General features: G+C 37.6%; 2 protein-coding genes across 4 annotated transcripts in view; both read left to right on the top strand.

Annotated features, from left to right (window-relative positions):
• The first annotated feature begins 13,118 nt into the window (after positions 1–13,118).
• psmd14 (proteasome 26S subunit, non-ATPase 14) lies at positions 13,119–38,052 on the top strand. Its single transcript, XM_061974612.2, has 11 exons — positions 13,119–13,251; positions 17,745–17,800; positions 17,865–17,936; positions 17,998–18,117; positions 24,659–24,729; positions 24,792–24,942; positions 30,346–30,453; positions 30,571–30,645; positions 32,616–32,741; positions 34,945–35,007; positions 37,904–38,052. The coding sequence occupies exons 2-11, from the start codon at positions 17,753–17,755 to the stop codon at positions 38,000–38,002; spliced, it is 933 nt and encodes a 310-aa protein (XP_061830596.1). The 5' UTR covers positions 13,119–13,251; positions 17,745–17,752; the 3' UTR covers positions 38,003–38,052.
• A 14,173-nt stretch (positions 38,053–52,225) lies between these two features.
• fn1b (fibronectin 1b) overlaps positions 52,226–72,089 on the top strand; it is a 142,748-nt gene continuing 122,884 nt past the window's right edge. Inside the window, exons 1-2 of one of the 3 annotated variants that reach the window (XR_012050846.1) lie at positions 52,226–52,265; positions 60,873–60,941. The gene's annotated coding sequence lies outside the window, so the exon portion shown is untranslated. The remainder of the gene's footprint in view (positions 52,266–60,872; positions 60,942–72,089) is intronic. The other 2 variants (XM_061974613.2, XM_061974614.2) reach the window with 2 other exon arrangements.

Here is a 72,089-nt window from a genome sequence, read left to right as displayed (position 1 = left end):
TGCCGAATCATGTAACATTAGCTTAATGCTAAAAAGCCAGGTTACTATCACATTCTGTAACAGACAAATAATTTCATGTAGGCTAACGTTACCTACCTGCTACCTCTGTCTTTTCTCGTTTCTCCTCTTCTTTTCTCTTTTTTCTTCCCTGGGCACCTGACAGTTTTGGCCGTTTTGACATCTTGTGTTGATTTTTTGATGTGGTGACGTCCAAAAAGAGTCATGACACGGGAAGGGAGGGGGCGCACCGTGCGGGGGGGCGTAATGTTGTAACAAATAATAATTCTATTAAATAGGCTTTACTTTGCATTTTAATTAACGTGGGATTATTTTTTGTATTTAGAAATAATAGTACCAACATTTTTTTATTTTTTTTTCTCCAACATTTGTGGCACTGGCGTGGCGCCCCCTGATGGACGGCGCCCTTAGCATTTGCCTATACGGCCTATGCCACGGGCCGACCCTGTTTGTACTTACTAATGTTTCATGTTATTCATGTGTAATTAATGTGTTATTAATCATAACTAGACCCCCCCCCAACTGTGTCCAAATCTCCCTAAACGTGTAGCAATCATTTGTGCTGGTCTAACTATTGTAGTTTTGAAGTCACTAATGTTTCATGTGTTTATAACCCTGACTATGTCCACATCTACATTGATGGGACACGTCTGTGTTCAGCCACGACATGAAAGCTTAGAAGCTGAATAAATGTCCGCCTGCCCACCAATGGCGTGCAGCGCTGCACTGAAAGAGACGAGCCAGTCAGCAATCACCATTCAACACTTGGCTTGTTTCCTGCTTTGTCTTCACCTGGTCAATGTACGCACACCTGTCACCTCACAGCATGAAGCACACAATAGTGTTTGAAGAGATTGTTCATTTCAGCTGTTGACAACTGATTTTTAAAAAAATATTTGGAGTAATGTCTCTGAAAGTTATGAAGACCTTAAACAGTTGAAAGATGCAGTTTTAAAGTCTCTAAGACAACTTTAAAACCCTCCATCAACATTTTATATACACACTGCAAGTATATATATATATAATGTAGTAACAGACACCTTCATAACAATATGTAATATGTACAATATACACACTGCAAGTATATATGTCAAGACTTGGACTTTGGCTTGGTTTGTTCTCCCGTGGTGCAAATGAACTGGACTGGTCATGGCGTGAAGGTAAATACATGATTTATTTAAACTATCAAAAAAGGAATAAACGAAAAGCGCGCACAGGGGCGGAGGTACAAAACTAGACTATAAACACAAAACTTGCACATTGGCAGAAACTATGAACAATTAAACAAAACACTAACTGTGGCTTAATAAACAAAAACTTACTTGGCATGGAACCGGCATGAAAAAAAGAGTAGCAAGGGTCATCAGGGTGTGGAGAGTGTGCAGGAGCATAAATGTGGTGATGTCGTCAGGACGAACAACAGAAAATGAATGAACTTAAATACTATGGACATGATTAGTGAAAGCAGGTGCGTGACTCAAAACGTGCGTGACTCAAAACGTGAAACAGGTGCATGACGTGACAGGTGAAAACTAATGGTTGCTATGGTGACAAGAGTGCACAATGAGTCCAAACGTGGAACAGGTGCGTGACGTGACAGGTGAAACTAATGGTTGCTATGGTGACAAAACAAAACAAAAGTGCACAAAAAGTCCAAAATTTAAACCGAACATTACTAAAACAAAACATGATCACACAGACATGACAATATATATAATGTAGTAACAGACACCTTCATAACAATATGTAATATGTACAATATACACACTGCAAGTATATATATAATGTAGTAACAGACACCTTCAAAACAATATGTAATATGTACAATATACACACTGCAAGTATATATATAATGTAGTAACAGACACCTTCATAACAATATGTAATATGTACAATATACACACTGCAAGTATATATATAATGTAGTAACAGACACCTTCATAACAATATGTAATATGTACAATATACACACTGTAAGTATATATATAATGTAGTAACAGACACCTTCATAACAATATGTAATATGTACAATATACACACTGCAAGTATATATATAATGTAGTAACAGACACCTTCATAACAATATATAATATGTACAATATACACACTGCAAGTATATATATAATGTAGTAACAGACGCCTTCATAACAATATGTAATATGTACAATATTCACACTGCAAGTATATATATAATGTAGTAACAGGCACCTTCATAACAATATGTAATATGTACAATATACACACTGCAAGTATATATATAATGTAGTAACAGACACCTTCATAACAATATGTAATATATACAATATACACACTGCAAGTATATATATAATGTAGTAACAGACACCTTCATAACAATATGTAATATGTACAATATACACACTGCAAGTATATATATAATGTAGTAACAGACACCTTCATAACAATATGTAATATGTACAATATACACACTGCAAGTATATATATAATGTAGTAACAGACACCTTCATAACAATATGTAATATGTACAATATACACACTGCAAGTATATATATAATGTAGTAACATACACCTTCATAACAATATGTAATATGTACAATATACACACTGCAAGTATATATATAATGTAGTAACAGACACCTTAATAACAATATGTAATATGTACAATATACACACTGCAAGTATATATATAATGTAGTAACAGACACCTTCATAACAATATGTAATATGTACAATATACACACTGCAAGTATATATATAATGTAGTAACAGACACCTTCATAACAATATGTAATATGTACAATATACACACTGCAAGTATATATATAATGTAGTAACAGGCACCTTAAATATAATCTTTGTTGTCTCTCATCAAGTCTGCCATGACTACAAGTGTTGGGATGCGTCTGTAGGATTAAAATATGTAAATATTACATGTTATTATGAATGTTACTACATTACATATATATTACATGTTATTATGAATGTTACTACATGACATATATATTACATGTTATTATGAATGCTACTAGATACTACACATATATTACATATTATTATGAATAATACTACATGACATATATACTTACATCATGTATATATTACATGTTATTATGAATGTTACTACATGACATATATACTTACATCATGTATATATTACATGTTATTATGAATGTTACTACATGACATATATACTTACATCATGTATATATTACATGTTATTATGAATGTTACTACATGACATATATACTTACATCATGTATATATTACATGTTATTATGTATGTTACTACATGACATATATACTTACATCATGTATATATTATATGTTATTATGAATGTTACTACATGACATATACACTTACATCATGTATGTATTACATGTTATTATGAATGTTGCTACATGACATATATATTACATGTTATTGTGAATGTTACTACATGACATATATATTATATGTCATTATGAATGTTACTACATGACATATATATTACATGTTATTATGAATGCTACTAGATACTAAATATATATTACATATTATTATGAATAATACTACATGACATATATATTATTTGTTATTATGAATGTTAGTACATTACATATATATTACATGTTATTATTAATGCTACTAAATATTATATATATTACATGTTATTATGAATGTTACTACATGACATACAGTATATATTACATGTTGTTATGAATGCTACTAGATACGACATATATTACATGTTATTATGAATGCTACTTGATACTACATATATTCCATGTTATTATGAATGTTACTACATGACATAAATATTACATGTTATTATGAATGCTACTAGATACTACATATATATTACATGTTATTATGAATGTTAGTACATGACATATATACTTACATCATGTATATATTTCATGTTATTATGAATGTTACTACATTACATATATACTTACATCATGTATATATTACATGTTATTATGAATGTTACTACATGACATAAATATTACATGTTATTATGAATGCAACTAGATACTACATATATATTACATGTTATTATGTATGTTACTACATGACATATATACTTACATCATGTATATATTACATGTTATTATGAATGTTACTACATGACATATATACTTACATCATGTATATATTACATGTTATTATGAATGTTACTACATGACATAAATACTTACATCATGTATATATTACTTGTTATTATGAATGTTACTACATGACATATATACTTACATCATGTATATATTACATGTTATTATGAATGTTACTACATGACATATATACTTACATCATGTATATATTACATGTTATTATGAATGTTACTACATGACATATATACTTACATCATGTATATATTACATGTTATTATGAATGTTACTACATGACATATATACTTACATCATGTATATATTACATGTTATTATGAATGTTACTACATGACATATATACTTACGTCATGTATATATTACTTGTTATTATGAATGTTACTACCTTACATATACAGTATACTTGCATCTTGTATGCATTACATGTTATTATGAATGTTACTACACTACATATATACTTACATCATGTATATATTACATACATGTTATTATGAATGTTACTACACGACATATATACTTACATCATGTATATATTACATGTTATTATGAATGTTACTACATGACATATATACTTACATCATGTATATATTACATGTTATTATGAATGTTACTACATGACATATATACTTACATCATGTATATATCACATGTTATTATGAATGTTACTACACGACATATATACTTACATCATGTATATATTACATGTTATTATGAATGTTACTACATGACATATATACTTACATCATGTATATATTACATGTTATTATGCATGTTACTACATGACATATATACTTACATCATGTATATATTACATGTTATTATGAATGTTACTACATGACATACAGTATATATTACATGTTATTATGAATGCTACTTGATACTACATATATTACATGTTATTATGAATGTTACTACATGACATAAATATTACATGTTATTATGAATGCAACTAGATACTACATATATATTACATGTTATTATGTATGTTACTACATGACATATATACTTACATCATGTATATATTTCATGTTATTATGAATGTAACTACATGACATATATACTTACATCATGTATATATTACATGTTATTATGAATGTTACTACATGACATAAATATTACATGTTATTATGAATGATACTAGATACTACATATATATTACATGTTATTATAAATGTTAATACATGACATATATACTTACATCATGTATATATCACATGTTATTATGAATGTTACTACATGACATATATACTTACATCATGTATATATTACATGTTATTATGAATGTTACTACATGACATATATACTTACATCATGTATATATTACATGTTATTATGAATGTTACTACATGACATATATACTTACATCATGTATATATTACATGTTATTATGAATGTTACTACATGACATATATACTTACATCATGTATATATTACATGTTATTATGAATGTTACTACATGACATATATACTTACATCATGTATATATTACATGTTATTATGAATGTTACTACATGACATAAATATTACATGTTATTATGAATGCTACTAGATACTACATATATATTACATGTTATTATAAATGTTAATACATGACATATATACTTACATCATGTATATATTACATGTTATTATGAATGTTACTACATGACATATATACTTACATCATGTATATATTACATGTTATTATGAATGTTACTACATGACATATATACTTACATCATGTATATATTACATGTTATTATGAATGTTAATACATTACATATATATTTACAGCGTGTATATAAAATCTTGACGGGTGTTTTGGATGTTTTTTGGGTGCTCTATAAGCAGAAAAGAGCGACTCCAATTGTCTCCGTTGTTAGCTGACTTTTGCTAGCGCTTATTTCCGAGTTAGAATGCGTCCCAAAAAGAAAAGCATATGTGTTCTTGTTCAGTTGTAGTTTTAAAGGTATTTGGCGTAGCGAGGCTTTGTGAAGGAAGCACATCCTGGCGTGTTGAGCAGGAGGTCCCATGGGTGTGGAGAGGGAGGGACTGTGGAATGTGGACGAGTTCTTCTCCTTCTTCTCAGGAATTCGGGCCCCAGTCAAGACCTGGTCTTGCAGCAGACCTGTCTGGTAGGACTGTTTATCACTATTTAGCGGGAAGAAAGCCAGACAGTGGTTTGGTTGGAAGGTTTAGTCACTCCTCTGTGACGCCTTGAAATATGAGAAAGCCTGCAAACATGCTGGCCTTTTATTCTTGCTGCACTGAGAAAAAACCACACAGCAGGACTCTCAAGTCTGCCAATGACCTGACACCAGCATCCATGGGGTTTTTGCCAAGAAGACTCCAACTCTTGCTGACTGTGCTGATTGCTCAACACATAACAACACCGACATGTCAGACAGGTATTCTTCTCCTCGGAACTGCAACATTTACAAAAGGTGTCGTCACTGGGGGCGTGGCCTAAAAGTTATATCGCGATACTGACAACTAAATATATCACTATATGTACATAGTACTAGAATCTAGGATTGTACGACATGACTAGTATAGTATGGCGGTACTAATGAATCAAAAACTATGCTATACTCTGAAAAGTACCGCTTCCCCATTTTTTTTATTGTATTTTTTTTAACGGCCATGACGGCGCGTGGTCACGTCATGACATTGCTGGTTTTACGAGCAGAGGAGCATGTTCGGCAGCGCACACACACACAGAGTACTTACAAGCAGACACAGTGTGTAGACAGAAAAGGGAGAATGGACGCATTTTGGTGTAAAAAGTAAAAGATAAAGGTGAAGTTATAACACAGAAACACCCTCAGGAAGAGCTGCTTTAAGACATGGCTAGCTAGCTAGCGGCTAACATCCATCCACAGTGTTTTAGCTACTTCTAAATCCTCGCCGAAAAAATATCAATGTAATCATAGTACCGTATTTTCCGCACCATAAGGCGCCCTGGGTTATAAGCCGCGCCTTCAATGAACGGCATATTTCAAAACTTTGTCCACCTATAAGCCGCCCCGTGTTGTAAGCCGCATCTAACTGCGCTAAAGGAATGTCAAAAAAACAGTCAGATAGGTCAGTCAAACTTTAATAATATATTAAAAACCAGCGTTCTAACAACTCTGTTCACTCCCAAAATGTACGCAAATGTGCAATCACAAACATACGTATATCAACATGGACGGAGCTGCGTGAAAAAAGCCACCCGGCCTCTTCGCGTAAACTTAAACTTACCTTAACCACTCGCTCATCTTTTCTTCATCCATCCCTTCGAGTTAGCTTTTATGATGACGCCGGCTGGAAAGGTCTCTTTTGGCAAGGTCTTCCTTTTGAATATCACCATGGGTGGAAGTTTCTGGCCATTAGCATGGCAAGCTAGAACCACAGTGAAGGATGACTTCTCATTCCCTGTGGTGCGAATATTCACCGTACGTGCTCCCGTTGTATCCAAAGTGCGGTTCACAGGAATATCAGTTGCTGTGAAATAGTAATCCGTGTGCGGATGGAGAGATTGCGTCTTTTCATGAACCGGATCCCGGTCGCTTAGTAGGAGCCATTTTGTGGTCTTTACAGATGTAAACACACAAAGGAAATGAAACGTACGGTGATATCCGCGCGCTTTTTCTTCTTCTACGCGGGCGGGTGGTTGCTTACAGTAGAAGAAGAAGCGCTTCCTGTTCTATGGGGGCGGGTGCTTACCTTGGCGGTTGCTTGCGTAGAAGAAGAAGCGCTTCCTGTTCTACCGGGAAAAAAGATGGCAGCTGTTTACCGAAGTTGCGAGACCGAAACTTTTATGAAAATGAATCTTAATATTTATCCATATATAAAGCGCACCGGGTTATAAGGCGCACTGTCAGCTTTTGAGAAAATTTGTGGTTTTTAGGTGCGGCTAATAGTGCGGAAAATACGGTAATACCGACCAGATACGCTATTGTACTTGGTATCATTACAGTGGATGTCAGGTGTAGATCCACCCATGGCATTTGTTTGCATTCAGGAGTGCTAACTTGCTGTTAGCGGTGAGCTATTGTACCCTCCTACGGTGTGTAGTGAAGCATGTTTATCTATTCCTCGTCCTCCAGTGATAACGATACTTGTAAGAAACGTACTTTATTTGTCGCCATGGAGACGAGGATTAGTGATTTAGAAGTTAGCTGCTAGCTAGCTAGCCATGTCTTAAATCACCTCTTCCTGAGGGTGTTTCAGTGTTATAACTTCACCTTTATCTTTACTTTTTACACCAAAATGCGTCCATTCTCCCTTTTCTGTCTACACACTGTGTCTGCTTGTAAGTACTCTGTGTGTGTGCGCTGCCCAACATGCTCCTCTGCTCGTAAAACCAGCAATGTGACGCGACGTCGTGCCCGTTAAAAAAAATATGGCAAACCGGTACTTTTCAAACAGAGTATAGTACCGTTTTTCATTCATTAGTACCGTGATACTATACTAGCACCGGTATACCATAAAACCCTAGATACAACAAAAATAAAACATGCCCCAGAACAGAACCCTGGGGCCACACCACATGACAGGTTGGACATGACGTCATTAAAAGTGGTTCCATTTATATAAGAAGTAAACCACTGGAGAACAACAGCAGAAAACAAAACAGAAGAAGTAAAAGTCCTGACAAAGTTTCCGTACGTGAAGCGACGGAAGGATCATTACTTTTGTCAGAGGAGCGCTACACCTCCGTTGTTTCTTGCATTGAACAAAGAGAGCATTTGATTGATTGATTGATTGATTGATTGAGACTTTTATTAGCAGATTGCACAGTGAAGTACATATTGTGTACAATTGACCACTAAATGGTAACACCCCAATAAGTTGTTCAACTTGTTTAAGTCGGGGTCCACTTAAATTGATTCATGATACAGATATATGCTATCATCATAATACAGTCATCACACAAGATAATCATCAGAGTATATACATTGAATTATTGACATTATTTACAATCCGGGGTGTGGGATAGTCTACTAAGTGGATTTCCTCGTGTTTCAAACATACAATGAATCTGATTCTGATTCTGATATGACATTCCTCCCAAATATAAGTAGCTACGTCACGCCCCTTCTAGCTGCGCGCCTCGGGCGAGCCTAAGCTTGTAGGGGCTAAGGGTCAGGGTATTCCATTGTTGTCATTCCACTGGTGGCATGGAAAGGAAGAGGGCAAGAATTACGGCACATTGTGCTGCATACGCTTGCAAAATATGACATACTGTTGAAAAACGAGGATTGATTGATTGAAACTTTTATTAGTAGATTGCACAGTACAGTACATATTCCGTACAATTGACCACTAAATGGTAACTGTCATGTCTGTGTAATCATGTTTTGTTTTAAGTCATGCTTTGTTTAGTTTCTGGCTTTTCACTCCCTTGTCTTGTTTGCATGATTACCCATTAGTTTCACCTGTTCCACGTTTGGACTCATTGTGCACTCTTGTTTGTCACCATAGCAACCATTAGTTTTCACCTGTCACGTCACGCACCTGTTTCACGTTTTGAGTCACGCACCTGCTTTCACTCATCATGTCCATAGTATTTAAGTTCATTCATTTTCTGTTGTTCGTCCTGACGACATCCCCGCATTTATGCTCCTGCACACTCTCCACACCCTGATGACCCTTGCTACTCTTTTTTTCATGCCGGTTCCATGCCAAGTAAGTTTTTGTTTATTAAGCCACAGTTAGTGTTTTGTTTAATTGTTCATAGTTTCTGCCAATGTGCAAGTTTTGTGTTTATAGTCTAGTTTTGTACCTCCGCCCCTGTGCGCGCTTTTCGTTTATTCCTTTTTTGATAGTTTAAATAAATCATGTACCCACCTTCAAGCCTTGACCAGTCCAGTTCATTTGCACCACGGGAGAACAAACCAAGCCACAGTCCTAGTCATGACAGTAACACCCGAAATAAGTTTTTCAACTAGTTTAAATCGGGGTCCACGTTAATCAATTCATGGTAAATGGACAATGGAAATAATCTTTCATATTTAAGATTTCAAATGGCAGCTAGCTCTGTGCTCTTTTAATGTTTTTATCTTGTTTTTTTGTGTGTTCTTACCTTATTATTTGTGGACTTTAGGAATCTGAACCACATCATTTCCCCATTGCGGGATGAATAAAGTCTATCCTATCGTGTCTTAAAGGCATATTTTCTAATGTTGACAATAAAGTAAACTGCATGCAACTATGTTGGGAAAGAAGCAAGGTATGGTGTTGTGGCAGGGGATTTTAATCAAGCTAACATGAAAACAGTTTTCCCTCATTTCCATCAATATGTGAATTTTGCAACCAGAGGTGGAAGCAGATTGGACTTGGTGTATAGTAATATTAAACAGGAGTATAAAGCTGCACCACGCCCCCACCTCGGCTCCTCAGATCATCTATCTGTGATGCTAATTCCTGCTGATCAGGAAGCAAGCTACAGTGAAGCAGGTGAGGACCTGGCCAGAGGGAGCAATGTCAGCATTACAAGACTGCTTCCAAATCACAGACTGGGACATGTTCAAAGCAGCCGCCACCAAAAATCACCATACACGTGTGGAGGAGTATGCAGAGTCTGTGTCCGCATACATTCAGAAGTGCATGGAAGATGTCAGTGTGATCAAGAACATCCCCACACGGGCCAACGAGAAACCCTGGATGAACAGTGAGGTACGTGCAATGCTGAAGGCTCGGAACAAGGCTTTCAAGTCTGGCGACATGGTGGCATTAAAATCAGCCAGAGCTAACCTGAACCGTGCCATTAAGGTTGCAAAGCGTGCTCACATGTAGAAAGTGCAGGACTTCTTCGAGAACCCTACAAACACTAGACGAATGTGGCAGGGCATACAGGTCATCACGGACTATAAAGCTGCCCCCTGTCCCTGTGACAACAGTGTCAGCTTCCTAGATGACCTTAACAACTACTTTGCAAGGTTTGAGGCACTTAACACCACTCCGGCGAGAAAATCCATCCCTCGCCCTGATGAGCAGCCGCTCAACCTGGATATAGCGGATGTCCGGAAAACCCTGAGGAGAGTGAACCCCCGGAAAGCACCAGGACCTGATGACATTCCGGGCAAGGTGCTTAAGGGATGTGCAGACCAGCTAGCTGGGGTTCTCACAGACATCTTCAACATCTCGCTGACCCAGGCTGTGGTACCATCATGTTTTAAGACGGCCACAATCATTCCAGTGCCAAAAAACCCCCACAATCTCCTCCCTCAATGATTACCGCCCCGTTGCACTCACCCCCTTCATAATGAAGTGCTTGGAGAGGCTGGTAAAGGAATATATTGTCTCCAGACTTCCCCCCATATTCGACCCATACCAGTTTGCTTATCGCCCTAACCGCTCCACAGAGGACGCCATCTCCTCTGCACTCCACCTGAGCTTAGAACATCTGGAAGGAAAGGACACACACGTGCGGATGTTGTTCCTGGACTTCAGCTCAGCATTCAACACCATCATCCCGCAGCACTTGGTGAGCAAACTGACCCCCCTTGGATTCAGTACCCCCCTTTGCAACTGGCTGCTTGACTTCCTCACAGACAGACCCCAATCTGCGAGAGTGGACGACAACACCTCCAGTGCCATCTCCCTGAGCACCGGCTGCGTCCTGAGTCCGCTGCTGTTCATGTTGATGACCCATGACTGCTGCGCCAGGTCCACTACTAACCACATTGTGAAGTATGCGGACGACACAACAATAGTGGGCCTCATCCGTGACAACAGCGACATGGACTACAGGGAGGAGGTGAAACATCTGGTTGACTGGTGCAGAACCAACAACCTGGTGAATGTCAACAAGACCAAGGAGATCATGGTTGACTTCAGGAAGCACCAGTCCAGCCACGCTCCACTCTACATCAACGACACAGCGGTGGAGATAGTAAGCAGCACCAAGTTCCTGGGGGTGCAGATAACTGACAATATAACCTGGTCCCTACACACCGGAGCTCTTGTAAAAAGAGCTCAGCAGCGCATGCACTTTTTGCGTGGGATGAAAAGACCACAGCTCCCTCCCCCCATTCTCAGCACATTCTACAGAGGCACTATAGAGACCACCTGCATCTCTGTCTGGACTGGAGCCTGCAATGCCTCAGACTGGAAGTCTCTCCAGAGAGTGGTGAGGACAGTGGAAAAGATCATCAGGACTCCTCCTATACCGCCTCTCTCGGGGGGGGGGTATAGCTCGGTTGGTAGAGCAGCTGTGCCAACAACTCGAGGGTTGCAAGTTCGATCCCCGCTTCCGCCATCCTAGTCACTGCCGTTGTGTCCTTGGGCAAGACACTTTACCCACCTGCTCCCAGTGCCACACACACTGGTTTAAATGTAACTTAGATATTGGCTTTCACTATGTAAGTCACTTGAGAAAAAGCGCTTCACTTCACTCTTCCTCCTATCCAGGAGATGGCAAAAAGCCGCTGCCTGACCAGGGCTCAGAAAATCTGCAAAGACTCCTCCCACCCCCACCAAGGACTGTTTTCATCGCTGGACTCTAGAAAGAGGTTCCGCAGCCTCCGAAGCAGAACCTCCAGGTTCTGTAACAGCTTCTTCCCTCAGGCCGTAAGACTCTTGAACGCATCATAATTAAATTAAATTATCCCCTCAACTCCCCCCAAAATGGATGAACTTGCTGGAATAAAAAAGACAATATAACATACATCCATAAACGTGGATGCATATGAAAAAGTGCAATATATTTATCTGTACAGTAATCTATTTATTTATTTATATATGCACCTTATCTCTTTTTTTATCCTGCACTACCACGAGCTTATGTAACGACATTTCGTTCTTATCTGTGCTGTAAAGTTCAAATTTGAATGACAATAAAAAGGAAGTCTAGTCTAATTTTCAATGTACAAAGCATTGTATTGCATTACCTTCAATGGGAAAGTGGCCCCTACTAAGATGGCCGACCCTTTGACACGTCATCTATAATGGCTGCTGGCGCGCTGACGTAGCTACTTATTCACCAAGTATGAATCTAGCGCTCTCGTGCGTCTAATCTGTGCAATTACAAGACGGTGACGTCTGACGTCACACTTGCGACGGAAGTAGTTCTAACTAAAACACCATTCTGGCTGATTCATTGCAGACAAGCGAGCGGATTCTCTTCTGCGTTGTTAAAGTTGTCTTCAACCTCTGGAAGCTGACAGCCAACACTAACAGGTAAATACATTCAGCGCACAAACACAGAAATGTGTCAGGAATATGTGAATCATTTAGCGCTGCCTTTCCTTTGCGAGACAAAGGCTAGCTAGCTCGCTTAGCATTTAATGCTAACAGAACTCTACCGTAAATGCTAGCCTTAGTTTATAGTTGCTATTTATATTGAATTCATCTTAACATCAAACATAGACCAATAAATGGTGATTTAAAGGTGTCAAATACAACAAACGACTGTCCACGTAGAGCTTTTAGGTGCTGCTACATTAGCTCACTAAAGCTAAGTAAAGCTAGCGATAGACTTGCAAATACGCCTTTAAACTGTCATGATTGTGTTCAAATTAATATAGTTCTGTAAAGACTAAACTTGCACTTAAATCAATCAAGCAAAGTTTACTTGTATATCCCTAAATCACGAGTGTCTCAAAGGGATGCACAAACCACAACGACATCCTCGGCTCATATCCCACATCAGGGCAAGGAAAAACTCAACCCAATGGGATGACCATGAGAAACCTTGGAGGGGACCGCAGATGTGGGGACCCCCCCCTGGGTGACCGGTGCAATGGACGTGGAGTGGTTCTAGATCATAGTGTGAGAGTCCAGTCCATAGTGGATCTAACATAATAGTGTGAGAGTCCAGTCCATAGTGGATCTAACATAATAGTGAGAGTCCAGTCCATAGTGGATCTAACATAATAGTGTGAGAGTCCAGTACATAGTGGATCTAACATAATAGTGTGAGAGTCCAGTCCATAGTGGATCTAACATAATAGTGAGAGTTCAGTCCATAGTGGATCCAACATAATAGTGTGAGAGTCCAGTCCATAGTGGATCTAACATAATAGTGTGAGAGTCCAGTCCATAGTGGATCTAACATAATAGTGTGAGAGTCCAGTCCATAGTGGATCTAACATAATAGTGAGAGTCCAGTCCATAGTGGATCTAACATAATAGTGTGAGAGTCCAGTCCATAGTGGATCTAACATAATAGTGTGAGAGTCCAGTCCATAGTGGATCTAACATAATAGTGAGAGTCCAGTCCATAGTGGATCTAACATAATAGTGAGAGTCCAGTCCATAGTGGATCTAACATAGTGAGAGTCCAGTCCATAGTGGATCTAACATAATATTGTGAAAGTCCAGTCCATAGTGGATCTAGCATAATAGTGTGAGTCCAGTCCATAGTGGATCTAACATAATAGTGAGAGTCCAGTCCATAGTGGAGCTAACATAATAGTGAGAGTCCAGTCCGTAGTGGATCTAACATAATAGTGTGAGAGTCCAGTCCATAGTGGATCTAACATAATAGTGAGAGTCCAGTCCATAGTGTATCTAACATAATAGTGTGCGAGTCAAGTCCATAGTGGATCCAACATAATAGTGAGAGTCCAGTCCATAGTGGATCTAACATAATAGTGTGAGAGTCCAGTCCATAGTGGATCTAGCATAATAGTGTGAGAGTCCAGTCCATAGTGGATCTAACATAATAGTGTGAGAGTCCAGTCCATAGTGGATCCAGCATAATAGTGTGAGTCCAGTCCATAGTGAATCTAACATAATAGTGTGAGTCCAGTCCATAGTGAATCTAACATAATAGTGAGAGTCCAGTCCATAGTGGATCTAACATAATAGTGTGAGAGTCCAGTCCATAGTGGATCTAACATAATAGTGTGAGAGTCCAGTCCATAGTGGATCTAACATAATAGTGTGAGAGTCCAGTCCATAGTGGATCTAACATAATAGTGAGAGTCCAGTCCATAGTGGATCTAACATAATAGTGTGAGAGTCCAGTCCATAGTGGATCTAACATAATAGTGTGAGAGTCCAGTCCATAGTGGATCTAACATACCGGTAATAGTGAGAGTCCAGTCCATAGTGGATCTAACATAATATTGTGAAAGTCCAGTCCATAGTGGATCTAACATAATAATGTGAGTCCAGTCCATAGTGGATCTAACATAATAGTGAGAGTCCAGTCCATAGTGGATCTAACATAATAGTGAGAGTCCAGTCCGTAGTGGATCTAACATAATAGTGTGAGAGTCCAGTCCATAGTGGATCTAACATAATAGTGTGAGAGTCCAGTCCATAGTGGATCTAACATAATAGTGAGAGTCCAGTCCATAGTGGATCTAACATTATAGTGAGAGTCCAGTCCATAGTGGATCTAACATAATATTGTGAAAGTCCAGTCCATAGTGGATCTAACATAATAGTGTGAGAGTCCAGTCCATAGTGGATCTAACATAATAGTGTGAGAGTCCAGTCCATAGTGGATCTAACATAATAGTGTGAGAGTCCAGTCCATAGTGGATCTAACATAATAGTGAGAGTCCAGTCCATAGTGGATCTAACATAATAGTGTGAGAGTCCAGTCCATAGTGGATCTAACATAATAGTGAAAGTCCAGTCCATAGTGGATCTAACATAATAGTGTGAGAGTCCAGTCCATAGTGGATCTAACATAATAGAGTCCAGTCCATAGTGGATCTAACATAATAGTGTGAGAGTCCAGTCCATAGTGGATCTAACATAATAGTGTGAGAGTCCAGTCCATAGTGGATCTAACATAATAGTGTGAGAGTCCATTCCATAGTGGATCTAATATAAAAGTGTGAGAGTCCAGTCCATAGTGGATCTAACGTAATAGTGAGAGTCCAGACCATAGTGGATCTAACGTAATAGTGTGAGAGTCCAGTCCATAGTGGATCTAACATAATAGTGTGAGAGTCCGGTCCATAGTGGATCTAACATAATAGTGAGAGTCCAGTCCATAGTGGGGCCAGTCATCTGCGGTCACCTAATCTGTGCCCCCTGTCTCCACGGAGGAGAGGGGGGCAGAGCAGAAAAGAGACGGCAGATCAACTGGTCTAAAAGGGCGGTCTATTTAAAGGCTAGAGTATACAAATGAGTTTTAAGATGGGACTTAAATGCTTCTAACTAGTGATGTGTGAATGTATTCCCCATCATATTCCTTTTCGGATTTGTTGAAATAAAAACTGTCAACCTTAGTTTGTACACAATTGTATTCTGGTATGCATGTCCGAAATAAACTCAACTGATACCCAGTAACATTCAGCCCGAGAGAAGCGATATTACAGCATAAATGCCTGGTATCGGTGGTATAGATTCTTCAGTATTAATCTGTAAGTCGTTACTACTGATTCTACTACGGCGCCGTTGCTAGCTGTAGTAAACTACACTGACAGCCTATAATCAATATGCAGGAAATAGATAACATAGTGGGGAAACTTTGTTTGAGGCATATTACCGTATTTTCCGGACTATAGAGCGCAACAGGATATAAGCTGCACCCATTCAATTTGAGGAAAAGCTAGCTCTCCAATCAGATAAATGGACTCAATAACTCCACGGTGATGTTTTGGTGAATTTACGAAACTGAAACAATGCAAAAAGAATGCCAATGTAAGTTAATAATACTAACACAGACACTCGTAAACGTGTTAGCATATGACCTCATGCTAACGACGCTAGCTTCATTACATTACAATAGCACGTAAACGTATGCATGAAAACACTCCTACAGACATCACACATGGAACGCTTTGGTAAGCAAGAATTGTTTTAGTTATATTGTGAAACTTACTAACATTGCCTGGAGTGATGAATGAAGAATCCACGCGAGTAGAAACGCTATGAACTGCTAGAAGACGGAAGGGCACTTCTAGGTTTGGTTTAAAGCTCTGAACAGCGGGAAACCCTTGCAGACATTCACCCAGCTGCATCTACAGTGAGCGATTTCGTCCAAAAGATGGCGCCATAGCACGAACAATGACACACCTTTTAAGTGTCTATTTCCATTATAGCCGTCTGCGAAGAAAAATCCATAAATTGGTCGCACCGTTTTGTAAGCCGCATGGTTCAAAGCGTAGGAAAAAAAAGTCGCGGCTTATAGTCCTGAATTTACAGTACGTCTTCTTTAAGGTGGCGTTCTTCCCCTTTTTTTATTTTTTTGTTTATTTATTTATTTATTTTTTTAATTTATTTAACAAGTGCATTTAATATTTTCGGCCAACGTAACATTACACACAGTTTGAACAGTAACACTGTGTTTGAATATATATCAAACGTGGGCAAAGTCCGAACGACTACTTTCAAGTTTCAAGTTTATTCACAATACCATAGAACAATTACAATAGTAGTGAATATCATTTAAGGATGTTGGTAAGTGAAAGGGTCCGCCAAATAAGCTAGAAGAAGCTTTTGGCAGGGGGTCCAGAGAACAGTATATACATGGAATGCTGGAACATGGTGGCAAGCACAAAAAAATGCTATATGATAAACTCAAAATAATCGTACTAAAGCAAGCATACACACACATACATACATACATACATACATTCATTCAACCATGCTAAACCCAACAGTAGTCTACCCCACATGAGGCATTAGAGATAGGTGGTCAATAGGTAAGTTTTCAGTTTCTTTTTGAACTAACTGAACTATTATTCCACTTTGTGTACTGACCACAGATCCTGATATGGACCGTCTGTTAAGACTGGGAGGTGGGATGCCGGGACTGGGCCAGGTAGAGTCATTCATCACAAAATGTTGTTATGGTCCCACACAAGACATTTGCTTCGCTCCATCAGGGGCCCCCGACAGATGCACCAGCTGTGGACACAGCAGAACAAGTCTACATCTCGTCTCTGGCCCTGCTCAAGGTTGTCTGAACTTGTTGTTATTATTGTTATTGTTGTGTGACCGCTGCTTTTTCACCTCCAGATGTTGAAGCACGGCCGTGCGGGCGTGCCCATGGAGGTCATGGGGTTGATGCTGGGGGAGTTTGTCGACGACTACACCGTGCGGGTCATCGACGTGTTTGCCATGCCCCAGTCTGGAACAGTACGTACATCGCTGCACACACACGCACACACACACACACACACACACACACACACACTGTCATTATCACACACGCACACGCACACACACACACACACACACACACACACACACACACACACACACACACACTGTCATTATCACACACGCACACACACACACACACACACACACACACACACACACACACACACACACACACACACACACACACACACACACACACACACACTGTCATTATCACCAAAGAGATGGGAGTAGAAATAAAAAAACAATCCATCCTTTTATTGTGAAACACATTCCCACACAGAGCAGGACAATTTAGTAAGCAAGAATAGTTAGTTATATTGTGAAACTTACAAACGTTGCACAGAGTGACGAATGAAGAATCCATGCGAGTAGAAACGCTATGGACGGCTAGAAGACGGTACAGTTCCGGTTCAAAGCTCTCAACAGCAGGAAACACTTGCAGGCGTTCACCCAGCTGCACCTACAGTGAGCGATTTCATCCAAAAGATGGCGCCGTAGCACAAACAATGACACATCTTTTAAGTGTCCAGTTATGTCAGTCATGCACTGATTATTATTACAGATGCAAATGACAATCGTTAGCCATGTTTGTTTACTGCACACAAACAAAACAACAATTTCAATAGCTTAACACATCTAATATTGCACATTGCAATTCCGAGAGTCACTGCTCCATTCACACACACACACACACACACACACTAGAGTTGTACGGTATACCGGTACTAGTATAGTACTAATTAATCAAAAACTGTACTATACTCTGAAAAGTACCGGTTCCTCATAATTTTTTTTATTTTTATGGGCATGACGGCGCGTCGTCATGTCGTGACATTGCTGATTTTAGGAGCAGAGGAGCATGTTGGGCAGCGCACGCACACAGAGTACTTACAAGCAGACACAGTGTGTAGCCAGAAAAGGGAGAATAGACGCATTTTGGTGTAAAAAGTAAAGATAAAGGTGAAGTTATAACACTGAAACACCCTCAGGAAGAGCTGCTTTAAGACATGGCTAGCTAGCTAGCTAGCAGTGTTTTAGCTAATTCTAAATCACTAATCATCGCCTCCATGGCGACACATAAAGTAAGTTTCTTACAAGTATCATTATCACTGGAGGACGAGGAATAGCTAAACATGCTTCACTACACACCGTAGGAGGATACAATAGCTCACCGCTAACAGCAAGCTAGGACCGCTGAATGTAAACAAACGCCATGGGTGGATCTACACCTGACATCCACTGTAATGATACCAAGTACAATAGTGTATCTAGTCGATACTACTATGATTACATCGATTTTTTTATCGTCTTTTTAAAAAATGTATATTATGTTTATAAAGTCAGTAAATATGTCCCTGGACACATGAGGACTTTGAATATGACCAATGTATGATCCTGTAACTACTTGGTATCACATCCATACCTAAATGTGTGGTATCATCCAAAACTAATGTAAAGAATCAAAGAAGAGAAGAATAAGTGATTATGACATTTTAACAGAAGTGTAGATAGAACATGTTCAAACAGAAAATAAGCAGATATTAACAGTAAATGAACAAGTAGATTAATAATCAATTTTTACAGATTGTCCCTCATAATGTAGACAAAATAATAGGTGTATAAATGACACAATATGTTACTGCATACGACTAATTAGGAGTCTTTGTTTGTTTACTTACTACTAAAAGACAAGTTGTCTAGTATGTTCACTATTTTATTTAAGGACTAAATTACAATAATAAACATATGTTTCATGTACACTAACATTTTTTATTGAAATAAAGATAATGAAATGTTTTGTGGTCCCCTTTATTTAGAAAAGTATCAAAATACATTTTGGTACTGGTACCAAAATATTGGTATTGGGACAACACTAACACACACACACATGCACTAAAATCTAAATATCGCATGGATTTGGTTGAAACCCACTTTTTTAAAACACATTCTAATAACATTATTAGGTTCATGACTTTTTAAAGATGGGTTTAACATATCTAGATTGTATAAATTGTAGATCAACCCCTCACAAAATGTTTTTGTTGTAAAAAGGTCCCAACAAATTCACTGTAAAATCGCCACAAACAAATATAAAACCTGTCATTATTCACCAAAATATTAGAAATATGTCAAATTTCCCTGTAATGAGAGAGATTATCTTTTGAGGATAAAATGTATAAGAATACATCTATTTTATGATTATATTATTATTATTAGTAGGGCTGGGCAATATAGCTGAAAATTAATGTATATCACGACATACGTTTTTTTTTATATTGATCAATATCGATAATTATTGATATTTTTTATGATTTCTTTAAGCGTGCCAATAAATACAGTCAAACCATTTCCAACTTACCAAGGGTGCCATTTATCAGTGGAGAGAGTGTTTGGTAGCCAGGTAGGATGAGTGCAGCTAAGGTAATAAAATAAAGTAGATTTGAAGGCAGTTGCAGATTAGAGACACTAGATGGCAGCAGTGTATAGGCTAGTGAAAATTACACCGAGTAGTTTGGGAAGCTCCTCACATACAATGATTTTTTACAGAATGAATTTTCAAACACACACATTTTGATTTAATGAATTTGTCACATACTGTATTTTTCGGAGTATAAGTCGCTCCGGAGTATAAGTCACACCGGCCGAAAATGCGCAACAAAGAAGGAAAAAAACATAAGTCGCACTGGAGTATAAGTTGCATTTTGGGGGGAAATGTATTTGATAAAAGCCAACACCAAGAATAGACATTTGAAAGGCAATTTAAAATAAATAAAGAATAGTGAACAACAGGCTGAATAAGTGTACGTTAAAAGAGGCATAAATAACCAACTGGTATGTTAACGTAACATATTATGGTAAGAGTCATTCAAATAACTATAACATATAGAACATGCTATACAATCTGTCACTCCTAATCACTAAATCCCATGAAATCTTATACGTCTAGTCTCTTACATGAATGAGACCAATAATATTATTTGATATTTTACGCTAATGTGTTCATCATTTCACACATAAGTCGCTCCTGAGTATAAGTCGCACCCCCGGCCAAACTATGAAAAAAAAACTGCGACTTATAGTCTGAAAAATACGGTAATTAGATTTAAAAAGATTCAGTGACATAATTCCAGTGTCAAAAAAATATTTTATAATAAAGACACAAACGAACCTCCATACATCTGAGCTGAAATAACCAGTTGGTAACGGGGCTGTCGGATTCAAAAAGGGCAGATGCTTGTTCGATGACTGTTAGATTTAAAATGATAGTAATGGTGATAATAGATGTAAATATTAGCAATCGTTATAGATTAAAAAATATATTTATTTAATAAAAATTTTGAAAAAAGCCAATGCGGAGGGAAAAAGGCTGTTGCCAATATTCGCCAAACTGCCAAAAATGAGCAACTGTATTGTTGATAATAGAGGTAAATTATTGGTATTATTCATTATCAATAGCGCTATTTCTATTGGTATTTGTATTGATCCATTTGTAGTGTAATAATGCTCATTGTCATTTCTGTATCATTATTATTTCACTAACTGCTTCTTTGCTATCACTTTTACCATCATATTTATACATATCCTATTTGCTGATGTTGCTCTATTGTTGTTGTTGTTGTTGTGTTTGCTGTTGTTGTTTTTGTGTGTCTGTCTTGTCCCCACAATTTCCCCCTCTGTCTTCCTTTTTTTCCTCTTTCTATCCCCTCCTGCACCAAATGATAATATAAACACATTTAATAAAGTCAAATACAAATAAGACAACAAGAGAAGTATCCCACACTTCTCTTTTGTTAAGTAAATGTGAACAGCCCATATGGGCATCTACTAGGGGTGTAATGGTACGTGTATTTGTATTGAACTGTTTCGGTACGGGGGTTCCGGTTCGGTTCGAAGGTGTACCGAACGAGTTTCCACACAGACATATTAAGTAGCGTAACGCACGTTGTGTAAACAATGCACACCGAGGCACAACACACGGCATGCTAGCAGCTAACGGGCTAGGATAGACTGACCATACGTCCTCTTTTCACCGGACATGTCCTCTTTAGCGGAGCTGTCAGGGCGGAGTTTCTTAAATGTCCGGCATTTTGAGTTAGGGTTGCGTGTATTTGCAATGTACGTCCAGGGTTAAGAAGGGGTTAAAAACAAAACAAATTGTGCACACAGCAGCATTGGTGAAGGAGGGGCAGAGACAGAGAGAGAGAGAGAGCGTTATGATAAACGCGCATGCGTCGCCAGGCTCTGCTTTTTATCCATAGATTTATCACATTTAATTTTTTATTATCTATAGCAGGGGTGTCAAAAGTGTGCCCCGGAGGCCATTTGCGGCCCACAGCTAATGCATACCTGCCAACTACTCCGGTTTTCCCGTAATTAGTGCGGTTTTCATCAACCTATTCCGGGTTACGGTTGCAGTGATTAAAAAATACGTTTTTTCATTAATTAAAAAAAACTATTGTTTTAAAAGTTTTATTCACGAAATCGCGTAACAACAATGACAGTCGACACTGCTTTCCGTAACTTCCTATCGAGCCATTCCGAATGCCATGCGCGAGGCTATTTATAGCACCGCTGCCAAGCACGAGGCACCAGTTGCCATTGTTTCCAAATGAGCGAACGATCATGGAATCAGCCGGAGAAAAATCGCAAACGAGTCTTAAACCGAAAAGAAAACTGCAGTCATTCCGTGAAGAATATTCAAAAGCCTATCCGGGAATAATTATCCGTTCCAAAAAGAGTGAAAACTACGCGAATTGCACCTTGTGCAGACAAGATTTTTCGATCGGACACGGAGGAATTAGCGATGTAAAAGACCACGTTGGGACAAAAAAACACAAGTCTAATGCCGTTGCTAGCGATACAAGTGGAAAACTTTCAACGTTTTTCGTCGCCCAAACAGATTCTTTGGATGTGATAAATGCCGAAGTTTTATTTACGGAGGCAATAATTGAGCAAACAAAAAGGTAATGACACCAATGTTATCTATTGGAATTGTTTAGTACTGTTATACTGTTAAAAGTGTTTATACTATTTATGCTTTCAAGTCTAAGTTGAAGAAATCTTGTTAAATGTTGACAGCATAACTACCAAAATACAGAAGTATGTCCTTAATATTTTTGCAGTGCTATTTCTGTTGAAAAGTTCAAATGATTACATTAGAGATGTGATGTGCCACTTTTCAAGTGTCTGATGGCTTAAATTCATTTTCATTAATTTTTCATATTTTGAATTCTTTTGAAAGGCTTACAAAAAAACTACATTTGAATTGTAATTCCATGCTATTGACAGGACTATTAATTTTAATGACGTTAGCTTACCATGTTTACAGTATGATAATTGTGATAGAAATGTGAATTTTAGGCACAGAATATTTTTTACAATTGAACAAGGCAGTAGATTATACAAGCTTGGACAGAAAGTTAATAATGACACCAATTTTTTTTTAAATGGAATTGTTTAGTACTGTTTTACCATTTGTTTACTGTAAAAAGTGTTTATACTTTCAATTAACAAATTGAAGTCTTGTGAAAGGTTGACAGGATAACTGGCATTAACTGTCAAAATAATTTCAAACTATTGAAGTTATCTTACAGAATAAACATGTCAATCAACCCATATGATTTTTGCTGTAATATTTTTGTTTTGAAAAGTCACTGTGACTGATAGAAAAGTGATGGTTTTAGCAACATTTTAACCTGTCTGAATGCTAATAATCATTTTGCGTCGGGGGGCGAAGGAACCCCCCACCAGGACTTTGTCCTGGACCTACCGGGGCCTGCGGCCCTTGGACCCTGGCTACTAGGTTTTTCTGATTTCAAAAGTTGGCAGGTATGCTAATGTTTTAAAGGCCCACAGCACATTCTAAAAATACTATTAAGATAAACAAAAACATAACAAAAGTGAAATAAAAAAGCTTAAAGGTTAAATGTAATTTAGAAAAAGTTGCAATGTTGACTAATAAAACAAAGCTGTTTTTTTTTTTTGTTTTTTTTTCAAACATAATATTGAATCAAAATCAATGTTATTATGAATTATTGACCTATCCAAGGTTCCCATTACTTCACATCAAATATTACACTAAGAAAAATATTTTTGGTGGAAGATTTTGCAAATTTGGTAAATAAATAACCCAAAAATGTATATTTTGTTGTTTTCTTACTGTACCGAAAATTAACCGAACCGCGACCTCTAAACCGAGGTACGTACCGAACCGAAATTTTTGTGTATCGTTACACCCCTAGCATCTACATCAACTATATGATTTGCCTGAGAAGCTGGACAGGACAAAAAAAAAAAAAACCTGCCAAAAATCGGCGCCCATAATCGGTTGATCCCTCGTCTGCAATCTTATTGTTCTTTTGTGAAGCAGGCCCGTCTTTTGGAATAAGTGTCACGGAAAAGTAGCAAAAAAAGCACATAATAATTCTGTTGATGCTCTCCAAGTCTGCTGGTGTTTGACATAGTACAAGGTCAATGTGTGCTGGTGATTGAAACATGTGTTGACACACAGGGTGTGAGCGTTGAGGCGGTGGATCCTGTGTTCCAAGCCAAGATGTTGGACATGCTGAAGCAGACTGGCAGGTCAAACATGCACCAGTAAGTCAAGTATCCTGACAGTCATAACGGACCCTTCTCTTCATCAGGCCCGAGATGGTGGTGGGCTGGTACCACAGTCACCCTGGCTTTGGCTGCTGGTTGTCCGGGGTGGACATCAACACACAGCAAAGCTTTGAGGCGCTGTCGGAGAGAGCTGTGGCAGTGGTGGTGGATCCTATTCAGAGCGTCAAGGGAAAGGTGGGCAAGCGTTTGAAGGGCGCTCTTTGTAAGGATGGCAAAATAAAACAGAACCGCTTCCCTGTTTGGGTAAGGGAACCGTTTGCAAACGATACGGCGTTTGAGCGTTATATTTGACAAGAAAGGACGACAGCAGGCCACGTTGTGCTTATTGCAAATATTTATTACATTTTACAAAGCATATCTACATAAACTCAGCATTTTTAAGCATAAAATGGCCAAATAAATGACAAAAATAAGTACTATAGTAAGTATTGGCCACCAGAGGGCACTGTTCAGTATCCCAGCCACTGATTGGCTCAGCCTGAAGCAGCATTACTGTATTTGTATTATATGAGTGACCAAATGTGACCAAGAGGGTCTTATTTCATTTTATTAACACCCATATTTAGAAGCTAGTAAACAGTTTTTTACGCTCTAACTATGAATATATTTGATTTATAATAAAGAAATCCTCCATTACAGAAAGTAATTTACCACAGTCAGGCCTGGAACCAATTAACAGCAGTAAAAGAGGGATAACTTTACTTGCAAAATGGATATTTTATCAAAGGGAGGAAATACTACCAATTAGGGATAAGCGATGTGGCTTAAAATTTTTATCGCAATATATAGTGCAACTTCTCACCATAAAATCTATCACAATAATGATTTGGTGTATATAGGATAAGAGAACTATTTCAAAATGGGTTACAAAGATACTAATTTAGCTGTAGACTTATGCAGTAACATATTACATCATTTTTATTTGTATTTTTCTTTTATCAAAACTATTATTAATCTTCTTGTTAATTTATTGTTAAGATCTGCTAACTTTCTGTGGTAACATGTTTTCATCTTCTGTTAAAATGTCATAATGACTTATTCTTCTGTTGTTTCAAAACATCACACATGTTTTGGTGGTACTACAAATGTGTGTATGGATCCAACACCAAGTGCTTACAAGGGCAGTATTGATCATACCAATATCATTCAATTATTACATTTTTGATCACAACTGTAATCTGACAATATCAAACCATATTTAGATCATTTATTTTCTTTTATTACATACAAAATGTTCAACTATGTTTGGTTCTTATTTCCTGAGTTTGTAAAGAATAACCATAAACGATTATTTTGTGATAATAGAAGATATTGATGTAAACACCTAAGTATCATTAATGTCGATATTTGTAATTAATCATTTCATTGAAAGCACTTATGCTTGCTCTTCAGAAAAGTAATGTTAATACAGGCCTCCAATTTTAACTTTTTAAGGTCAAGGCAAGTGTTGCCTTAAAGGAGGGCTCATATTTTAGGGCACCAAGGCAAACATTATTTTCTTTCGAGGCAGGGGCTCAACATTTCTTATCACGGTTATTGTGACCAAAATTATCACGGTTATTATCATCGCAGTCATTTTAAATGTGCTCAAAATTTTCGAAAACTACCTATACTGAAATCCTTCAACCAAATAAAAAAAAAACATTCACATTCAAAATGTATACATGTACCGTATTTTCCGCACCATAAGGCGCCCTGGGTTAAAAGCCGCGCCTTCAATGAACGGCATATTTCAAAACTTTGTCCACCTATAAGCCGCCCGGTGTTGTAAGCCGCATCTAACTGCGCTAAAGGAATGTCAAAAAACCAGTCAGATAGGTCAGTCAAACTTTAATAATATATTAAAAACCAGCGTTCTAACAACTCTGTTCACTCCCAAAATGTACGCAAACGTGCAATCACAAACATACGTATATCAACATGGACAGAGCTGCGTGAAAAAAGCCACCCGGCCTCTTCGCGTAAACTTAAACTTACCTTAACCACTCGCTCATCTTTTCTTCATCCATCCCTTCGAGTTAGCTTTTATGATGACGCCGGCTGGAAAGGTCTCTTTTGGCAAGGTCTTCCTTTTGAATATCACCATGGGTGGAAGTTTCTGGCCATTAGCATGGCAAGCTAGAACCACAGTGAAGGATGACTTCTCATTCCCTGTGGTGCGAATATTCACCGTACGTGCTCCCGTTGTATCCACAGTGCGGTTCACAGGAATATCAGTTGCTGTGAAATAGTAATCCGTGTGCGGATGGAGAGATTGCGTCTTTTCATGAACCGGATCCTTGTCGCTTAGTAGGAGCCATTTTGTGGTCTTTACAGATGTAAACACACAAAGGAAATGAAACGTACGGTGATATCCGCGCGCTTTTTCTTCTTCTACGCGGGCGGGTGGTTGCTTACAGTAGAAGAAGAAGCGCTTCCTGTTCTATGGGGGCGGGTGCTTACCTTGGCGGTTGCTTGCGTAGAAGAAGAAGCACTTCCTGTTCTACCGGGAAAAAAGATGGCGGCTGTTTACCGAAGTTGCGAGACCGAAACTTTATGAAAATGAATCTTAATATTTATCCATATATAAAGCGCACCGGGTTATAAGGCGCACTGTCAGCTTTTGAGAAAATTTGTGGTTTTAGGTGCGCCTTATAGTGCGGAAAATACGGTACTCCAGTGCGACGTATATATGTTTTTTTCCTTCTTTATTATGCATTTTGGGCCGGTGCGACTTATACTCCGGAGCGATTTATAATCCGAAAAATACGGTAAATTGATTTTTATCAATATTGAAATCACGATTATTAATCATGACTATTGACAATGTTTGGTAAAGCAGTGTTGCGGTGTGAACATCATGTCATTTGTAATATCTCATAAAATTGCTCTACATTCTGGGTCTACATATTTAAAGACAAATATTTGTGTTTTTGTTCAATAATAGTATCAGCGTATCAGATTTTTTATTACGTGATGCCTTTATCTCTAGTTTTACATTTTCATAGCGAGAGGTATTTATTAAGTTATGCACATGTACTAATGTGTGTACATGTACATGCTGTATTAGGACAGATCCATTGAGAGTTTGAGTAGAAATCGGTCGTATAGGAATTAATTATACACAATAACACATTAACAAAATACTATGTCACATGAATGGTTATTAAAGTAATTACTTTGTGACATGAAAAAAACACACGTAATGTAAAAAACATAGTGTTTACTTTTTGATATCAATATAGAAGACAAAGCAGTTTGGATAATGAAGATCACGTCAAATAAACAAGCTTTGTTCTTCAACAACAACCATGTGCTTCAGTGCAACAGTCTGGCCAACAAAAATAAACAAGAGTGATACCTCTCACATCTAACACACAATCTTTGTGCCTCACAGACAACTCAGCCAGTGTTCAATTGGATGAGATGACAAAACATTTGAGCTAGTATTGATGTTATTGGAACACTAACAAAGTTAGCCATACTTGCCAACCCTCCCGAATTTTCCGGGAGACTCCCGAAATTCAGCGCCTCTCCCGAAAACCTCCCGGGACAAATATTCTCCCGAAAATCTCCCGATTTTCAGCCAGAGCTGGAGGCCACGCCCCCTCCAGCTCCATGCGGACCTGAGTGAGGACTGCCTTTTTTCACGACGGGAGGACAACAGGGTGACAAGAAATAAATCATCCAGACTACAGATAAATTGTATTATTATGTTTATCTTATCTAAAAATAAATATATTTATTAATTTAAAAAAATAATAATAATAAATACATTTTTACTATATTTTGCTAAAATCATCAACATTTATTGTATTTTTATTTGTATTTTTTCTGATTCCTTATTACATCCAGCCATAGAATTATACATTAAAATAAACATATTTGAAATAATTCATTTTAAATTATCATAATAATTCATTTAAAATGACCATATTTAATTATTCAAATAATTGCTTGTTTATCAACAACTTTAGCATTTTATTCATTACATTTTGAAACTCTCAGAAGCCAAGTTATGTTATATTCCTTAAGATTTATTTATGCAAGTTTGAAGTATCAATTATCTAAACACAGTTTTGTTTGCATATTTTCAGTATATATATATATATATATATATATATATATATATAGATATATATATATATATATATATATGAAATTCTTGACTTGGTGAATTCTAGTTGACAATATACTCCTCCCCTCTTAACCACGCCCCCAACCACGCCCTGCCCCACCCCCGACCACGCCCCCACCTCCCGAAATCGGAGGTCTCAAGGTTGGCAAGTATGAAGTTAGCAGTTAAATAAAGGAGGAGTGAACATCCCAGTAAACAAACTACAGACTTTATAAGTAAGTTGTGACAACGTTCCCGACACATCGCCTGCAGCATGCTAACTCTCAGTCCCAGCAGCTGACGGAAGGACGCCAGCTGCACGTTCAAAATGAAACTGCAACATCAGATATTGGACAGGATAGGATAGGTCTTTATTGTCATTGCACAAGTACAACAAAACTTTGTTTTCAGCACAAACCCGTTCAAGATTAGACAAACAAAAAGTGTACAGGGTTACAGAACAGGAACGCCAATGGGTCGCCACAAGGCGCCCCGTAAAAGATGGGAAAAAGGTCAACGCTGGGGAAGGATGAGTAAAAAAATACAATCTAGACTGGGCTCCTAAGGGGGCCCAGTCTGGAGTGGGAAAAAACCTCCATAGCAAAGCACATATACATATTCCAAGGTACATCTCGAGATATCTAGCAACAGAGGGAAGGGAGTGCGGGGTCACGGTGGAAGGCCGCAGCTCTCCGGCGCTGCCCATCCTTCCATCACCCCTATGGGATTTGCGTCGAGGGCGTTGAAGTTAAGACAAGACAAATAAGCAAGCAGGAGAGGAAAGGGGAGCGTCCACCCTCGATGAGTGCCAGTGAGATCGCACACCAAGACTCCACAGAAGTAGAAGCCATTGAAACGAAGCGATCGGCTCCGTTAGCTCGGAGGGAACATTTTCAAAACAAAGTCCATAGAGTCGCCGCCATGTATCCCCAGCCGAACGGCTCAAGTGCGCATGAGCAGACTCTGCAGCGCTTCAGTATTCAGGAAATAAGCAGTTGCCTAAAATGCATTACTAAATTACAGCTTTTCGGTAAATACACATTTAAACAGTGTTACTAACCATCTGGAATTTTATCGCTGTCTATCATTGTACCGTTTATCGTTACATCCCTACTCCATTAACAAGTAAACAGTCAACGGCGGTCTCGGCATGTTGGTGCCGTAAATGTTGGTCCCTTTTTAGGGCATTACTGCAAATCACAAGGGCGGTCGCAGCAAATGACACGGTGCCGCGGTTAAATTCCAGCCCTGTTAATAGTTTCAGAATTACACAATGTACATTTCCATTGGACTTGCTTTTATTTGTCACAAACTGATGTAGTTTAACTTTCCAGTCCTCATCTTACCATCCATAAAGAAGGAAATCTCTAAGCAGAATGGAAAGTGGAATCGTAAAAATGTCAATAATTCCCATCCCTACTTGTATGTCAGCCTAATATTTGTAACCATGTGAAAACACCATCCCATGACATATTTGTCAGGTCGTCATTGATGCCTTCAGACTGATCAATGCCAACATGATGGTGTTGGGTCATGAACCAAGACAGACCACATCTAATCTGGGTCATCTCAACAAACCCTCAATCCAGGTAAGACAATTCGACACCTTTGTGTTGAGTAATAATTGTTTTGTTTCCATTCACTTCATGTTTGGATGATTGTTACTGGTGAGGCAGTAGAATGTACGTATGTATTTTCTTGTGTAGGCTCTGATTCATGGACTGAACAGACACTACTACTCCATCACTATTAACTACAGGAAAAATGAGTTGGAGCAGAAGGTAAGACTCCGCCCTCCTAGGCAGGTCCACACAAATGTACATTTTCTAAACGCACTTTTCCTCTTGAAGATATTGTTTAAAACATCTCTGTTCACATGAGTGGATTTAAAAAAATAGTGCTGTGAAACAAATCATTTTTTAAATCAGATTAATCCCACTGCAAAAAGTCAGTGTTCAAAAACAAGAAAAAATAAACCAAAATGAGGGGTATTTTATTTGAACTAAGCAAAATTATCTGCCATTAGAACAAGAACATTCGGCTTGTCAAGACTTTCCAAAACAAGTCAAATTTGCTAACCTCAAGGAACCCAAAAATACCTTAAAATAAGTACAGTATATTCTCACTAATAACAAGTGCACTTTTCTTGGTAGAAAAAAAAGAGACCTTTTTGCTCAATATGTTGAAAAATATTCTTAAATGAAGTAAATGCTAGTGCCATTATCTTGACATAATGATATGCGCTCGGCATCATGATTTATTTTTTCTTCATGCTTGAAGTAAGAAATTATTACTTTAAAAAAGTAGTTTTATACTTGTGAGTGTTGATGACACAGCTTTGCAACACTTGATATTCTAGTTTCCAGCATGTTTTACTCAATATAGGTCATCAAATCTCAGCAACAAGCTGTAATATCTTACTGAGATCATTTAGGACCAAAACCCTTAAAACAAGTAAAACGCTATGACATCAAATCTGCTTAGTGAGAAGAATTATCTTATCAGACAGAAAATAAGCAAATATCACCCTTATTTGAGATATTTCATCTTACTTAGATTTCACTTTTTGCAGTGCACACTTTTTAGTTTTGATTATTGGTCGCAATTTACTTGATTACATTCTCTAAATGAAAAAAAATCAATATTTTGACATAGGGCTTGGCCATATGGCTGAAACTTGTATCACGATATAAGTGTTTTATATCGGTAGATATTGATAATTATTGATGATTTTTAAGACCTATGGAAAATAAGGACCATCATAAAAATATATGAAATTTTCATTTAAAATGTAACTTTCTTCTGATCATAATCCCTCAGCTATCAAAGCGTAAAGGACATGTCCACCCTCCACACCCCGGATTGTAAATAATGTAAATAATTCAATGTGATTATCTTGTGTGATGACTGTATTATGATGATAGTATATATGATAGTATATATCTGTATCATGAATCAATTTAAGTGGACCCCGACTTAAACAAGTGGAAAAACTTATTGGGGTGTTACCATTTAGTGGTCAATTGTATGGAGTATGTACTTCACTGTGCAACCTACTAATAAAAGTCTCAATCAATCAATCAACACAAGCATGGAAAACACTCCAACAATGTAAACAAAATAGTCAAATCACATTTAACACTTAACAATAAGCGCTTAACAATAAGAATATATAAGAAATGCTTCATAAAGTCTAAAAACATAAGTAAATGTTATTTAAAGGTTTTCATCTACATTTAAGACACTTCATTGTGGTCTACATACACTACATGTCATGCTGGTGTTTTGCTCAAATACATTTATAAATTACAGAATACAGGATGTGCCGTTTTGGGATGTATAGTGACTTCCAGCAAATAGAGGGACTAATATTGAATACAACCTCCAGGTGGAGATCCACAGCAGGTCGGCCTTCTTAAAGGAACACGCACCTAGACACTTAGACAAATTTACAGCTTTTTTTTGCATTTAAGACACTTCATTGTGGTCTACATTACATGTCATGCTGGTGTTTTGCTCAAATACATTTGAATACACTAACTGTGTTAAGAAAAGTGGGTTCTATATCATTTAACCACTTTAAACACAACACACACACGTATGCTAAAAACATGGCTGCAAATTTCCAAAATGTGAGTTTGAAGCACAAAACCCCAAGGTTGCCTTTTTAAAATGTCTGCATTTGTGTGGCCGTAGTGCAACATCTGTCATTGTTATTGTAATGTGGAGGTGACAATGATGACTCCTGTAGATGCTGCTCAACTTGCATAAAAAGAGCTGGATGGAAGGTCTCACACTTCAGGATTACAGCGAGCACTGCAAACTGAATGAAACTATCGTCAAGGAAATGCTGGAACTAGCAAAGAACTACAACAAGGTAACACACTTTCTGTTTCTTTCATACACTCTGGACAAAATGCTACTCATAAACAAAATGAATACAAGTTCTATTTGCTTTTCGGGAGAACATCTGCACCGTAACACAACATAAACACAACAGAACAAATACCCAGAACCCTTTGCAGCACTAACTCTTCCGGGACGCTACAAGTTGTGTGTGTGTGTGTGTGGGTGGGGGGGTGGGGGTGGGGGTGTGTGTGTGTGTGTGTGGGTGGGGGTTTGGTGGTAGCGGGGGTGTATTTTGTAGCGTCCTTAAGCTATCCTTAGAGATAGGGTGAGAAGCTCTGTCATCCGGGAGGAGCTCAAAGTAAAGCCGCTGCTCCTCCACATGGAGAGGAGCCAGATGAGGTGGTTCGGGCATCTGGTCAGGATGCCACCCGAACGCCTCCCTCGGGTGGTGTTTAGGACACGTCCAGCCGGTAGGAGGCCATGGGGAAGACCCAGGACACGCTGGGAAGACTATGTCTCCTGGCTGGCCTGGGAACGCCTCGGGATCCCTCGGGAAGAGCTGGACTAAGTGGCTGGGGAGAGGAAAGTCTGGGCTTCCCTGCTTAGGCTGCTGCCCCTGCGACCCGACCTCGGATAAGCGGAAGAAGATGGATGGATGGATGGATGGATGTTTATGTTGTGTTACGGTGCGGATGTTCTCCCGAAATGTGTTTGTCATTCTTGTTTGGTGTGGATTCACAGTGTGGCGTATATTTCTAACAGTGTCAAAGTTTTTTATACTGGCACCCTCAGTGTAACCTGTATTGCTGTTGATGAAGTATGCGTTGCATTCACTCGTGTGTGCGTACAGAAACCGCACATATCTTGTGACTGGGTCTGAACGATGTTAGAATGGATGAAAAGCGGACGTGACGATAGCTCGTAGAGTATGGGTTGTACTTGTATAGCGCTTTTCTACCTTCAAGGTACTCAAAGCGCTTTGACACTACTTCCACATTTACCCATTCACACACAGTACGTTAAAGGCAGTGTTTTTAAGGCACACCCCCAAGACTGTGGTCCGGGTGGACGAGATATAATGACTGTGAACACCTTCGTTCGATAATGAAGGTTGCCTCAGCTCAAAGCCTGAGCCCCGACATTAATGAACTAGTATCCAAGAAAAGATATCAGGTATCTGGCTTGGGCACATCAGATTAGATCAGTGTGTTGCAAACTGAGCAGTTTAAAGTCCTGAATGGTTGTTTTATTCATTGTTATTTTATTTTCAAATGTATTAACCTGTGAAAAAAGTTAATGTTGATATTTACCTCAGAAGGCTGCAAATAGAAAAGAGGCATTACATTTTTATTTAAATTGTATTTGATATGCCATTGATATTTTTTTATTATTATTATTTGAAACTCGATTTTGCATGTCACTATGAAGTTATATAAGCCTTGCTTGTTCAATATTTAATGCAAAACTTGTTTGGGTCCCTAATAAAAAGGTTAATTTGTTCAACCTTGGCCTGCGGCTTTGTTCACTTTTACATTTTGGCCCACTCTGTATTTGAGTTTGACACCCCTGCCCTAGGAGCTAAGCACCACCTCACTAAGCATTGGTTGCAGGAACATACTTTCTTTGGTAGACAAGATCATAGACTATACTGGATAATATAGTTTACACACCAAATGTCCATTTCCATTTATTACAAGTAATAAGAAAACGTAAATGCCCGACTTATCTATCAAGGAGGAAATGAGCAAGTTTGGCGTCTTCCCCTGCTTTCAATGGTCTCCATCTTTCAAAGGCGTTTCTGATACAAATCCTGGTTTTGTTCCTGGCTTTGTCATGAATAAGTTGAGAATGGTAACTTTTAGATGGACTAAGGTCTGACATGTTTAGTAACTTTACCAGTGGCAGTAGCCAGGCCAAGATGGCAACCTGGATGTGACACACTCAGACTTTGTAATTGGTCAAACGGTGGAGGGCGGGCGGGATATCACAATGAAAACAATAACAATATTTCGGGGCTCTAAGTCTAATTTTGAAATGAGCATATCCCGGCTGAACTACTGTTATCTTTTAAAGAGGTATTGGAAAAGAAGATGATCTATGAATGCCTTTTGACATATTTAATGATGACTTGACATGAAATGACTTTAAGAGTGAATTGTCCAAAGAGGACAAGAACCAATCAAACATGGTGTTGTTCCTCGTAACACCACAACACTTTGCTCTCATTGCAGGCTGTAGAAGAAGAGGACAAAATGACACCAGAGCAGCTGGCAATCAAGAATGTTGGCAAACAGGTAACATTTTCCTTTTTTCCACCAACACTTTATGATTATTAGCTTAGTGTGGTTTTAAGACGACACTTGTAAGATGCAAACTGTCTGGAAACTTTTGGATTCTGTGTTGCATTATTTTTATGGAAGCATAAAAAGTCACCTTTGCTACAGACTTTGCTCATTCAGAAGTGACACATGTGGACAGTAAAAGTCCCACTGATTGGCTCAGACCAGAGGAGTCTGTTTACAGCGACCAATCAGGAAAGAGGGAAGTTGCTGGGCCGTGTGTTCAGTCTGCACACGAGGGCTGAGCCATACGGCCGTAAACTGTATCACCATATGAATGTTTTGTATCAGCCGATATTTGTTATGACCTATGGAAGATATATTTTATTTCAAATGTAACTTTCTCTGATTTATAACCTCTCAGCTATCAAGGCAGAAAGGAAATGTCAACACAAGCATGGGAAACACTCAATGTCAACAAAATAGTAAAATTACATTGAAGACTTAACAATAAGATCTTCAAATGAAGGAATATGTAAGAAATGCTTCATAAAGTGTAAGAAAATAGTGCAAAGTGTGAAAATGTAAACAGAGAAACCTGAGAAGAACTATTTTCTGCAGGTTTAGTTCTGGGAAATAACTGCTGTGTAACATTAATTTGCCCTCTTATTCTTATTTAACTATGCAAATTCATTTTTGTTTCGCAGTAATTATTTATATATTATTATTGTATTTGTCTAGCGATAATTATTTATATTTTTGTATGATCTTTGGAAAATTGGGAGCTGGAGAATAATATTTTATTTGAAATGTAACTTCCTCTGATTATAATCCCTCAGCTATCAAGGCAGAAAGGAAATGTCAACACAAACATGGAAAACACTCCAACAATGTCAACAAAATAGTCAAATCACATTGAAGACTTAACAATAAGATCTTAAAATGAAGGAATATGTAAGAAATGCTTCATAAAGTGTAAGAAAATAGTGCAAAGTGTGAAAATGTAAAGATGTAGAAAGCTGAGAAGAACTATTTTCTGCAGGTTTAGTGCTGGGAAATAACTGCTGTGTAATATTAATTTTTGCCCCGTTATTCTTATTTAACTATGCAAATTATTTTTTTCCCCGCAGTAATTATTTATATATTATTATTGTATTTGTCTATCGATCATTATTTATATTTATATACAGGTAAAAGCCAGTAAATTAGAATATTTTTTTAAAAACTTGATTTATTTCAGTAATTGCATTCAAAAGGTGTAACTTGTACATTATATTTATTCATTGCACACAGACTGATGCATTCAAATGTTTATTTCATTTAATTTTGATGATTTGAAGTGGCAACAAATGAAAATCCAAAATTCCGTGTGTCACAAAATTAGAATATTACTTAAGGCTAATACAAAAAAGGGATTTTTAGAAATGTTGGCCAACTGAAAAGTATGAAAATGAAAAATATGAGCATGTACAATACTCAATACTTGGTTGGAGCTCCTTTTGCCTCAATTACTGCGTTAATGCGGCGTGGCATGGAGTCGATGAGTTTCTGGCACTGCTCAGGTGTTATGAGAGCCCAGGTTGCTCTGATAGTGGCCTTCAACTCTTCTGCGTTTTTGGGTCTGGCATTCTGCATCTTCCTTTTCACAATACCCCACAGATTTTCTATGGGGCTAAGGTCAGGGGAGTTGGCGGGCCAATTTAGAACAGAAATACCATGGTCCGTAAACCATGCACGGGTAGATTTTGCGCTGTGTGCAGGCGCCAAGTCCTGTTGGAACTTGAAATCTCCATCTCCATAGAGCAGGTCAGCAGCAGGAAGCATGAAGTGCTCTAAAACTTGCTGGTAGACGGCTGCGTTGACCCTGGATCTCAGGAAACAGTGGGCCGACACCAGCAGATGACATGGCACCCCAAACCATCACCCAACCATGCAAATTTTGCATTTCCTTTGGAAATCGAGGTCCCAGAGTCTGGAGGAAGACAGGAGAGGCACAGGATCCACGTTGCCTGAAGTCTAGTGTAAAGTTTCCACCATCAGTGATGGTTTGGGGTGCCATGTCATCTGCTGGTGTCGGTCCACTCTGTTTCCTGAGATCCAGGGTCAACGCAGCCGTCTACCAGCAAGTTTTAGAGCACTTCATGCTTCCTGCTGCTGACCTGCTCTATGGAGATGGAGATTTCAAGTTCCAACAGGAGAAATCTACCCGTGCCTGGTTTACGGACCATGGTATTTCTGTTCTAAATTGGCCCGCCAACTCCCCTGACCTTAGCCCCATAGAAAATCTGTGGGGTATTGTGAAAAGGAAGATGCAGAATGCCAGACCCAAAAACGCAGAAGAGTTGAAGGCCACTATCAGAGCAACCTGGGCTCTCATAACACCTGAGCAGTGCCAGAAACTCATCGACTCCATGCCACGCCGCATTAACGCAGTAATTGAGGCAAAAGGAGCTCCAACCAAGTATTGAGTATTGTACATGCTCATATTTTTCATTTTCATACTTTTCAGTTGGCCAACATTTCTAAAAATCCCTTTTTTGTATTAGCCTTAAGTAATATTCTAATTTTGTGACACACGGAATTTTGGATTTTCATTTGTTGCCACTTCAAATCATCAAAATTAAATGAAATAAACATTTGAATGCATCAGTCTGTGTGCAATGAATAAATATAATGTACAAGTTACACCTTTTGAATGAAATTACTGAAATAAATCAAGTTTTTCAAAATATTCTAATTTACTGGCTTTTACCTGTATATGAGAAGGACTATTTTCTGCAGGTTTTCACGTCTAGTCATTTCCTGCTATCATCTTGTAAGAAAAAGCTCCATTTGATGTGAAAAGCAATGACTTCTCATCACACCTCGTCTATTGTCTTGCACCTAAAGCTGATCTTTGTGTTGTTGTCAGGACCCCAAGAGGCACCTGGAAGAGCACGTAGACGTGTTAATGACCTCAAACATTGTCCAGTGTTTGGCGGCCATGTTGGATACGGTTGTGTTCCAGTGATCTGTAGTATATCTCCTTCTTTTATAGCAAATACATGTATGTACCCTTCATGATGACTTCTTTGGCTTCCCTGACTTACTTTCTGAGTACATCACATGGCATCTTTTGTCCTCACTTGGATTTGGGACAATACTTGCTCCTCAATGAGCGAGTAGAACATTCCATCTGGGAAAATAGATGATCAGCAATCTTCTTCCTTGTGTTTTCTCACACAATCCTCTTTGTCTTGTTTTATTCTTCACTCTGCTCCACCTTGTCAGCCACTTGGAGTTAAAACTGCACAACCATTCTGACTCATCCCCATTCTAAATCAGACTTTTCAAAAAACTATTGAAAAATCTTATATATATTTTTCAATAAGAATTCATTTTTGAAAAGAGGTTTTTAGACCATCTGCATCAATTCTTGGGGGTAACGATTCGATTCAGAATCGATTCTCGATTCAAAATCAATACTTTTTCAATAACATTGGGTGCCAGTTCTATGATGAACTACATTCCTCCATAAAATAGACAAACAGCTCTGAGAAATGTCTGTTACTTAAGAGAAAACTGATTTTGTTGAATACAATTCTAGCCAAACATTTAATAAAGTCAAATACAAATAAGACAACAAGAGAAGTATCCAACACTTCTCTTTTTTAGAGTACAGTACAGGCCACACCTTATCATTTCAATACCTTTTCTTAATTCCAAGACTATTTACAATGAAGGCATCAAAACTATGACACCGGTGAAGTGAAAACCATTTCAGGTGACTGCCTCTTGAAGCTCATGGAGAGAATGCCAAGAGTGTGCAAAGCAGTAATCAGAGAAAACTAGAATATAAAACATGTTTTCAGTTATTTCACCTTTTTTTTTTGTTAAGTACATAACTCCACATGTGTTCATTCATAGTTTTGATGTGACAATCTACAATGTAAATAGTCATGGAAATAAAGAACACACATTGAATGAGGAGAAGGTGTGTCCAAACTTTTGGCCTGTACTGTACATGTGTACAGCAGATATAGATCATCTACATCAACAATATGATTTGTCTGAGTGGATGGACTGGATAGATTTTTTGATTTTTTTTAATCGATTAAGAATCGTGATTCAATCCAAAATCTATTTATTGACATCCCTAATTTCCTCGCAACTTCTAACCTGTAACCGGTTTAAAAAAAGTGGCATTGTGAACTTCATACCAAATAATACATTGCAAGAATCCAGTCTGAATCAAATCATCACCTCAGGAATCCAAATGTTGTGCAATTGTCAGCTGTCCAAAGATTCTCACCCCAACTTGGAGTTCTTCAAGCCTTCTGCCATCACTCCTAAATGTAAACATGACATTCTTCTCTGAAGTATTCCTTCCATCAGTGGACTATGAATCATCTCTCACTCGGTTCCAGAATCACTCCATCCTTCTTCGAGTCTCAAAAGTGATGACTCGGGTGAACTCCCAAAGAACGATGAGGTTTACCTTGAACAATGCAAAGTGGTCTTCAGCATATTGTTTGCAGAAGTCCTCACTGGAGGAGCAGGACAGACTTGGTCCTCTGCCATCCAGTCAAAGGTTTCACCATGACTTCATTTTTCTTCCACAACTTCTCCAAGGATCCTTCAAACTGGGCGTTTATTGAATTTTACTGCAATCATAAAAAATCACAGCCTCATAATGTGTCTTTTACAGGAGCCATAAATCTAGCAGCTCACATTTCTTCCAGTTAGGAAAGATTTGAACTATCAGTTTCTTAAACCTTGTGATGACCAGGAATGAACATTTCACCAACTCCTCATGAGCATTATTACGCTGATGAACAGATCACAAGGTACCGAAAACATGTCAAAATGTGAAAAAAGTCAAAAATGGGAGTTGAGAAGAACTCTTCCCGACTTCCATTTTGTACAGCCTTTCTCTGAAAATGTCCTAAGTATGAAATCAAAGAAGGTAAGAGGTTTTACCTTCTTTCAATCTTGTTTTTTTCCCTGGTTGACCAAAACTCCTTCATCCCGCTATGAGGTGCACCATGATTTGAGAGGCCAGATTTTCAGGAAATGCGTCCGAGCCAAAGTGAGCTATTTTGGGACACGATTTTGACAAAAGTCCCCGGCCCGGCCTGGTCCTCATGAGATGATGCATTCATCGTCCACATGTTGCTCTTTCACATTCATTTAGAGTTCAAACCTTTTAAATAATACATCTTATAGAAAATAAAACAATAAGTTTGAAAAAGACATTTTTTTAAAATACATACCTGTTTGAAGGACCACGTTAACATATTAATTCTTATTAAAATGTCCATGTACTTCTTGGCTTCATAGATTATTGTTAAAAATAAAACCAAACTTCATATTTCATAAGCTTTGGCATCCTTAGATCAACAATAATATAAGCTCATAAAGTTATTTTCATAGTTACACAACAGGGGTGTCCAAAGTGTGGCCCACATTCTATAAATACTGGTAGAAAAAGGAAATAAATTGCAATATTAACTCTAATAATAATATTTTTCTTACAAACTGTTATTGTTAAAAAAATAATAGATTAAAACCAATATTTTTTTGTGAATTATTGACCTATTTAAGGCTACAATGACGTCACATCAAATATTACACTTTGAAATGTGTTTTTGGGGAAAATATTGCATATTTTGTGTGTTTGTTTGACAAAAAGGGCATACAACAAAACAACATAAAAACTTCTAGTCGACGGACAGATCTGAAATTGTTTTAGGTTTAAGCATTGAAAGTTTAAAAAAACCTTATTTTTACCACTTTTATGAGTGGGACCCTTTTGGATCCCTGAGAATTTAAAAAAAAATCTCATTATTGCTAAAAAAATATATATTATAATAATGGATTAAAACCAATGTTGTTATGAATTGACATATTTAGGCTACAATTACTTGATCTAGAAATATTTGAACTTTGAAAGTAAAAACAAAACAAGTACATGACTTATTTTCAACACTATAATGACTGAGACCCTTTTGTGTCCCCACCTTTTACGTTCACCAAATTGAGGGCAGCCAGAATGGTTACAATAACTATTGTGTTGCTTTTGAAAATGACAAATATCAAAATGCTTTCATATTTCCTGTGATGTGTACTTTTTAACAGTTTGTACTGATACTAATCTGATATCAGCACAAGTCATAGTACACACTTGTATTATTTAGTAGTGTGAATGTTAGAAAATGAGTCAACAATGATAGCTATAAAAACACATTTATTATTAACAGTCTGGAATGGACTTATGCTGACTTTAGGTTGTCCAAAGTGTGGCCCACATTCTAAAAATGATAGGAAAAAAACAAAAAAAGTGGAATAAAAGAGCAAACAATTGAAATGTAAGGAAAACATTGCAATATTAAGTCTAGTAATATTTTTTATTTCAAACTGTTATTGTTCAAAAAATAATAATTGATTAAAATCAATGTTTTTATGAATTATTGACCTATTTAAGGCTACAATGACTTCACATCAAATATTACACTTTGAAATGTGTTTTTGGGGAAAATATTGCATATTTTGTGTGTTTATTTGACAAAAAGGGCATACAACAAAACAACATAAAAACTTCTAGTCGACGGACAGATCTGAAATTGTGTCAGAGGTTTAAGCATTGAAAGTTTAAAAAAAACTTATTTTTACTACTTTTATGAGTGGGACCCTTTTGGATCCCTGAGAATTAAAAAAAAAAAAAGTAATTATTGCTAAAAATATATATATAATAATGGATTAAAACCAATGTTGTTATGAATGGACATATTTAGGCTACAATTACTTGATCTAGAAATATTTGAACTTTGAAAGTAAAAACAAAACAAGTACATGACTTATTTTCAACACTATAATGACTGAGACCCTTTTGTGTCCCCACCTTTTACGTTCACCAAATTGAGGGCAGCCAGAATGGTTACAATAACTATTGTGTTGCTTTTAAAAATGACAAATATCAAAAATTATTTCATATTTCCTGTGATATGTACTTTTTAACAGTTTGTACTGATACTAATCTGATATCAGCACAAGTCATAGTACACACTTGTATTATTTAGTAGTGTGAATGTTAGAAAATGAGTCAACAATAATAGCTATAAAAACACATTTATTATTAACAGTCTGGAATGGACTTATGCTGACTTTAAGTTGTCCAAAGTGTGGCCCACATTCTAAAAATGATAGGAAAAAAAGAAAATAAAAGAGCAAACAATTGAAATGTAAGGAAAACATTGCAATATTAAGTCTAGTAATATTTTTTATTTCAAACTGTTATTGTTCAAAAAATAATAATTGATTAAAATCAATGTTTTTATGAATTATTGACCTATTTAAGGCTACAATGACTTCACATCAAATATTAACCTTTGAAATGTGTTTTTGGGGAAAATATTGCCTATTTTGTGTGTTTGTTTGACAAAAAGGGCATACAACAAAACAACAACATAAAAACTTCTAGTCAACAGACAGATCTGAAATTGTGTTAGAGATTTAAGCATTGAAAGTTAAAAACAACTTATTTTTACTACTTTTATGAGTGGGACCCTTTTGGATCCCTGAGAATTTTTGGTGGGATTAAAAAAACTCATTGCTAAAAAAATTTTTTATAATGGATTAAAACCAATGTTATGAATGGACATATTTAGGCTACAATTACTTGATCTTGAGATATTTCAACTTGGAAAGTAAAAACAAAACAAGTAAATTACTTATTTTCAACACTATAAAGACTTTTGTGTCCCCACCTTTTACGTTCACCAAACTGAGGGCAGCCAGAATGGTTACAATAACTATTGTGTTGCTTTTGAAAATGACAAATATCAAAATGCGTTCATATTTCCTGTGATGTGTACTTTTTAACAGTTGGTACTGATACTAATCTGATATCAGCACAAGTCATAGTACACACTTGTATTATTTAGTCATGTGAATGTTAGAAAATAAGTCAACAATGATAGCTATAAAAACACATTTATTATTCACAGACTTATACTGTCTTTAAGTTGAAGTGGAGTGGCCATTGTTTTTTTTTTTGGTGCAGAAAAGCTAACCGCTAAAGCGATTCAGATGTTGATACCATCGATACCTTTACATCTATCCCCATGAAAAAATATGTCTGCCACAAGATGGAGGACACAAAGTTAAGTTAAAGTAGCAATGATAGTGTGGTGAAATGTGTCCTCTGCATTTGACCCATCCCCTTGTTCACCCCCTGGGAGGTGAGGGGAGCAGTGAGCAGCAGCAGTGGCCGCGCCTGGGAATCATTTTTGGTGATTTAACCCCCAATTCCAAGCCTTGATGCTGAGTGCCAAGCAGGGAGGTAATGGCTCCCATTTTTATAGTCTTTGGTATGACTCGGCCGGGGTTTGAACTCACAACCTACCCACCTCAGGGCGGACACTCTAACCACTAGGACACTGATCAAACATTTCCCAGAAAATCAAATCTTTGTCCACAAGTCCTGTAACAATCTGTCCACCATTTAGCATTAGTTGTCTCCTCACTGCCGTCAGCCCAACAATCCCCCCGAGAGTTCTGGAAATAGTTTCCCAGCACAAGATGAGGTAATAAGAAGTAGAAATCAACAAGGAGAAAATGATGGATTTGCTGAACTAAACAAAAGCAGATGTGGCTTGGCTTGCAGGCCTGAAGCACCTAAACATAACCTAACTACATCATGTCTTCTTAAATGGAGTCAACTTTCATTAGATGATCTTATCTGAGCAGGTTTTATGCAAGCATTTCATTTGTTCAAACTTACAATCTTGGCTTTTGATACTTGCCGTCATATTAGAAGTATGCTAACTGTTCCTGTTATCATGCTAACATTTTATGCTGGTATTTAAGCAAATGTAATTTGTTTAAACCTAAATATCTTGGCTTTTGATACTTGGCGCCATATTAGAAGCATGCTAACTTTTGCTGGTATCATGCTAACATGCTATGCTAATATTATGCCTTATTTTATTCATTTGAACCTGAAAACGTTTTCTGCTAACAATCCAGCTCATTATATTTGTTTACACTTAAAAATCAGGGATTTTGACACTTTGCGGTATCTTTTGAGTATGCTAACTGTCACCACGCGAGCAAGCTAATGTTAGCATGCTGAAGTTGTATGCTAGTATTTTAGCTCATTTTTTATAAATCTTGTATTTTGGTTGTTGACGCCGTCTTAGATGTATGAAAACTATTCCTATCTTATCAAGTTAACATTAACATGCTAACATTTTATGCTGGTATTTGAGCTAATTTCATTTGTTTAAACCTAAGTATCTTGCCTTTTGATACTTGGCGCCATCTTAGACTTACACGCCGTCTAGTAAGCATGCTAACTGGTAGTATGCTAACATACACCATGTATTTTTTATCATTGTGGTTTTGCATTAACTTCTACATAGTATTGGCCAATACATATATATATATATATATATATATATATATATATATTAGAGATGCGCGGTTTGCGGGCACAACTGCGGAGTCCGTGGATGAAATTTTAAAAAATTAGATTTTATCCGCGGGTCGGGTCGGGTCGGGCGGTTGAAATAAAAAAAAATTAGATTTTAAATAGATTCAGGCGGGTGGCAGTTAAACCAATTGGTAAATATATATACATAGTTAAATGTTGTTACCCACATACGAAAAACGAGCAGGCACCTGCAGCATATGCCACAACAGAAAAAAAAAAAGAAAAAGAGATGGACACTTTTACGGAGCGGAGAAGGCCCCCGACGCCTCGCCGGGGTCCAGGACCGAGGCCCCTTCCCCCGAGAGGGCCCCACCGGGAGCCGTAGCTGAGGCGATCCGCGAGAAGGGCCCGACGCACGTCCAGGGTCACCACCGCGCCCACCGCACCGACACCCCGCCTCGCCCGCCTTCGCCGCGGCCGGCGTCACGCGCAGCAGGTAAGCAGCTTACCTGCCCGCCACCCCCGTGGCCGGGGGCTCGTAACAGGGGTCACTCCGCGCGCTCCGCCCGCGCAGCTTACCTGCCCGCCACCCCTGTTGCCGGGGGCGCGTAACAGGGGTCACTCCGCGCGCAGTGCGCTCACGAAAGGGGTGGGGCTCACCCTGGTTGATATAGACAGCAGCTAGGACGGTGGCCATGGACGTCGGAACCCGCTAAGGAGTGTGTAACAACCCACCTGCCGAATCAACTAGCCCTGAAAATGGATGGCGCTGGAGCGTTGGGCCCATATACCCGGCCGTCGCCGGCAGCGAGACGCGCTTGGAGGTGCGCTCAGCGCGGCTCCCATATGATTGCGCACTGGTGTGCGTCTGGGCCGTGACAGCGTGGCACGCGAATGTCTGTGCTGCATTGGATCAGTCTCCTTTCTTTAACAGGCAAAAGCTTTATAACCTCACTAATGCCTTGCATCGTCTATATTAGATATATAACAACGGGCGGGTGCGGGCGGGTGCGGTTCTGATCAAATGTTAGGTCGGGTGGATGGCGGATGGTTGACGACTTTCTGATGCGGTTGCGGATGAAATAATTGCCTATCCGCGCATCTCTAATATATATATATATATTAGGAATGTCCGATAATGGCTTTTTGCCGATATTCCGATATTGTCCAACTCTTTAATTACTGATACCGATATCAAGCGATATATACAGTGGTGGAATTAACACATTATTATGCCTAATTTGGACAACCAGGTATGGTGAAGATAAAGTACTTTTAAAAAAATAAAATAAAATAAGATCAATAAATTAATAACATTTTCTTGAATAAAAAAGAAAGTAAAACAATATAAAAACAGTTACATAGAAACTAGTAATGAATGAAAATGAGTGCAATGAAGTGTTAAAGGTTAGTACTATTAGTGGAGCACAATCATGTGTGCTTACGGACTGTATCCCTGCAGACTGTATTGATATATAATGTAGGAACCTACCACAATATTAATAACAGAAAGAAACAACCCTTTTGTGTGAATGAGTGTAAATGGGGGAGGGAGGTTTTTTGGGTTGGTGCACTAATTGTAAGTGTATATTGTGTTTTTTATGTTCATTTAATTTAAAAAAAACAATACGGATAATTTCCGATATTACATTTTAACGCATTTATCGGCCGATATTATCGGACATCTCTAATATATATATATATATATATATATGTATATATTAGTGTGTGTGAGAATAATATAATGCATGTACCGACGAGACAGTTTGCTGAGCTAAAGAGAGTTTTCAGATGTGTTTGTCAGCAGAAGCAGAGAAGAATGTCAGCAGTTGAGAGTGTGAGTCCAAGTTGATGCAACACAGTTGCCTGGCAAAGCAGCTTTCACTAATAACGTCCAAATGATGAAGACTATCTGGAAACTTGAAGGAAAGGTCAGCAGAAAGTTGGTGTTTAGAGCAAATGTGGAATGTTCCTCGAGGTCTGGCTGCTCCTTGGAGACGCTATCAACACTTTTACACCTGACAACATTTAGCACTTGCTGGGAATTCTAGCTCAGTGCAACTTTGATTACACACAACTATCCTTTCTACACATTTGAAACATCTCATGGCAAGCATCATCTTACTGTTTACACACTGAAAACACACACACACACACATATATATACATATATGTGTGTGTGTGTGTATATGTATACATATATATATATATATATATATATATATATATATATATATATATATATATATTTATGAATATATATATATATTTATGCCATCCATCCATCTTCTTCCGCTTATCCTATATATATACATATATATGTGTGTACATATATACAGTATGTACATAAATATGTGTGTGTATATATATATACATATATATGTACATACATATATATATATATATACATGTATGTACATATATATATGTATGTACATATATATGTGTACACATATATATATATATATATATATATACACACACACATGTATACATGTGTGTACATATATATAAACATATAAATATATTTTTTCATATATAATATATATATGTATGTATATATAATATACATATATATTATATATATATGTATGTATATATAATATACATATATATTTATATATATATATATGTATGTATATATAATATACATATATATTATATATATATGTGTGTATGTATATGTGTATATATATATGTATGTGTATATATATACATATGTATATATGTATGTATATATATATATATATATATATATATATATACCGTATTTTCCGCACCATAAGGCGCCCTGGGTTATAAGCCGCGCCTTCAATGAACGGCATATTTCAAAACTTTGTCCACCTATAAGCCGCCCCGTGTTATAAGCCGCATCTAACTGCGCTAAAGGAATGTCAAAAAAACAGTCAGATAGGTCAGTCAAACTTTAATAATATATTAAAAACCAGCGTGATGTGGGCGCGCATGGAGTCGTATATCAACATGGACGGAGCTGCGTGAAAAAAGCCACCCGGCCTCTTCGCGTAAACTTAAACTTACCTTAACCACTCGCTCATCTTTTCTTCATCCATCCCTTCGAGTTAGCTTTTATGACGACGCCGGCTGGAAAGGTCTCTTTTGGCAAGGTCTTCCTTTTGAATATCACCATGGGTGGACGTTTCTGGCCATTAGCATGGCAAGCTAGAACCACAGTGAAGGATGACTTCTCATTCCCTGTGGTGCGAATATTCACCGTACGTGCTCCCGTTGTATCCACAGTGCGGTTCACAGGAATATCAGTTGCTGTGAAATAGTAGTCCGTGTGCGGATGGAGAGATTGCGTCTTTTCATGAACCGGATCCCTGTCGCTTAGTAGGAGCCATTTTGTGGTCTTTACAGATGTAAACACACAAAGGAAATGAAACGTACGTAATATCCGCGCGCTTTTTCTCCTTCTACGTGGGCGGGTGGTTGCTTACAGTAGAAGAAGAAGCGCTTCCTGTTCTATGGGGGCGGGTGCTTACCTTGGCGGTTGCTTGCGTAGAAGAAGAAGCGCTTCCTGTTCTACCGGGAAAAAAGATGGCGGCTGTTTACCGTAGTTACGAGACCGAAACTTTATGAAAATGAATCTTAATATTTATCCATATATAAAGCGCACCGGGTTATAAGGCGCACTGTCAGCTTTTGAGAAAATTTGTGGTTTTTAGGTGCGCCTTATAGTGCGGAAAATACGGTATATATACTGTATATATATGTATGTGTATATACAAACCCCGTTTCCATATGAGTTGGGAAATTGTGTTAGATGTAAATATAAACAGAATACAATGATTTGCAAATCCTTTTCAAGCCATATTCAGTTGAATATGCTACAAAGACAACATATTTGATGTTCAAACTCATAAACTTTATTTTTTTTTTGCAAATAATAATTAACTTAGAATTTCATGGCTGCAACACGTGCCAACGTAGTTGGGAAAGGGCATGTTCACCACTGTGTTACATGGCCTTTCCTTTTAACAACGCTCAGTAAAGGTTTGGGAACTGAGGAGACACATTTTTGAAGCTTCTCAGGTGGAATTCTTTCCCATTCTTGCTTGATGTACAGCTTAAGTTGTTCAACAGTCCGGGGGTCTCCCTTCTGCTATTTTAGGCTTCACATTTTCAATGGGAGACAGGTCTGGACTACAGGCAGGCCAGTCTAGTACCCACACTCTTTTACTATGAAGCCACGTTGATGTAACACGTGGCTTGGCATTGTCTTTCTGAAATAAGCAGGGGCGTCCATGGTAACGTTGCTTGTATGGCAACATATGTTGCTCCAAAAGCTGTATGTACCTTTCAGCATTAATGGTGCCTTCACAGATGTGTAAGTTACCCATGTCTTGGGCACTAATACACCCCCATACCATCACACATGCTGCCTTTTACACTTTGCGCCTAGAACAATCCGGATGGTTCTTTTCCTCTTTGGTCCGGAGGACACGACGTCCACAGTTTCCAACAACAATTTGAAATGTGGACTCGTCAGACCACAGAACACTTTTCCACTTTGTATCAGTCCATCTTAGATGAGCTCAGGCCCAGCGAAGCCGACGGCGTTTCTGGGTGTTGTTGATAAACGGTTTTCGCCTTGCATAGGAGAGTTTTAACTTGCACTTACAGATGTAGCGACCAACTGTAGTTACTGACAGTGGGTTTCTGAAGTGTTCCTGAGCCCATGTGGTGATATCCTTTACACACTGATGTCGCTTGTTGATGCAGTACAGCCTGAGGGATGGAAGGTCACGGGCTTAGCTGCTTACGTGCAGTGATTTCTCCAGATTCTCTGAACCCTTTGATGATATTACGGAGCGTAGATGGTGAAATCCCTAAATTCCTTGCAATAGCTGCTTGAGAAAGGTTTTTCTTAAACTGTTCAACAATTTGCTCAGGCATTTGTTGACAAAGTGGTGACCCTCGCCCCATCCTTGTTTGTGAATGACTGAGCATTTCATGGAATCTACTTTTATACCCAATCATGGCACCCACCTGTTCCCAATTAGCCTGCTCACCTGTGGGATGTTCCAAATAAGTGTTTGATGAGCATTCCTCAACTTTATCAGTATTTATTGCCACCTTTCACAACTTCTTTGTCACGTGTTGCTGCCATCAAATTCTAAAGTTAATGATTTGCAAAAAAAAAAAAAATAAAGTTAATGAGTTTGAACATCAAATATGTTGTCTTTGTAGCATATTCAACTGAATATGGCTTGAAAATGATTTGCAAATCATTGTATTCCATTTATATTTACATCTAACACAATTTCCCAACTCATATGGAAACGGGGTTTGTATATACAGTATGTGTGTATGTATATTTGTGTATATACATATTGTATATATCTGTATATATATATACATATACACATATGTACATATTGTATATATATGTATATATGCACACATATATACATATATTCACATATATACATATGTGTGTATATATACAATATGTATGTATGTATATATACTCACATATATATGTGAGTATATATGCACATATACAGGTAAAAGCCAGTAAATTAGAATATTTTGAAAAACTTGATTTATTTCAGTAATTGCATTCAAAAGGTGTAACTTGTACATTATATTTATTCATTGCACACAGACTGATGCATTCAAATGTTTATTTCATTTCATTTTGATGATTTGAAGTGGCAACAAATGAAAATCCAAAATTCCGTGTGTCACAAAATTAGAATATTACTTAAGGCTAATACAAAAAAGGGATTTTTAGAAATGTTGGCCAACTGAAAAGTATGAAAATGAAAAATATGAGCATGTACAATACTCAATACTTGGTTGGAGCTCCTTTTGCCTCAATTACTGCGTTAATGCGGCGTGGCATGGAGTCGATGAGTTTCTGGCACTGCTCAGGTGTTATGAGAGCCCAGGTTGCTCTGATAGTGGCCTTCAACTCTTCTGCGTTTTTGGGTCTGGCATTCTGCATCTTCCTTTTCACAATACCCCACAGATTTTCTATGGGGCTAAGGTCAGGGGAGTTGGCGGGCCAATTTAGAACAGAAATACCATGGTCCGTAAACCAGGCACGGGTAGATTTTGCGCTGTGTGCAGGCGCCAAGTCCTGTTGGAACTTGAAATCTCCATCTCCATAGAGCAGGTCAGCAGCAGGAAGCATGAAGTGCTCTAAAACTTGCTGGTCCCTGGATCTCAGGAAACAGAGTGGACCGACACCAGCAGATGACATGGCACCCCAAACCATCACTGATGGTGGAAACTTTACACTAGACTTCAGGCAACGTGGATCCTGTGCCTCTCCTGTCTTCCTCCAGACTCTGGGACCTCGATTTCCAAAGGAAATGCAAAATTTGCTTTTGTCAGAAAACGTGACTTTGGACCACTCAGCAGCAGTCCAGCTCTTTTTTTCCTTAGCCCAGGTGAGACGCTTTTCGCGCTGTTTCTTGGTCAACAGTGGCTTGACACGAGGTATGTGGCAGTTGAAACCCATGTCTTTCAAGCGTCTCTTGGTGGTGGATCTTGAAGCACTGACTCCAGCAGCTGTCCACTCCTTCTGAATCTCCCCCACATTTTTGAATGGTTTTTTTTTCACAATCTTGACCAGGGCGCGGTGATCCCTATCGCTTGTACACTTTTTCTGACCACAGTTTTTCCTTCCCTTTGCCTCTCCATTAATGTGTTTGGACACAGAGCTCTGAGAACAGCCAGCCTCTTCAGCAATAACCTTTTGTGTCTTTCCCTCCTTGTGCAATGTGTCGATGGTTGCCTTTTGGACAGCTGTCAAATCTGAAGTCTTCCCCATGTTTGTGTAGGCTTCAGAACTGGACTGAGAGACCATTTAAAGCCCTTTGCAGGTGTTTTGAGGTAATCAGCTGATTAGTTTGTGGCACCAGGTGTCTTCAAAATTTAACCCTTACACAATATTCTAATTTTGTGACACACGGAATTTTGGATTTTCATTTGTTGCCACTTCAAATCATCAAAATTAAATGAAATAAACATTTGAATGCATCAGTCTGTGTGCAATGAATAAATATAATGTACAAGTTACACCTTTTGAATGCAATTACTGAAATAAATCAAGTTTTTCAAAATATTCTAATTTACTGGCTTTTACCTGTGTGTGTGCATATATACATATATGTATGTACATATAGTTATGTGTATATATGCATATATACAGTATGTATGTACATATAGTTATGTGTATATATACTGTATGTTTGAATGTGTTGAAAGTAAATGAAGGGGTTGTGCTGCCAAAGTGTCAACATAAGCGTGACGATGTGTGTTGTGCATCAACAATGTGCTGCTTGTTAGTAAACAGCTGATTCCTGGAAGAGTAAACAATGTTTGTGTTGTTTGCAGGAAGTTTTTAATGCACTTTTTTACAATTATGTCAGCAGGTTTCCTTGTTGTTAAGCAACATTTGCTGCTGCTCCAGCAGGAGAATTGATCAGAATGTCTCATCAGCACACAAACACAACTTCCAGAACCTTCTCAAGACAAATAGTTCATGGATGAAGGATCAAAGGTCAGGTAAATAACAAGTCATTCACTATATTACCTGTCTGCTGGAGGAACATTCCACACTTCCCGGCAGCACGATGACGTCATACTTGATTGAAGTGTCACTCGGCTCCTCCTCTCTCATCCTGCCGGGAAGTCACGTGACTCACTCTCTCCCTCACCGCCGACCCAGGTGCTTCTCCCACAATGCACTTCTTCTTCTCACTGTTGTCCAGCAGGGGGCGAGTGTGGTCACTGCCGCCTGTTGGGCGGTGGCCACGTCCGGAGACGAAGACAATGCTACATGCTAACAGGAGCTAACACGTCAAGTCTTCTGGCGCCATTCTTGGAGGTAACAACTTGTTTAACAACATTGGCGGCTACTTCTATAATTAACTACATTCCTCCATCAAATATTTGTGATATATTTATATGTTACTTAACAGAAACCTGGTTTGTTGAATACAGGTTTCTGTTAAGTATTTATTAAATGTTTGGTAGAATTTCTACCAAACATTTAATAAAGTCAAATACAAATTAAAGCTGCAAGCAGCATTGGTCGGGCCCGCGTATTTGGCAGGTGCTAGTCCTAACTGTCCCAATACTTTTGTCCAGTGATAGTCATAAGTGTCCCAATACTTTTGTCTACTTTTAGTCTGAAGTGTCCCAAGACTTTTGTCTAGTGTACCTACCTTGTCTGCATTGTGTGGGCACGTTGGTGCTTCCTGCTTTTAAGCAGCCATCTTAAAAAAACAGCAGCATCAGTGCAGAGGGTCTTTGAAGGGTCATAAAATCAAAACCGGAGCAGTTAGAAAAAAAGCGCTTCTGTCATTGTAATCACAAGGGTTCAATCTCTCTCCTGTGTTAGTTTGAAGCCGAAACAACAAACGCGCTCAGAGGAGATAATGTTTGAAGAAAGGTGACCGGTTTTTACAAAAATTTTGTTTTGAAGGGGGAATAGCAAACTTTCTGTTGATTTTTGCTGGGGGTTGTCAATTTATGAAATGTAGGTCTAAGTGAGACCTACATAGAGGTTTTAGTTTCATGTCTCTCCGACCTTCCCAGTGGGAGTTACAGGCAGTTTTGTCATTTTTTTCTTCCGAGGAGCAAGTTTTTGTGCGTTTTATTAGAGATTTGGGGTTAGGTTTTTTCATTAGATCGCAATTTTTGCCAGTCCTGATGTGTGTGTTCAGTTCGGTGAGTTTTGAAGCATGTTAAGGGGGTCAAATTACAGCTCAAAGAGGCAAAAGTGACTGTTTGTAGTACTTTTTTGTCTTGAAGGGGGAATTGCCAACTTCCTGTTGATTTTAGCCCGAGAATGTACTATTATGAAATCTAGATCTGGGTCAGACCTACATAGAGGTTTTTGTTTCATGTCTCTCCGACCTTCCTAGTGGGAGTTACAGGCAGTCTAGTTTTTTTTTCCTAGGGGGCGCTAGAGCGCAATTGTGAGTTTTGGGGTTTGTTTTTTTTATTAAAAGGCAATTTTCGCAGGACCTGATATGTGGGTCAAATATGGTGAGTTTTGAAGTATGTTAAGTGGGTCAAATTACAGCTCAAAGAGGCGGTCGGTATAATAATAATAAAGAATAATAAAACCTTACAAATTCAATAGGTCCTTATGTCCCTGTGGGAGTCCTTATGCAATGGGCCATGCGGGCCCTAATAACACTTCTCTTTTCTAAAGTAAAAGTGTAGAGCAGATATAGATCATCTCCGTTAACTTTATGATTTGTCTGAGTGGCTGGACAGGACAGATTGAAAAAAATAATATATATATTTTTTTAACCAATTAAGAATTGTTACCAAATAAGAATTGTGATTTAACTGAAAACCCCGACTATTTATTAGTGTTTGAATGACATCTGCTTTGGTTGTAATAAGCAGGCCCATAATAATATTGCTTGCATAAGTAGTTGAGATCAATTGATTATTGGCAGCAATATTTGGCATTTTGACCCATCGGTATCGGCATTTCTTTGTTTTGTTTTCCAACTACAACAGAACTGCACCAACAAATACAATATCTACACATATGATACCAAGAATAATAACTAGTCAAGTAGATAGTAGTAACCATAGACATGTTATAAGTAGACACAGCATTGGCTGCTGTGACGCGAGAAATTGGGCCACCATCTTGAAGTGGTGATGAGGAGCCGGCGAGCTGACAGTTGACGGGTAGAAAACAAAGATGCTAAATTGACAGTTGACAGGTAGAAAACAAAGATGCTAAACTGACAGTTGACGGGTAGGAACAAAGATACTAAATCGACAGTTGACAGGTAGAAAACAAAGATGCTAAACTGACAGTTGACGGGTAGAAAACAAAGATGCTAAACTGACAGTTGACAGGTAGAAAACAAAGATGCTAAATTGACAATTGACGGGTAGAAACAAAGATACTAAATCGACAGTTGACAGGTAGAAAACAAAGATGCTAAACTGACAGTTGACAGGTAGAAAACAAAGATGCTAAACTGACAGTTGACGGGTAGAAAACAAAGATGCTAAACTGACAGTTGACAGGTAGAAAACAAAGATGCTAAACTGACAGTTGACAGGTAGAAAACAAAAATGCTAAACTGACAGTTGACAGGTAGAAAACAAAGATGCTGAACTGACAGTTGACAGGTAGAAAACAAAGATGGTAAACTGACAGTTGACAGGTAGAAAACAAAGATGGTAAACTGACAGTTGACAGGTAGAAAACTAAGATGGTAAACTGACAGTTGACAGGTAGAAAACAAAGATGCTAAACTGACAGTTGACGGGTAGAAAACACAGATGCTAAACTGACAGTTGACAGGTAGAAAACAAAGACGCTAAATTGACAGTTGACGGGTGGAAAACAAAGATGCTAAACTTGACAGTTGACAGGTAGAAAACAAAGATGCTAAACTTGACAGTTGACAGGTAGAAAACAAAGATGCTAAACTGACAGTTGACAGGTAGAAAACAAAGATGGTAAACTGACAGTTGACAGGTAGAAAACAAAGACGCTAAATTGACAGTTGACGGGTAGAAAACAAAGATGCTAAACTGACAGTTGACAGGTAGAAAACAAAGATGCTAAACTGACAGTTGACGGGTAGAAAACAAAGATGCTAAACTGACAGTTGACGGGTAGAAAACAAAGATGCTAAACTGACAGTTGATGGGTAGAAAACACAGATGCTAAACTGACAGTTGACGGGTAGAAAACAAAGACGCTAAACTGACAGTTGACAGGTAGAAAACAAAGACGCTAAATTGACAGTTGACGGGTAGAAAACAAAGATGCTAAACTGACAGTTGACGGGTAGAAAACAAAGATGCTAAACTGACAGTTGACCGGTAGAAAACAAAGATGCTAAACTGACAGTTGACAGGTAGAAAACAAAGACGCTAAATTGACAGTTGACAGGTAGAAAACAAAGATGCTAAACTGACAGTTGACAGGTAGAAAACAAAGATGCTAAACTGACAGTTGACAGGTAGAAAACAAAGATGCTAAACTGACTGTTGACAGGTAGAAAACAAAGATGCTAAACTGACAGTTGACGGGTAGAAAACACAGATGCTAAACTGACAGTTGACAGGTAGAAAACAAAAACGCTAAATTGACAGTTGACGGGTGGAAAACAAAGATGCTAAACTGACAGTTGACAGGTAGAAAACAAAGATGCTAAACTGACAGTTGACAGGTAGAAAACAAAGATGCTAAACTGACAGTTGACAGGTAGAAAACAAAGACGCTAAACTGACAGTTGACGGGTAGAAAACAAAGATGCTAAACTGACAGTTGACAGGTAGAAAACAAAGATGCTAAACTGACAGTTGACAGGTAGAAAACAAAGATGCTAAACTGACAGTTGACAGGTAGAAAACAAAGATGCTAAACTGACAGTTGACAGGTAGAAAACAAAGATGCTAAACTGACAGTTGACAGGTAGAAAACAAAGATGGTAAACTGACAGTTGACAGGTAGAAAACAAAGATGCTAAACTGACAGTTGACGGGTAGAAAACACAGATGCTGAACTGACAGTTGACAGGTAGAAAACAAAGATGCTAAACTGACAGTTGACAGGTAGAAAACAAAGATGCTAAACTGACAGTTGACAGGTAGAAAACAAAGATGCTAAACTGACAGTTGACAGGTAGAAAACAAAGATGCTAAACTGACAGTTGACAGGTAGAAAACAAAGATGATAAACTGACAGTTGACAGGTAGAAAACAAAGATGCTAAACTGACAGTTGACGGGTAGAAAACACAGATGCTAAACTGACAGTTGACAGGTAGAAAACAAAGACGCTAAACTGACAGTTGACAGGTAGAAAACAAAGACGCTAAATTGACAGTTGACGGGTAGAAAACAAAGATGCTAAACTGACAGTTGACAGGTAGAAAACAAAGATGCTAAACTGACAGTTGACAGGTAGAAAACAAAGATGCTAAACTGACAGTTGACAGGTAGAAAACAAAGATGCTAAACTGACAGTTGACAGGTAGAAAACAAAGATGGTAAACTGACAGTTGACAGGTAGAAAACAAAGATGCTAAACTGACAGTTGACAGGTAGAAAACACAGATGCTAAACTGACAGTTGACAGGTAGAAAACAAAGACGCTAAACTGACAGTTGACGGGTAGAAAACACAGATGCTAAACTGACAGTTGACAGGTAGAAAACAAAGATGGTGTTCAGCGTTTTCCTGCTCAAATGAGCGGACTGTTGAAAATAGGAATCGGGGGGGATTACTTTTCACCAATAAGATTTAACATTCACGTACTATTGGTTGTATTTTGTGAAAAGAATATTAGCACAGAGTTGAGAAGGAGCAAAGATCTTCAATAGTACTGAAATCCTAGCCGCTAGCAAACAAGAGTATGACCATAATAGAATTGCTGGTCAATGAAATTAATTACATTTAAAAATGTCATACTTGAATAACATAAAGTTGAAATAAATGATTGTGACACCTAAAACAAAATTCACCAGTCACTACTGATTATGATGCATTCTCATTTTAGGCAAAGTATAAGACAATACTTTCTCAACAGTATAATTGTAACCAGGAATAAGTCTTCAAGTAACAATATTCAAATACTAACATTGTTGGGTAAGACAGAATTTAGTTTTATTCTGGCTGCTGCAGCAACAGAGATACAGTCTATAGATATATAGATATCTAATGTATTCATACATTGTTTATGTAGCATGTTTATATAACCTAATCATAATTTTTCTTCAATTTAAAAATAGCTGACCGTAATTTCCCCTTTTCTGGGATTATATTCCCAGTTTTGATCTCGGACGTCTGGTCACTTATAGCATATAAGAATATTCTATTACTGTTAAGCAAACTTTGAATAATAAAACATGTGTCCTTTATCATAGCTACACGTATGACAAAAAAGGGGGTGAAAATGAGTGGTATTCAGTGAGGTAAGATGAATTAAATGTTCATTGCTCCTGCCTAATGAATTGCACTGAGTGGAGCGGATCACCACTCCAAGATGGCGGCCCTGCGTCTCGTCAGCGCCAGTAGGCAGTAGCGCTCCATGCTGCGTACCCTTAGAACATGTCTATGTTAGTAACTACTACTTTTGTCCGGCATGAGTAAAGTTGTCTTTTTGCTGGAGCCCAATTGTCCATTTGTTTACTTAATTTAAAAATAAAAATGACCCTCATTGTCATTAATGTTCCCCAAATATGTTTGGATAACTGACAGGGCATTTATTTGAGTTCTTGTGAGAATTTGCAGTGCGTCTCCTCTACTCACCTGTCAAAACTTACTATGTTAGCCTGGAATTCCAGTTTTTGTCCTTTTTTTCCCCTGGCGTCTTCCTCCCGTTTTGTTAGTTTTGGCTACTGAAGCGATGGCGTCGCTCGACACGCCTCCATTTGTAACACTGGCAATGTGGGCTCATTAAAGGAGCGCCACCAGTTTCATGTTCCGTCATTCAATTAAGTAACGCGACAAAGATGGACTACATGAAGGCAGGAGAGATTTCTCTGTAAAAAAAAAAAGAAGCAAACTTTGTGTAAATATCTTGACAGATATATGATGATTATATCAGTAAAGAAGAGCAGGCAGCAGCTCACACATTCTCATACTTTATGTCGGCCAGCTTGAAAAATGTCTCAACTATAATCCACGCAAAGGATTGTTATTTTTAAATGTTGATAATATTTCAGGAGGAAACCTTGCAATGTATTAATTTCATAAAGTGTTATAAAAGTGTATAAAATGGAGTAGATGAGTTATTGTGATGTAGAGAAATGTCATATTTTGACCCATTTTCCCAGGAGATGTTCTATATTTAGAAGTAAAATGTTGATGTTCCTCTTAGACACACGTGATAAATGTGTTTGATGATCAATTAAACACAACATCAAACATTATGTCACTACTGGTCACACCTTTACTAAAACATCATGTTAAAAAACAACTTGTCCAGATGTTTACTGACATATAATATTCATCTTTAAATAACTTTTGCTGTTAATGAATATCACCTTCAAATATCGCTTGTTGGTCTCCTTGACTACTAGTAATCGATATCAGTATTGGACCTGACAAAAACATATCAGTCTCTAGTAAGTATTAACACAAATATGTACAAAGTATATCAATTCTGAAGATCAATTTTAGAATGCTATAATTTAATCTCTTATAGCATCCATAGAATATGCATTTATATCAACATGCAGGACATTTTGCCCAAGAAGCTACAGAGAAGAGAATCAGGTAGTGAACAAAAACATGAGGGTGGTGAAAGTGTTTTAGTTCTTCACACAAAAACACAATCTTCTGCTCCACAAATAAATAAATCATAGAGTGACTCACAAGTTCCATAAACACGACATCCCGCCTTAAAAGACTTCATTTGTGGGCTCGTTTACGAGTTAGTACACTGATTTATACGTGTTATTGTGAAGGAACATTTCCATTACTGATACCACACACCCTTCCTACACTTAATCAACCACATTTTGCAAGCAATGCTAACAGTTAGCATGCTAGTGTTAGCGCATGCTAGGGTAGTTTGATTGCGTTCGTCACGTCTTCTTTAAATATGAGTAAAAAATGAATATAATATATATATATATATATATATATACATATATATATATATATATATATACTGTATATATAAAGGTTTATTTGAAATATGGACAGATACAGAAACATAGATATCTGAAACAGTCATCCAATGTATGCATCATAGCAAATTTACAACACTTGTCCCCAACAACAACAGCAACACAGATCTAACATCATTAGAAATAGGAAAATAAAAAGATTAAGGCAAAGAGGAGTTGATAATAATGATAATAGTAATAATTAGGGGTGTAACGGTACGTGTATTTGTATTGAACCGTTTCGGTACGGGGGTTTTGGTTCGGTTCGGAGGTGTACCGAACGAGTTTCCACACGAACATATTAAGTAGTTCATTTTGCGGTGTGTGTGTGTGTGAGTGTGTTACCGACAGCAAAGCCCTGTCTGTCTGTTATTTCACTTGACCTTTTTCTGTGTTGATTGAGCTGTGTTGAAGCAGCAAAAAAGGACATTATGTTAAATGAAGAGTTTCTGTCTCTGATAGTTGATATAATAATGTAAGTGCATCATTAAGCCTACATGAACTCCATGGTGTTCAGGGATGAATAGTCTCTCTTATTGCTATTGTACCATTTTTTCAGCTATAGTTACATTAATCATTAGTAATGCAGCAGCCTAGTTTTGAATGGCAGGGTCCCTGCTATCACATGTTGATAACAATATAACATTTACATAATAAAAATCAACTACAGGCTTGACTTGAAACTGTTTAATGTTGCACTTTTTATATGTAGAAGAAAAGTTTTGTCATTTTATTTAATCTGAGCAACAACTTGAGGCAGTTTAATGTTGATTAACGTGGGCAGAATTATTATAGTGTTCCCAATGTTAAAAGGATAAAGCCATTGTTTACAAATTTGGTAAATAAATAACCAAAAATTTTTTATTTTGTTGTTTTCTTACTGTACTGAAAATGAACCGAACCGTGACCTCTAAACCGAGGTACGTACCGAACCGACATTTTTGTGTACCGTTACACCCCTAGTAATAATACAGACAAAGTGCAAACTAGATAAAAGCCAATAATAATAATAATAATAATAACACAGACAAAGTGCAGACTACCGGTAGATAAAAACCAATTAGTAAAAATGAGTAAAAACTAAACATGGCAACAGGATTGTTGCTCAACAAGCCACAATTTAGTTTGTTTTTTGAAAGTGACAATTAAGTGCAGGTATACTTTTCCAAGTGTTATAAGTTTGCAGGTGGGGGCGTGGTCATTGACAGTAATGTAGCACTCCTGCTAGCATTCCTACAATCAACACCTGTTTTTATCCAAAATGTTTACGTTGAACAACATCAACACAATATTTCAACTCCATACTTTTACTCTTTTTATTTCTTTCCATTTGCACACACACAAACTATGAATATTACGTACTTCCGCTTCGTCCGACATAGAATACATTTTTTTAATGTTTTATAGAAGGCATTGATAAGGTGATATGTGTTGCTATGGCAGCCCTGGAGCGGACTAAGACAGTCCTGGTCCTGGGTGGAAGGACTGGACTTGTATGACATGTTGGTGTGCAGAATGCAACATCAGCACTTACTATAAAAGTCTTTGGTCAGGTCCATCGTCACCTCCCTGCCAAAAGTCAAGTGTACACCTGCGGCCGGCCAGCACTAAATCATGGCGTGGGTGTGAACTGTGACCCGGCTTCATCCAGACCCCCCCACGCCCCCCCCTGCCCATGGTTCAGGCTGGCACGGGTGCTGTGGCGTCTTGGTGTGAACACAAGATGTCTGCAAGAGATCTCTCCATTATTCACGCTTACACACGTCAGTTAGTTGGGGGAAAGTGTGTGTTTTTAACTGACTAAAGGTGACTTTCATCACGCCGCAGGTCTCGCCACAGATTTCCTGAAATGAGGCTGACTTCACCTGGCCCCGCCCACCTCTCCCTGCTTCCCAGGTGAGTTGCCAAGCTGACCGTGTCTAGACAGGAGCGAGTGAGTCATGGTGACCACAGGAAGTACAGCTGCTGATCTTTATGTCCCATCCTGTGTGTGTGTGTGTGTGTGTGTGTGTGTGTGTGTGTGTGTGTGTGTGTGTGTGTGTGTGTGCGTGGTCACTCACACACCTGCTGATATTGTCTGCATGTACATATTAGAGGTGTGATCTTTTCAATAATCCCCATTGTTATTCATATCCATTTTTTTTATCCATTCAAAAAAGCAAAAACCTTATTTTATTTTTTTTACAATCTGTCCTGTCCAACCACTCAGACAAATCATATTGTTGATGGAGATGTAGATTGTTGATGTAGATGTAGATTGTTGATGTAGATGTAGATTGTTGATGTAGATGTAGATTGTTGATGTAGATGTAGATTGTTGATGTAGATGTAGATTGTTGATGTAGATGTAGATTGTTGATGTAGATGTAGATTGTTGATGGAGATTGTTGATGGAGATGGAGATTGTTGATGTAGAAGGAGATGTAGATTGTTGATGTAGATGTAGATTGTTGATGTAGATGTAGATTGTTGATGGAGATGTAGATTGTTGATGTAGAAGGAGATGTAGATTGTTGATGTAGATGTAGATTGTTGATGGAGATGTAGATTGTTGATGTAGATGTAGATTGTTGATGTAGATTGTTGATGGAGATGTAGATTGTTGATGTAGAAGGAGATGTAGATTGTTGATGTAGATGTAGATTGTTGATGGAGATGTAGATTGTTGATGTAGATGTAGATTGTTGATGGAGATGTAGATTGTTGATGTAGATGTAGATTGTTGATGGAGATGTAGATTGTTGATGTAGAAGGAGATGTAGATTGTTGATGTAGATGTAGATTGTTGATGGAGATGTAGATTGTTGATGTAGATGTAGATTGTTGATGTAGATTGTTGATGGAGATGTAGATTGTTGATGTAGAAGGAGATGTAGATTGTTGATGTAGATGTAGATTGTTGATGGAGATGTAGATTGTTGATGTAGATGTAGATTGTTGATGGAGATGTAGATTGTTGATGTAGATGTAGATTGTTGATGGAGATGTAGATTGTTGATGTAGAAGGAGATGTAGATTGTTGATGTAGATGTACATAGGTTCGTGTAGATGGAGATGTAGATTGTTGATGTAGATGTACATAGGTTCGTGTAGAAGGAGATGTAGATTGTTGATGTAGATGTACATAGGTTCGTGTAGATGGAGATGTAGATTGTTGATGGAGAGGTAGATTGTTGATGTAGATGTAGATTGTTGATGGAGATGTAGATTGTTGATGGAGATGTAGATTGTTGATGGAGAGGTAGATTGTTGATGTAGATGTAGATTGTTGATGTAGATGTAGATTGTTGATGTAGATGTAGATTGTTGATGGAGATGTAGATTGTTGATGTAGATGTAGATTGTTGATGGAGATGTAGATTGTTGATGTAGAAGGAGATGTAGATTGTTGATGGAGATGTAGATTGTTGATGTAAAAGGAGATGTAGATTGTTGATGTAGATGTACATAGGTTCGTGTAGAAGGAGATGTAGATTGTTGATGTAGATGTACATAGGTTCGTGTAGATGGAGATGTAGATTGTTGATGGAGAGGTAGATTGTTGATGTAGATGTAGATTGTTGATGTAGATTGTTGATGTAGATGTAGATTGTTGATGGAGATGTAGATTGTTGATGTAGATGTAGATTGTTAGATGGAGATGTAGATTGTTGATGTAGATGTAGATTGTTGATGGAGATGTAGATTGTTGATGTAGAAGGAGATGTAGATTGTTGATGGAGATGTAGATTGTTGATGTAGATGTAGATTGTTGATGGAGATGTAGATTGTTGATGTAGAAGGAGATGTAGATTGTTGATGGAGATGTAGATTGTTGATGTAGATGTAGATTGTTGATGTAGATGTAGATTGTTAGATGGAGATGTAGATTGTTGATGTAGATGTAGATTGTTGATGGAGATGTAGATTGTTGATGTAGAAGGAGATGTAGATTGTTGATGGAGATGTAGATTGTTGATGTAAAAGGAGATGTAGATTGTTGATGTAGATGTACATAGGTTCGTGTAGAAGGAGATGTAGATTGTTGATGTAGATGTACATAGGTTCGTGTAGATGGAGATGTAGATTGTTGATGGAGAGGTAGATTGTTGATGTAGATGTAAATTGTTGATGTAGATTGTTGATGTAGATGTAGATTGTTAGATGGAGATGTAGATTGTTGATGTAGATGTAGATTGTTGATGGAGATGTAGATTGTTGATGTAGAAGGAGATGTAGATTGTTGATGGAGATGTAGATTGTTGATGTAGAAGGAGATGTAGATTGTTGATGTAGATGTACATAGGTTCGTGTAGAAGGAGATGTAGATTGTTGATGTAGATGTACATAGGTTTGTGTAGATGGAGATGTAGATTGTTGATGGAGAGGTAGATTGTTGATGGAGATGTAGATTGTTGATGGAGATGTAGATTGTAGATGTAGATTGTTGATGTAGAAGGAGATGTAGATTGTTGATGTAGATGTACATAGGTTCGTGTAGAATGAGATGTAGATTGTTGATGTAGATGTACATAGGTTCGTGTAGATGGAGATGTAGATTGTTGATGGAGAGGTAGATTGTAGATGTAGATTGTTGATGTAGAAGGAGATGTAGATTGTTGATGTAGATGTACATAGGTTCGTGTAGAATGAGATGTAGAGTGTTGATGTAGATGTACATAGGTTCGTGTAGATGGAGATGTAGATTGTTGATGGAGAGGTAGATTGTTGATGTAGATGTAGATTGTTGATGTAGATGTAGATTGTTGATGTAGATTGTTGAGGGAGAGGTAGATTGTTGATGTAGATGTAGATTGTTGATGTAGATGTAGATTGTTGATGGAGATGTAGATTGTTGATGGAGATGTAGATTGTAGATGTAGATTGTTGATGTAGAAGGAGATGTAGATTGTTGATGTAGATGTACATAGGTTCGTGTAGAATGAGATGTAGATTGTTGATGTAGATGTACATAGGTTCGTGTAGATGGAGATGTAGATTGTTGATGGAGAGGTAGATTGTTGATGTAGATGTAGATTGTTGATGTAGATGTAGATTGTTGATGTAGATTGTTGATGTAGATGTAGATTGTTGATGTAGATGTAGATTGTTGATGTAGATGTAGATTGTTGATGGAGATGTAGATTGTAGATGTAGATTGTTGATGGAGATGTAGATTGTTGATGTAGAAGGAGATGTAGATTGTTGATGTAGATGTACATAGGTTCGTGTAGAAGGAGATGTAGATTGTTGATGTAGATGTACATAGGTTTGTGTAGATGGAGATGTAGATTTTTTGATGGAGAGGTAGATTGTTGATGTAGATGTAGATTGTTGAGGGAGAGGTAGATTGTTGATGTAGATGTAGATTGTTGATGGAGATGTAGATTGTTGATGGAGATGTAGATTGTTGATGGAGAGGTAGATTGTTGATGTAGATGTAGATTGTTGATGTAGATGTAGATTGTTGATGTAGATGTAGATTGTTGATGGAGATGTAGATTGTTGATGTAGATTGTTGATGTAGATGTAGATTGTTGATGGAGATGTAGATTGTTGATGTAGAAGGAGATGTAGATTGTTGATGTAGATGTACATAGGTTCGTGTAGATGGAGATGTAGATTGTTGATGGAGATGGAGATGTTGATGTAGATGGAGGTGTAGATTGTTGATGTAGATGTAGATTGTTGATGTAGATGTAGATGTTGATGTAGATTGTTGATGTAGATGTAGATTGTTGATGGAGAGGTAGATTGTTGATGTAGATGTAGATTGTTGATGTAGATGTAGATTGTTGATGGAGATGTAGATTGTTGATGGAGATGTAGATTGTTGATGTAGATGTAGATTGTTGATGTAGAAGGAGATGTAGATTGTTGATGTAGATGTACATAGGTTTGTGTAGATGGAGATGTAGATTGTTGATGGAGAGGTAGATTGTTGATGTAGATGTAGATTGTTGATGGAGAGGTAGATTGTTGATGTAGATGTAGATTGTTGATGGAGAGGTAGATTGTTGATGTAGATGTAGATTGTTGATGGAGATGTAGATTGTTGATGGAGAGGTAGATTGTTGATGTAGATGTAGATTGTTGATGTAGATGTAGATTGTTGATGTAGGTTGTTGATGTAGATGTAGATTGTTGATGGAGATGTAGATTGTTGATGTAGATGTAGATTGTTGATGGAGATGTAGATTGTTGATGTAGAAGGAGATGTAGATTGTTGATGTAGATGTACATAGGTTCGTGTAGATGGAGATGTAGATTGTTGATGTAGATGTAGATGTTGATGTAGATGTAGATTGTTGATGGAGATGTAGATGTTGATGTAGATGGAGTGTAGATTGTTGATGTAGATGTAGATGTAGATTGTTGATGTAGATGTAGATGTTGATGTAGATGGAGATGTAGATTGTTGATGTAGATGTTGATGTAGATGTAGATTGTTGATGGAGATGGAGATGTTGATGTAGATGTAGATGTAGATTGTTGATGTAGATGTTGATGTAGATGGAGATGTAGATTGTTGATGCTCTTTTACGGTCTTTTATGTCCTTTATGTTTCCTTCTTGTTTTCATGTGTTTGATCTTGTTGTGTGTGTATGTGCTCTGATCAATGCGAGTCTATCAAGTCTAGCATGTTGGACAGGATTAGTTTCTCAGTGAATGAAGTCATGACTCAGCCACATCAGCGACGTGCCATCGCAGCGTCCAGTAAATGTTGTGGACTTGAGCCCTGAGAAGAACATTCACACTTGCACTCTAATCCAAATGTTGGCTGCTGTCAGCTTGGTTGGGACTCGTACACGCACACACCTTCTCAAGGTCATTCCCTCAACAGCACTTCTGATATCATACCAATATATACTGATACCATATCAGCAGGAATCCTATGATTTAGTAGTGTGCAATGATAGAAGAAGTTGGATGAAGTGAAATGAGTCAAACAGAGAACAATGGTAGTTATGAAAAACACTAACATATGTTTCATTAACATCTGGAATGGACTTATGCTGTCTTTAAGTTGAGGTGGAGTGGGAATTGTTGTTGTTTTTTTTGTCACATCCAGTGATCACAAAAATGAATCAGTAAGTTGAATGATGCGGACACGTTTGCTACTGGTTACTTTCTAATTCTGCCTTGGAGACTTTGTATGTGTAAGTAATATGTAACTATAATTATTTGATTCTTGACCTTTTATTATTTCATTATTATGACCTATGTCTAGCTTGCGTGCTATTGTGTGCTGAGCTGTTGTGTAGCTGCTAGCTCCTAGTAGCCCATAGCCTAGCATGTTTACATTTTGACAATGATTTGACTGAAATGAAATAAAGGACATTTAGATGCTAACTGTCTGTCCAGCTTTGCACAAGTAAACCCTCTGCTTGTACCGCACATGATATCACACACAAGTAAACACTCTGCTTGTATCGCACATGATATCACACACAAGTAAACCCTCTGCTTGTACCGCACATGATATCACACACAAGTAAACACTCTGCTTGTATCGCACATGATATCACACAATTTAAATGCAAACCCATTATCCCATACTGTTTTTTGTGCTGATATCAGACTGATACCAATATCTGATCCTCTATTGTTAAGTCCAGCAATGACTTGACCATTCAGAGTGTAACTTTATGTGAGATATATTCCTTCCTGGTCTTGATTTGTCTACTTTAGCGTGACTGAAGACAATTTTTTCCTGAACATTGTCTCCTGAGGGTCTGCTCTAACAGATCATAACATCTTTGGCGCCACGGCAACCTAATTTGCAGTCGGAACCAATTACAAGTGAGTCACCAAGTCAGACTGAAGGACTAGTTGAAACAGAAGCACTCAGTATCACTGCACTGTACTGATATCACAGTGAAAAGCTGGGCTGTACTGATATCACAGTGAAAAGTGTCAAAGATAACTTTGTGTTTGTGTCCTGGCTGCAGTTAAACATTAAACTGGGAGTACAATAGAAGACTTTTTGTAAAAGCCCCTCCTCCCCCGTGTAGTGGAACACATGTTTTGCATTGGTCAGATCCCACTTACAAGAAGTGTAATTTACTATACAGTCCCTTTACAACTCAGGTCTTCAACGTGTTCCAGGCCAAGGACGCCAGAACTGATGGATGGAGAGATGGAAAAAGGACCCCCGTCTTTAGGGGTGTCCGACGCATGCCTGAAAAAGCATGTAGTCAACATCAAATTAAAGAAAGATGAGCAAAAAGACATCACGTGATAACTAGATGAAGCAATTCCTGAAGGAATGCTCCAATGCTGAACTGACAGAATGTAGTAAGAATGTTAGAGTAGTTTGAAGGTTGGAATGGTTTGAATGTTGAAAAGTTTGGATTTCCAGTAAAACCGGAATTTGGTTTGGAACTTGGGAAAGTGTTAGTTTGAATGTCCAGGATGAGTGGAATGTGTTGATGTTGGAATGGTTTGAATAGGCTGAAAAATGTGGGAATTGTGCAACTTTGAAAAATGTCCCATTCATTTCAATGGGAACTTCCTGGCAATTTGGGGGTTTTGGGAAAAGCGGGATGTTAGCGGAATATTTTGACAGTGGAACGGTTGAAATGGGTTGAAAAATGTGAAAGAAGTCATCGCACTTAAAAGGCTGGAAATAGGGTTAGTAAAAAAAAAACAGGAATTCCTGGAAATTTATTGAACGTTTGAATTTCCAGGAAGAATTGAATGTGTTGAAGGTATAAAGGTTTGAATCGGTTGAAAATCTGGGAATTGTGGACGTTTGAAAAATGGATCATTCATTTTGAATGGGGAAAATGTCCCTAAAAATTGGTAATTCTAGGAAATCCGGGAATTTGTTTTATAATTGTTGAAAGGGAGAACATAATTCCTGAACAGGCTGAATATTTTGAAATTGGAACGGTTAGAATTGGATGAAAAATGTGGGAGTTGTGGAACTTTGAAAAACGTCCCATTCTTTTCAATGGGGATTTCATGGAAATTTGGGAATTTCGGGAAAAGACGGAATTTTTATGAAAATGCTATAAAAAAAAAAAGTGAATGAGTTGAAATGGTTGGTGTTGGAATTTTTCAAATCAGTCGAGAAATGTTGAAGTAGTAACATGTTGAATTGAGATATGGTACTATGGAATTCCTGGAATTTCGGGAAAACTGGGAATTTTTCCAGTTTAAAAAACAATTTTGCTTTTGTCCTGAATGAGAGGAATGTTTTTACAGTGGAACGGTTGAAGTCGGTTGAAAAATGTGAAAGGAGTCATCGCACTAAAAATGCTGGAAATATGGTTAGAAAAAAACAGGAATTCCTGGAAATTTGTTGAATGTGGAAAAATGGTTGTTTGAATTTCCAGGATGAATTGAATGTGTTGAAGGTATAAAGGTTTGAATCAGTTGAAAATTGTGGAAGTTTGAAAAATGTCTAATTCATTTTGAACGGGGGAACATGTCCCTAAAAAAATGGGAATTCTAGGAAATCCGGGAATTTGTTTAATAATTGTTGAAAGGGAGTGCATAATTCCTGAACAGGCTGAATATTTTGAAATTGGAACGGTTAGAATTGGATGAAAAATGTGGGAGTTGTGGAACTTTGAAAAACGTCCCATTCTTTTCAATGGGGATTTCATGGAAATTTGGGAATTTCGGGAAAAAAGGGAATTTTTATGAAAATGCTATAAAAAAAAAAAGTGAATGAGTTGAAATGGTTGGTGTTGGAATTTTTCAAATCAGTCGAGAAATGTTGAAGTAGTAACATGTTGAATTGAGATATGGTATTATGGAATTCCTGGAATTTCGGGAAAACTGGGAATTTTTCCAGTTTAAAAAACAATTTTGTTTTTGTCCTGAATGAGAGGAATGTTTTTACAGTGGAACGGTTGAAGTCGGTTGAAAAATGTGAAAGGAGTCATCGCACTAAAAATGCTGGAAATATGGTTAGAAAAAAACAGGAATTCCTGGAAATTTGTTGAACGTGGAAAAATGGTTGTTTGAATTTCCAGGATGAATTGAATGTGTTGAAGGTATAAAGGTTTGAATCAGTTGAAAATTGTGGAAGTTTGAAAAATGTCTAATTCATTTTGAACGGGGAACATGTCCCTAAAAAAATGGGAATTTTAGGAAATCCGGGAATTTGTTTAATAATTGTTGAAAGGGAGAACATAATTCCTGAACAGGCTGAATATTTTGAAATTGGAACGGTTAGAATTGGATGAAAAATGTGGGAGTTGTGGAACTTTGAAAAATGTCCCATAATTTTCAATGGGAATTTCGGGAAAAGAGGGAATTTTTATGAAAATGCTAAAAAAAAAGAAAAAAAAAGTGAATGTTCTGAATAAGTTGAAATGGCTGGTGTTGGAATTTTTCAAATCAGTCGAGAATTGTTGAAGTAGTAACATGTTGAATTGAGATATGGTATTATGGAACTCCCGGAATTTCAGGAAAACCGGGAATTTTTCCAGTTTAAAAAACTATTTTGTTTTTGTCCTGAATGAAAGGAATGTTTTTACAGTGGAACGGTTGAAATGGGTTGAAAAATGTGAAAAGAGTCATCGCACTTAAAAAGCTGGAAATAGGGTTGGAAAAAAACAGGAATTCCTGGAAATTTGTTGAATGTGGAAAAATGGTTGTTTGAATTTCCAGGATGAATTGAATTTGTTGAAGGTGTAAAGGTTTGAATCGGTTGAAAATGTGGGAATTGTGGACGTTTGAAAAATTGATAATTAATTTTGAATAGGGAAAATGTCCCTAAAAATGGGGAATTCTAGGAAATCCGGGAATTTGTTTTATAATTGTTGAAAGGGAGAACATAATTCCTGACAGGCTAAATATTTTGAAATTGGAACGGTTAGAATTGGATGAAAAATGTGGGAGTTGTGGAACTTTGAAAAACGTCCCATTCTTTTCAATGGGGATTTCATGGAAATTTGGGAATTTCGGGAAAAGAGGGAATTTTTATGAAAATGCTATAAAAAAAAAAAGTGAATGAGTTGAAATGGTTGGTGTTGGAATTTTTCAAATCAGTTGAGAAATGTTGAAGTAGTAACATGTTGAATTGAGATATGGTATTATGGAATTTCGGGAAAACTGGGAATTTTTCCAGTTTAAAAAACAATTTTGTTTTTGTCCTGAATGAGAGGAATGTTTTTACAGTGGAACGGTTGAAGTCGGTTGAAAAATGTGAAAGGAGTCATCGCACTAAAAATGCTGGAAATATGGTTAGAAAAAAACAGGAATTCCTGGAAATTTGTTGAACGTGGAAAAATGGTTGTTTGAATTTCCAGGATGAATTGAATGTGTTGAAGGTATAAAGGTTTGAATCAGTTGAAAATTGTGGAAGTTTGAAAAATGTCTAATTCATTTTGAACGGGGAACATGTCCCTAAAAAAATGGGAATTCAAGGAAATCCGGGAATTTGTTTAATAATTGTTGAAAGGGAGAACATAATTCCTGAACAGGCTGAATATTTTGAAATTGGAACGGTTAGAATTGGATGAAAAATGTGGGAGTTTTGGAACTTTGAAAAATGTCCCATACTTTTCAATGGGAATTTCGGGAAAAGAGGGAATTTTTATGAAAATGCTAAAAAAAAGAAGAAGAAAAAAAAAAGTTAATGTTCTGAATAAGTTGAAATGGCTGGTGTTGGAATTTTTCAAATCAGTCGAGAATTGTTGAAGTAGTAACATGTTGAATTGAGATATGGTATTATGGAACTCCTGGAATTTCGGGAAAACCGGGAATTTTTCCAGTTTAAAAAACTATTTCGTTTTTGTCCTGAATGAAAGGAATGTTTTTACAGTGGAACGGTTGAAATGGGTTGAAAAATGTGAAAAGAGTCATCGCACTAAAAAGGCTGGAAATAGGGTTGGAAAAAAACAGGAATTCCTGGAAATTTGTTGAATGTGGAAAAATTGTTGTTTGAATTTCCAGGATGAATTGAATTTGTTGAAGGTGTAAAGGTTTGAATCGGTTGAAAATGTGGGAATTGTGGACGTTTGAAAAATTGATAATTAATTTTGAATAGGGAAAATGTCCCTAAAAATTGGGAATTCTAGGAAATCCGGGAATTTGTTTAATAATTGTTGAAAGGGAGAACATAATTCCTGAACAGGCTGAATATTTTGAAATTGGAACGGTTAGAATTGGATGAAAAATGTGGGAGTTGTGGAACTTTGAAAAACGTCCCATTCTTTTCAATGGGGATTTCATGGAAATTTGGGAATTTCGGGAAAAGAGGGAATTTTTATGAAAATGCTATAAAAAAAAAAAAAAAAGTGAATGAGTTGAAATGGTTGGTGTTGGAATTTTTCAAATCAGTTGAGAAATGTTGAAGTAGTAACATGTTGAATTGAGATATGGTATTATGGAATTCCTGGAATTTCGGGAAAACTGGGAATTGTTCCAGTTTAAAAAACAATTTTGTTTTTGTCCTGAATGAGAGGAATGTTTTTACAGTGGAACGGTTGAAGTCGGTTGAAAAATGTGAAAGGAGTCATCGCACTAAAAATGCTGGAAATATGGTTAGAAAAAAACAGGAATTCCTGGAAATTTGTTGAACGTGGAAAAATGGTTGTTTGAATTTCCAGGATGAATTGAATGTGTTGAAGGTATAAAGGTTTGAATCAGTTGAAAATTGTGGAAGTTTGAAAAATGTCTAATTCATTTTGAACGGGGAACATGTCCCTAAAAAAATGGGAATTCTAGGAAATCCGGGAATTTGTTTAATAATTGTTGAAAGGGAGAACATAATTCCTGAACAGGCTGAATATTTTGAAATTGGAACGGTTAGAATTGGATGAAAAATGTGGGAGTTGTGGAACTTTGAAAAATGTCCCATACTTTTCAATGGGAATTTCGGGAAAAGAGGGAATTTTTATGAAAATGCTAAAAAAAAAAAAAAAAAAAAAAAAAGTGAATGTTCTGAATAAGTTGAAATGGTTGGTGTTGGAATTTTTCAAATCAGTCGAGAATTGTTGAAGTAGTAACATGTTGAATTGAGATATGGTATTATGGAACTCCTGGAATTTCGGGAAAACCGGGAATATTTCCAGTTTAAAAAACTATTTCGTTTTTGTCCTGAAT

This window comes from Nerophis lumbriciformis, linkage group LG15 (assembly GCF_033978685.3).
Source record: "Nerophis lumbriciformis linkage group LG15, RoL_Nlum_v2.1, whole genome shotgun sequence".
Classification (NCBI taxonomy): Eukaryota; Metazoa; Chordata; class Actinopteri; order Syngnathiformes; family Syngnathidae; genus Nerophis; species Nerophis lumbriciformis.
Note: the sequence above shows the minus strand (reverse complement) of the source record. Positions and strands in the feature narration are given on the sequence as shown.

Bases quoted from the DNA above. Each gene is read 5' to 3' on its own strand.
- psmd14 (XM_061974612.2), top strand. From the start codon at position 17,753: ATGGACCGTCTGTTAAGACTGGGAGGTGGGATGCCGGGACTGGGCCAG. The intron at 17,937-17,997 runs GTTGTCTGAACT...TTTCACCTCCAG, and splicing joins CGTCTCTGGCCCTGCTCAAG to ATGTTGAAGCACGGCCGTGC. The intron at 35,008-37,903 runs GTAACATTTTCC...TGTTGTTGTCAG, and splicing joins TCAAGAATGTTGGCAAACAG to GACCCCAAGAGGCACCTGGA.